Here is a 56,128-nt window from a genome sequence, read left to right on the forward strand (position 1 = left end):
ATATGTTGTATTAGTAATGTTCGAAATTGTTATGTTGATAATTTTTTATTGATGGTTGAGCTTGTTGTTGTATTAATAAAGAAATCGAACAACAATAGTTAATAATATTGAAATATGGAGTATTTATTAATGTTCGATATTTGTTATGATGCGATATATTCAAATTGATCAGTATTATGCTATGTAGAATACGCATACCTACTTATATAATTATATACAAATTTAAGTATTTATTTGTTCACGTACAAAATCAAAAAATATGTATGAATATCAATTTAAAGAGCCGTTTATGTATTATTAAGTTTTGATGATTTCAAAGGGATTGTGGCGCGGGAGTAGGTAAGGAAAGAGTTCATCCACATATTTAACTTTTTTTCATCACTAATAGATCATTTGATTGGTGTTATTTGAAGTGGATAAATCTTTTGAAAGAAATAAAAAAATCCACATAATTTGTAAATATATTTTTTAATTTCCCATTCAGATATTGATATTACAATTTATACGGAGGAGGATTCTATTTGAGAGGAATCATTTTCTATCAAGGATTTTTCTATTTTTAAGGCTCAAATCTGTGATTCATAATTATGAAAGAAATAGTCATATCCATCGCAACGTATCTTTTGGTGATATTTATAGAGATGATATCCAATAGTTTCTTTTTTCTTCCAAATAAAGATTTGTTTTATAACTAAAATAATTCATTTTACTGCTCAAACGGTTAAATATACTATGACCTATCTTTGATCTTATATGTATACTATAAAGCTGCACAAAAAAGTAATGTAAACACTTCTTTTCTCATTTTAGTAATAATATTTTCTTCGTTTAATTATAAAAAATAATAGAAATTTCTGTAATTATAAATCATTTTATTAAGAATAAATAGAATATTTTTTAGTTAATTGATATTTAATATAAAAATATATATATTACTTAGTAATATTTTGGTCTCTAAACCGATTCTTGTTTAGTCCTTAGCATGTTTGACTAAACATATTTAACTTTACACGAATAAAAATATATATATATTTTTGATCTTTTTAGGTAAGAATGATATTCAATATTTAGAATGTTTTAAAAGGTATATATTGCCTTCTAAGAGTTAAATATACAAGTTTCACATATATACTACATAAACTTTTTATACTTCAAAATAGATTCGATTATTCATACGAAAAAGGATATATATATATATATATATATATATATATATATATATATATATATAAAATCAAATATCACGAAAACTAAAATCAGATCTTTTTTATTAGACTAGATAATTAACCTATCGTAAATGTTGGTGATGATTATCGCGATGAATTATAAAATTTTTAATTATCAAATTAAAACTAGCAAGTAAGATTCCAAATTGGGAGTTTGTGAAAATTTGTTAAAACAATGTACTACTAGGAATATTTTATTATTAACAGCAATTAACAAACAACTAATATGATTAGAATATAATTTTCTTCTTTGTTATTATCAAATACAATGCATGAAAAGCATGCCGTATGTCAATTATTGTCATGGAATAAGTCTTTAATTTACATTTCTTAATCATTACTAGGGTCTAGGCCTAGCATAAAAATAATAAAAAAAAGCATACTCAATATAATTTAATAAATTGAATCGAAAGAAATATAATGTACTTAATATGCAGATTATATTTTTATTTTAGAAGATAGAGAAGTTATTTTCGATAAAAATTTTAACTCGAAAAAAAGCAAAACAAACTAGTTGAAAAAGAAAAAACAAAAGTGAAAAAGTCTTTGATATTATAATATATAAATCATGATAAAGCAATATGAAAAAAGGAACAAAAATGTACCATAAAATAATGCAGTAATCGAAGTATAGAAAACAACATATTATAACGAGAACTCAAAGGACAAGAAATTACATAAATAATATTATGATTAGTAGTATATACATCAAAGGATATAAGCTTGACAAATTAACTTATTATCTTTGTATCCTTCATAATATTTTATCTAAGGTCATGCCCTCTATAAGGAGAAATTGTGTCATGTCACTCCTCAATACTTATTTGATCTATCTCTAATCTCTACTCTTCTAAAATCAGTCATAGTCAACCTCGCACAACTCCGCACTAGAGCATTAGTGCATCTCCGATTCTCATCACATGTCCGAATCACATATCTCATTTTTATTTCCCTCATCTTCTCCTCCAGCAAGGTCACTCCCATCCTACGACCTTGTTTCGGATATCTTCATTTCTAATCACTCTATGTGCACTCACACATCCATTTCAATACATCTTTATTTCCGCAATATTCATTTTTTACTATATAAAATTATCTAGTAAAATCTCTTTTGTTTGTGACCAAAAAAAATCACTTACCTAAGCCAAAAACACTCAAAAGGTCATTCAATAGACCAAATACCTATTTTACCCTTTATATTTTTAATCTTTATCGCAAAACATCGACAAATTATGTTAAAATTTGTAACAATATTGAATTTAAATCACTCGTAAAAATTAAACTTTAAACTATACTTATATTTTTACACGTTTCTCTAAATAAAAATAACAAAGGAGCCCATAATATTTATATACTACACGTGAGATAAATAATGCCACTAATAAAACGTGTATATTTGACTAAAAACTTTTAAAGAAGTTAAAATTAATTAAGTAGGTTCACCTTCCATATTAATTTATTTTGACTTGATATTTCTTTTTATATTGGCTGTACTCTAGGCTAAATATCATGCACCAAAAAGCAGACAAACATGAAATAATTTTTTAAAATAAATGACATTCACGTGAAGAGGACAGGTACATATAAATTATCATTCACATGATTCACAATGATTTTCTATAATTTTTTGTTGTTTTTCAAAATTTTATTCTAAAGTATTCATGTGAATTATTAAACCAAGGTAAATCTGTGATAATTATTCACATGTAGCATTGTAAAAAGAAGTGAAGCATGTGATAGGAGTAACTTTATGGAAATCAAATTTATACATTGTGAATAGAGAAAAAAAATTATTTCTATCAAGTATTTACATCAAAATTTATTATTATGATAATTTAATAAAATAAAATATATATTAATTAATTAAAATTGAGAAAAATTAACTGTAAATTTAAACATATGATGTTTATATATTGTATTGGTATAATAAAATTCATATTTAATAATATAGTTTTGAGGAGTTTTAGTAACCTTATTCCCATTTGTTTCAAAATATTTATCACGTTTTTTTTTTCTTTTTTTTTGTTCAAATCTAAAGTATATACTAAACTTTACCACGTGATAGAGACTAACTTTTTCTCCCTTTTATGTAGTCCCTGATTTAGTCCAACTGTAAAAACACTTCGAATCGAATTTAGAATTTTACATATTTATTCATTTATTTATTGGTTTAATGTGCCGTTTTTATTTTATTAGGTGTCCGATATTTAATTTAAAATTTGACTAATCATAATTTATATTGAGTAATTTACTTTTGAAAGTTCAACATTTTTTAAAGATCTACATAATAATCTTTATGTTTCTTAGGTATAAATAAAATTTGTGTACACTAAATTCTTTTTAAATATACTTTGTAAATTACGGTGCATATATCGTTTTCTTATTGTTGTTATTGAGTTGAGCACTCATCAAAAGTTATTTCGCTAGTAAATATTATTTTTAATCAGGCATCGATCGATAGCAAAGTTTTGTAATTCATTAAAGAAAAATTCGAGTTTAAAGTCCAAATTACAATGACACCCTTATAGACTACATAACTTGGACTAGTTTGACCCAGTTTAATGTAGATACATTATTAATAGAGTTTTTATATGTTTGTTTTTCAAAGATTTAATCATTACATTTGTAGAAACACTTGTATAAAATTTGGACATAAAGTAAAGGAAGAATTGGCTTAGAAAAAAGTAAACATTGACAATATTTTGGGTAGTATAAAAAAAAGTGAGGCCTACTAAGGGTAAGATCATCGTAGACATTGTGTTTACATCTTACAATCCCACAAATTTCAATAAATATATCAATAAATTTCTCTTTTTTTATGAAAGGGATCGAAAAAAGAATTTCATTATAAAAAACAAAGTCACTTATCAATCAATGGGAAGGATCATATGACAAATATTAGTTTTGTTAAATATGAAATAATTTTTATTTCATAAATAATGGTGATAGAGTTATGTTATATTCTGTAAGAAAAAAAAAAGAAATATATAAGTCTTTAAGACTTCAGTTACTTAATTTTAAATGAAATTCATACATTTTGTCATGTCAATATAAAGTGTATACGAGATATGATTTTTCTAAGAATTGGTCGTAGTTAAAATGTCTATCTCATAGTCGATGACAAATTTAAATGTCCATTTATATATAAATGTCCATTTATATATAGATAAATTTTTTTCATTTTACTTTCACTCCTCCACATTACTGGGCTTTAAGTACGAGGAAAAGGGCCTGAAATGACCATATTTTGGCATTTTCCAACTTTATAGGCCCAAGTTATCAGCCCATTTCTGATTGTTTTGGCCCATTAGCCAATCTTTGCCTTTTCCCATCATTTCAACTTCTTTTTCTTCGGGATCTTTACACAAATAATCGATTGGTATATAAATTATACATTACTTACAAAGAAACAAACATATATTATACACCTATCAATTATTTTCAATTTAATCCGTTAGATGGACAATTATTTAGGTCGATTCTTCTTTATTTTATTTTTCTAGTGAGAGTCAAAGTGAAGTAACCAATTTCAAACGTATAATTTACCCAAAAAAAAAAGTGATACTTATTTTTATTAAATTAATTACAACAAAAACAACAATAGAAGAATATAATTTTATAAGTAGAGTTTGGGAAGGATAGGGTGTATATAAATTTTATTCATCCTCTGTCTTTGTGAGATAGAGAGATTATTTTTATTTGACCGTCAACTCAACAGAGAAGTTATTAAAACAGTATTGCAAAAAATATGACAGCAAAATAACAAAATATAAAGCAAATAAAGCAGTAAAAAATAATATACATTGGAGAATAAGATACAACACTGACTTCTGACTACTACTACTAATATAGAGGAGATGAGATATGACTAGACCTTTTATCATAATTTTCGACTTTTATATTATTTAATAATCTTATAAATTTATGTCATATGTACTATATATAATAATTACAATTGAGATCCATTTAAATTATATACTCATCTTAACGATAATAACAACAAAGAAGTCAACTCATTCATTATAACTCAATATGCATTATTGTGTTTGTTATGTACCCATTTAACTATTAACATTTTATTATCTCATTGGCTTTCTAGTAATTCTTTGAGTTAAATTTTGTTGTATTTTCGAAACGTCTTTTTACTTTCGAAAGGTAAAAATTGGAGAAAATTAATCAATATTTACTTTCTAGAACGTTAATATAAAGTTAGGTACTATAACGATTTGAATAAAAATATTGTTACTTAATGAAATAGTAGGAATTATAGTGAAATAGATGATAACTTTGTTATTTTTATCATTAAGATGAGTATATAATTTAAATGAATCTCAACCATAAATTATTATACAGTACACATGACATGAATTTATAAGGTCATTGAATATTACTTGACCTAATTGTAACCGAATCTTTATCCGTAATATTCATAGTACAACTGAATTTGTGTCATGTCTTGTGTAATCATCCCCACTCCTGCACACCATATTTCACCTCACTGTAAAATTTCGTTCCTAATCATATTTTTCCTAGTATATTCGCACATCTATCTAATTATTCAATCTACATTACATCCTCATCTCTGTTAATTCACACATACTTAATAAATTTAAGCAAAGGCTTATGTAAATTTCTATCGAAAAAACAAATCACAATACCAATAGAGATCTAGAAATATTTTTTAGTGGAGAGGTCAGTATCTTTCATTTTCGATTAGAAGTTTCAGGTTTAAAATCTAGATACATAATCAACTTTATTAAAAAAGAATGCTTCATTCCTTGATTTGAAATTTTCTAACACAAATCCAAATTTTATCTGACTCCAATATTACGAATATCAAGTTACGAATGAAAATAATTTTTTAAAGAAAGACTAAGACTTGAACATACCGAATTATCCTATCGCTATTGATGACGGTAATCATTTTAATACAAAAATATAATATAATTATTATTAAAAAGAAGAAGATCAAATCTTTTCTTTGAGGAATAATGAAAAATAATTAATTAGCTAATTATAATAATTTGACGTCTTTTCTCTCCTTGGGAGTATTAAGCGGAGCAAGAACCGGTCTTTCTGACTTTTACCCAACAAATTATTAATTAATTCAACTTAAACAAAAAAAATTAGAAAAATAACTTGTTAATTTATCATCATGAAGCTCTAATGAATATCTTTTATTTGTTAATTAATTAACTTAGCCACAATATTTTATGCTTTCATTTAGTTGCTAAAATCACATTTTGTTTTATCTAGTACTTTAATTTTGAGATATTTCATTTAAAATTTTGTTGTATAATTTATAAAGATATTCTTAAAAGTTTATTATGTCCTTGAAGTTGTATAAACAAATTCTTAATAATCTAAAATTTTGGTTACAAAATGTAGAAGGGCATGAAAAATGCATCTTAGATAGCTAGATTCAGATAAAAAATTTATTCACATCCATTATTTATAATATCTAATAAATACATGACACATATCTTCGACAATAATAATTAAATATTTAACCTCTAATTATAAACACAACAATAAAGTGACTTTGCCCATGTACATCTTCACATACAATCGTGTCATAAATTATAGTTAACTAATATACATTTTCACCTTAATTTATGAACTTGACTATATTGAATGATATAATTATTGATTACGTAAAAATATCGAATTTAGATAATTTTTTATTAAAAATTTGTATTTTTTTTGGAATGAAGTAGTTGACACCAAGTCTAATATTTTGATCCTACTAGAACTAATCATCCAATAATTTGGTTGTTAACAAATATTGCAAAACAAAAATCATTTAATTATGTATTTTTCTTTTAACAACTTGCACATATAGCAAACACAAAATTTATATTTATATGTTATAACAAAGTTTGTATAATTGCGCTCCATAGCGAACGTGAATATGTATATTTCGCTATACATATACAAAAAAACAGCTATATAATTTGTTATACATATAGAGAAATCAATTATATAATTCGCTATACATATACAAAAGAAATCAGTTGTATACAAATCAATTGTATAGTTTGTATATGTATAAAACGAGAAAGAGAGAAAGACAAAAGAAAATTGGGCAAGAGAATATTTATATTGTATAATTATAAGTGTATAGGACGAAGATATATGTATTTGCATGTGTATATGTGTATATACAATTTTCTCTCGCTTTATACAAACAGAAAAGCAATGTATATATTTCGTTTCTGTTTGTATAAGCGATAGAAGCGAGGGTGGCGAGCAAGATCTGAAAAAAAGGAACGAAAATATATGTATATATACATTTTTTTCTTGCTTTATACAAACAAAAACACATTTTATACGTTTTGTGTTTAATTATAAAAGCGAAAGGGAGCAAGCGAGAGTTTGAGCGAGATAAGTGACTGACTAACAGTTGCTACAAAGCACAATTAAACTAAAGTATGATTATAACATTTAATTTAATTTAATTTATTAGTTTGCCATTATATATAATTCTTTTTTTAATTTTTTTTTTCTTCTATAAAAAATAGTTTGCCGCATAACAACCTTCTTCCTATTATTATAATTAATAAAGTTATCTTTTACATGTTTATGAAATTCAGTAACCATTAAAATATGTAATTGGTCGATATTATTTATTTATTTGATGTTCTATAAATCAAATTATTTAATCTTCGACGGTTGCCTTCTTACATTCATTTTACTTGATTCATAATGACGTAACATTTTCTTTTAAAGAAAATATTTATTTTTATTAAATTAATCTTATTTGATTATACTTTAAATTTTAATGATTTACATTTTCTTTAAATTTGAAATTTGTTATATTTTTGCCTTATTTATTATTCTTCAAGTATTTGGCTGTTCCAAATCTGTAATAATAAATAAATAAATAAATAAGCGCATGTTGTGAACAGTTGACTTTAAGATATAATATGAATAATAAAATTTGTTATCTTAGCTAAGCTTTTGATTAGATCTGCGCAAATATCGGAAAAAATATGCTAAACTTGCAATTAAAAAAAGACTTATTACTCCTTTCGTTTATTTTACACTATTTCAAAATCATAAATAAAAAGGATAATTTTATTATTTAATCTTTAAAAAACATTTGTTGGAATTTTAAAGATTTGTTTAGACATTCCAAAATAAGTTAATGGGTAAGTATATATATATAAAATAATTTTATAAGTTAAAGGATGATAGTATAGCAGATTAAGGAAACTAATATTAACAATTAGTCGATATTTGTAATTTATTTATAAAAACTATCAATTTCAACACGTAGACGATGACACACATATAAGACACGGTTTGAAGCATGGTTAGTTTAGTTTTTGGCTGTTTATTAATATAGAAAATTGTCACTAAGTTTATTATTTACAAAAATTATCAATTTTTACGATCTATTTCTTATCACTAAGTTGTCAATCAATTTAGTTTTAGGGGTTTATGAGTTGATATACATATATATTTATTTAATTTTCTCTAACTCTGCCCTGTCTACTATTAGTTATTTCATCATTTATAGGTCTTAAAATAGCATAAGATGAATATATAGAAATTAAGTGTCATAACTTTGGCCTTGTTAAGTATAAGTACTTAAAAGAAAATTGTTATGGCCTTGTTAAGTATAAGTACTTAAAAGAAAATTAAGTTATACCTCTTACGATATAATTTGTAGGGTCTGAAATAGCATAAGATGTATATAGAAATTAAGTATCGTGCTTGTTATCAGTGACACAACCACAATTAGTAAAAGATAGTAAAAGATGGTCAACAGTACATCTTTCATGAAAAAATTATAAGGAATATAATATTTTCGTATATAAATTAGATCTTGAACATTTTTTAAAAAATTTTAATTTTATCGTTACTCATATGTATCACATAATTTTTATTATATCATATAAATTAAGAGATAAAAATTAAAAATCAGCCCTAAAATGACCCATCTATAAATTTTTATTAAAAAAAAATAAAAAAATCTTGTGCTCTATGTAGCATGTCATCAAAATTTGACTCTTTTATGTCAAAATAATTAATCAAATGACAAAACTTAATGTGAACCATAACTTCATGTTTTCTATAACTTGCCTTAATAAAATATTATATATGGAATGTTTCTTTTCTCTAGGTTGTGCAGTATTTGATTTGGATGAATTTTTTATTAATATTTAGTGAACATTAAAAAAATGAATTATTAAAAATATGCATATAATATATGTGCTTATTCTCTTTGTCCAAACCATATTTGATTCTTAAGCATATAGTAACTACCTACATTATATTTTAATTATATATTAGGTGTGCAAGCTTATACTTATGAGTAGTGTATTTGACTATCTCATTATTTAAATATATATTACTATCTAATCTTATCAATAGTGTCCATTATTTCAATTATTCAAATTGAAAGTAAATCAATAAAAACATTTAAGATATTTGATATTACGATTTTTTTCTTTATTTTGTAATAACTATTTTTTTAATCATTCAAGTATAACGATTATATTGAATTCATATTATTTATCCAATACAATGGAATTTAAAAAAAAAATCAAACTAAACCAAATATATTTTCGTTTAGATAATTGGGCGATATCTTTTTGAAATCAAAAAAATTAAAACTGAATAATGCAAAATCAAACCAAAAAATGGCTTACATAACTCTACTTTTCTCTCTAAAACAAACCTTGATTAGCTGGAATATGTCTGGTAGGTTAGGCTGTTTTTTTTATTAATTTAATTTAAGCCACTAATTATCAGACCTAAAAACTTAATTATTTGTGTTATAACAACCATATACATATATATATATACACTAATAGAGATGTCTCAAAAGCAAAAACAATAAGATACCAAGAAATAATAATGAGTAGATTGTTATACTATAAATAACTCGTTTAATGAGTTCGATTAATTTAAATTTATATTAACATATTATTAAAATTAACGTCTCACATAATTTTTTTTCAAAGAGAAAAAAAAAATAATGCTTATATGATTTTTGTTACCCAACCATTAGAATAGATTAGACCTACTAAACGTATATGTCTTATCAAGAACTTCCAAAAATGAATCTGTCCACTGAATAATTTACATGTTTTTTCCATGTTTCTTATGAACTTTATGTCAAAGTGAAATAAGTCGATTGGATATTCGTGATTTGAAATCATATTGATTTAAAGTTCGAGTTTCATTGTTTATATTCTTTGAACTTTTTAAATTGTATATTGAAATACGATTTTTTTTTTTTTACCTATAGTTTACTCATTCGGTGAAATTATTTATGAATTGGAAAGTTTTATTAGTTTTCACAATTTATTTGATTTCATGTTTATAAGAAAAACCACGATTTGAAAAAAAATTGCATGTTCAAATAGAATTTTACATCAAATCAATTTGATTACAGATCACGATCTCATATCACACATCTAAAAGAGCTTTACATTTGAAAAATAAAAATAAAAATCACGATTTGAAATTCTAAATCCTGCTTTTTGAAGAATTTGGAATTCAAACATAATTTCAAATCACATGTTTAAATGTAGATTTCGAATTATGATTCTAAATACCATTGTTAATCGCGTCTTAAGTTTCTAAACATTCATTTGTGTGATCAATACCTATATTCATAATTAATAAAGGTAAAATGGTAAACTCGCTATGTCAACAATTATTTTCTTAATAAGTATATCATTTAAAAAATGAACTAATTAGGGACAGAGAGAGTAATATTAATGAATATTAAAATATGTTAATAATATAGTAAAGCTTAAACTGAATTTGGATTCAAACTCTAAATGACTAATTAATTTCTAAAGGTGAAGCTCCCTAGATAGTTTTTTTAAAAAAAATTTCAAAATTCAAATTCAAAATCATCAAATTAAAAATAAATAAATTTAAACGATTCCACCACAATTTATATCCACCATTTTGAACATTTCATATAATTGATTTTCTACCTACCAAATTTATGTATGTGAAGAAAGGAACATCATTTTACCCTAATTGGTGTACTTAGAAAAAAAGAAGAAAAGGAAATTGGACTAATTAATGAATATATAGTCATAATTATAAATCACATACAAACTTTTATTGGAGGTACATTAGCCGTATGTTTTAGGGTAGAAATTAATATTTTTCATATAGTCATATAAGTACAAAAAAATAAAAAAATAATATTCCTAACTTAATTATCCTCTCATCTTCACAAAAAGTCCAGGCTTAAACCAATAGCATAGCCAAGTCCATTCTGCTGATGCCATCTGTTTTACAATTCAATTTTTGATCATCAATTAAAAATATATCAAGACTTTTACTTTAGCATATTAAGTTAACGTATTATAACATCTATCTAATATTTAAATTTAATTTTATATCAAAAAGATAAATATTCTTACATTGTAAAGAATGAAAAATTCTCAGAAGTACATTATAAATGTTCTTTATATCATCAATATATTATCATGAAAGAATATCTGAAGTATCATTTATGAGTAAAATTTAAAAAATTCAAATATTAGATGTGTGAATTTTACTACTATCTACAACATTTTGATACTCAAATCAATTATGAGTATATATTAACTTGATGTTCATTATAGAAATTTATAAATTTTAATATTCTGAAACTACTTAATTATATATCTTTTATTTTATATAATAATAATAATAATAACATATATAATGTAACTTTATAAGTAAAGTTCGAAGAGGTGTATAGTATACATTAGCTTATCCTCTTGGGAGATAAAAATCGATGTTATTTTCGATCTCTCGACTCAAAGACAAGTAACAAGTATATCAAGCAATTCAAGGGGGGGGGGGGGGGGGGATACTAAAAGTGAAAAAGCCACGACAAATTACTAAAAATAGCATACAAAATTTTTTCTGAAAAAACATCTACAACATAATAATATTATAATTGAAGTATAAGGAATAACAAACAATAATAGAAGTCGAAAAACAAACAGCTAAAAGAGTAAGAATAACATATTCAATGAAAAAATCAAGTGAGATTCGAAAAGAATAGAATATACGATGCACTATACAAATATTATCGCTATTTTATAAAAAGAGAAAAGTTATAATTAATTTCTGACTACTAATAAACAAGGATAAATAAAATAGTTCACAATTACATTATTAATTTTTTATTTTATATTTCTTATATCTTCTTATTTATGATCATATCATCAGCGGAGATTTTATTATATTCATATAGTATAGTATAATTGTAGTAAAGTAATGACAAGACAAAATATCAATAACCAAGTTGGATATATAAATAAATTATAAACAAATATGGACGGAGGCTCAACTATATTAAAGAGAAAGGGCCCCTTAGCAAAAATAAAATAAAATAAATAAATCTAACATATGAACATGTCACCTTATGTCACATTATCATGTTTAATTGCTTGCACGTCCTTAATAAATTATATTTTTGCCAATCTGTCATTATATGACTCTTTCATATATTTTTATAATATAAAGTATTAAAACCAAAAATAACTTCATAAATTCCACTACCTTTCCCCACTTCATACCAACTCTTTCTTAGCAAACTTTTTATTTTCTCTCATTTTTTCTTCTAATTTCTATATGATATAAAACAAAATTTAGTTAATCCTCAAAAAGTTTTTATTTTCTTTCTTTTTTTTTTTCTAAGTTATATAAGTTATTTTTGTGTTTTTTGGTCATGGAAGATAGTTCATACAAAAATCTATTTTTTCATAAACAAGAAGATTCCACCGGAACTCCACCGGATAATGCTGCTGATTCTTGTTTTTCCGGTGATGAAGCGGCGGAAGTTAGCATGCCATCACCTAGAAAAAGGTTTGTTCATTTACTTTATATCTGTCTCGATCAGTTTGTACACGCCTAGAGTAATTTTCAGTAATTGAACTGTGGGGTTTTGATTGTGTTTTTTTAAAAGAAATTTGATTGAAAAAATTCAGTTATACGATTTCACTAAATATGTTATTATTATTGAATTTGATAAAAAAAATATATATATGTATATGATAATTTTTTTAAAAAAATTTTGTAGTAGGAGAGGAGCAAAAAAGAAAGTAATTTCAGTGCCAATAATTGAAGGTGATGGATCAAGAAGTAAAGGGGAAGTTTATCCACCACAAGATTCTTGGTCTTGGAGAAAATATGGACAAAAACCAATTAAAGGATCACCTTATCCCAGGTAATTATAATTATAATTAATCTTCACTTATTGTTAAATTTTTCATAAAAATGAATTTTATAATTAGTGTAATAAAAAAAAATTAATCAGTCTTTTTTTTGGTAATAATAATTGGTTTCTCTTTGTAGTTGCCGCCGGGGATAGTTGGTAAAGGTTTTTATACTTATCCGATAGGTTTAATGACTAAATTATTATAGACCAAAAACATTGCATTAATTAGAGTAGTAATTAATTAATATAATTAATTAATGTAGTAGTTTGAATTTTGTGTTTGCTAGTTACTACTACTTCTCACTCGCTTACTTAAACCTTGTTAATCACGCTCCTTTTATGGTGATTAGTAAGTATTTGTCCGTTTCAATTTATCTGTCGTGATTTTTGAAAACGATAATTAATTTGAATTATTTGTTGTTTTAGAAGTCGAAGATAAAAATTTATCTCATTTTTTATTTTATACTTACTGTTTTCAAAGACTACGAATATTTTAAATTATGGATAATGTAATGACAATTAAAATATTATAAAAGAAAAAAAATATTCATATAATTTGAGACGGAGAACGGAATAGGCCACCCGCTAGGCGTAGAGTTTGTTTTTTTCCCTTGAATTATATTAATTGAATCAATTTTTCTTTTAAAAAGTATTTATGAACATTTATGCTAAGTTTCTATCAATAATTACCATTAGAAAAATATGTCGCAAATTAAATTGTTGCTTCTAGCTTGTAGCTTGTAGGGCTAAACTTACCAAAAGTCAAATTTACTTTTTTTTTTAGAAAAATTAGGTATTTAACCAAATTATTGGGGGGGGGGGGAGGTGTTTTTGAGTAATAGCACAAATTATTTTTTAGAAGTTGAAAAAACTATATTTTGGAGCATTAAATAACACAAATTATTGTTTTTATAGTGATTAAAGTATTTTAAAATTGATTAATCAAATATAAATTCATAATTTAAGAGCTAGCACAACAACTCATTAGAGTTATGGTAAAGTGATAAGTATTTCTTTATTTTTAATCATAAATTTCGAGTTTAAATTGTCGTGATATAAGATCATCTTTATTAGAGAACACTTTAATTCTAATAAGAAACTATCTTTCGGACACAAATTTAAATTTACTCGAACCCCAACAGAAAAACAAACATAAGGATGTTGTATGGTACTTGCTTCTTCTTCTTCTAGAAATGAAGCATTTATGCCATTAAATAAGGTTTTAATTTTGCATATAACATTAATATAGTTGTCTCTTATAGTAGACTCTTTCAACACATTGTTCCTTAATTTAATAACCATTTGCTCTTATTGATTTTCATAGTATGGCCACATTGATAACATTTACACATTTACACCATTAGATAAGATTTTGTGCATAGTGGCCTTTAAGATTCTCATTTTTTTAATAGCCACTTTGAATGAACTTCTACAACCTTGATCTAACCTCGATTTCTACAATGTCCAATTAGTAATATAGCCACTTTCTTCTTCATTAATGTGGATTCCATGATTGATGGTGAATGCACAAACACTCATTGTTTTCAAACTTAGACTTTACTACTTATTTATATTTATTTTTAAATGTAGTTAAAAATATGTCCGAAATTATACTCCCTTCGTCCCATTTATGTGAGATAGTTTAACTCGGCACGGAGTTTAATAAAGAAAAGAAGACTTTTAAAATCTATGGTCCAAAATGAATAATTGAAATTTGTGTGACTGTAAATCATTTCATCAAAGGTAAAATAGATATTTTATTGTTAAATTATCACTTTATGTATAAATATGTCATTCTTTACGAGACCGACTAAAAAATAAAAGTAAGTCACATAAATTGGGACAGAGGGAGTACAATTTTTTCAAGAAATAATTGTAAATATTATGGGTAAGGAAAGATGAAATAGGCAAAGAGATTACGAAATAAAGAACCGTGTAATCATATTAAAAACACCTTTAAACATGACGTGAATTATTGACAGTTTTAAAGACAATCCTTTACTTGTACTAAACATAAAACTCAAATCATACAACATGAATGAGTGAATATACTCCTAAATGCTCGTCTAGTTTAGGAATGTTTTCAGCTCTTCTTTTGACTTTTTATTACATGTCTCGTGCTACTATAAGAGTTTATTACCACACGTTATATCATGCTATGAATCGAGGTATATCTATGTTTAGTTAGTCAACTAGAAAAATGATTTTGTAAGGCGATTAATAATTCAGATACGAAACTAATAATCTATGTTAAATTTATAATTGTCTTCGATTTTTATATCTAAAGAAATTAAACTCTCGTTAAATAAGTCATAATCAATTAACTGAGTTACTACAATTCCGCTAAAATATTATAATATAAAGTTTTGGTGGGCTATGAGTTAGTAGTATTTACTTGTATTTTTTAAAATTTTAACATGTGTTTCATGTGTAGGGGATATTATCGATGCAGTAGCTCCAAAGGCTGTCCCGCCAGAAAACAAGTCGAGCGTAGCCGCCTGGACCCCACCATGCTTCTCATTACCTATTGCTCCGAACACAATCACCAAATCCCGGCCGCCGCCGCCGCCAAACACCACCATCACAACCACCCTACTACCACCACCAGTTCACCCACTACCTCTACCGGCACCGCCGGAGACAATAATGCTACTGCGGCTGTAGCCACGGACTCTACCGTAGTAGACAAATCATCCCCCGAAGAACCAGATCTATTTGCTTATCAACACGATAATGGATTTTCAGAGCTCGCCGGTGAGTTAGGTTGGTTTTCCGATATGGGAACAACAACTACGTTTATGGAGAGTACGTCGTCGTCCATGGCGGGATCCACGTGGAACGACAGTGACGTGGCGTTAATGTTGCCGATTCGAGAAGAGGATCAGTCGTTGTACGGTGATCTCGGTGAATTACCGGAATGTTCAGTTGTTTTCCGGCGGTACAGTGTGGAAACTCCCTGCTGCGGAGGTACAGGATAACAAATCATTTGTCAATTTTTCACTGAAATTGCCATATTTTTATTTTTTAATTATCTTCCTGACTTTTGGTTCCACGTTCTTCGTGACCCTTTTTTTTAATTTTATTTTTATGTAAAGATCTGGTAGATTAAAAAAAAAAAGAAATATACTTTGATTTGATTTTTACTTGAAGCCATTGAGCTGCTTTTGTAATTTTTACAATAAAAATATAGTCTAAATTTGAAGATTATAAATTTAAAATTTTCGTTATTTTAGTCAAAATTATCAAATCATAATAAAAAAAGCTAAGATCACTCTCTAATCTCTATTCACATTTTGGAGGCCTACTTATTGCTTTACAAAGATATTTGGTGCCTGGCGGCTTATTTGGTTCCCTTTTTTTTGACTTATTGGACTATTTTCATTTTTTTCTGTTTGATAAAAACAAATACTTTTTTTTAAAAAAAAAAAAACTATATTCAACATATGACAAACATGTGTAACACATAATTGCGGCTATAATTTCTATCACAACCTTTTATTTATTTCTATCACAATCTTTTATTTTTTGAATGAATGCTATGTGGTTTAAGTAGACGCTTCAATTCTTAATAGAAGTGTTCCGAATATCAATTTTAAAAAAATGAAAATACACATCAATATCAAGTAAGAAAATATTTGAGATTTTACGACTTACCAGGACGAATCAGCTAAATGAAATGTGACATATTTTATACTATTTAGATAAACTTGATTACACCTCAATTATTTCACCAATTTATACGCACCTCAATACGTAACCTATCTTCTACTAACACAACTACGAGTAACTATATCGACCACCAAACATAAGCTACTTCCACTAACACAAACACAGCTACCGAATAATTCTATCGACGAAAGATTGAGATATATAACAGAAATCATCCACTTAAATCAACTCTGGGCACACCTTGCCATGTTCTACTTTAATTTATCAAACTACACATATCATGAACAACAAACATTGCTACTCAGCTCAGGAAATACACTTTTAGAAGGGGAAAAATAATTAAGACGTAAATTCGAGACAAATAAGAAGATATTCGGTAACAGGTTATTGCAAAGATATCTCCAGTTTTTCAAGCCATCAACCAGAAAACATAAAACTAAGACCTTGTTTAGACATTCTGTAATTAGAAACTAGCAGTACCTGATCCTCCTTCGGAATTTTTCATGAGAACGCGCTGCTTCACGTATTCTCATGACTATAGAATAAATCTTATATCCCACAATCGCGATACCCAAAGTGAGAGAAAACAGGGAGAGGAAATCATTGATTTAATGACAATTTACAACTGATATATAAAGCTTGAGCTATTGTCTTACGTGAGCCCTAGCTCGAACAGCACCCAAACTTTTTCCAAGCAGATCCTTCATCTTTGATATTAATCGTCTGTCCTTTAGGTGGTGCGGTTGAAGTAGCACCTTCGTCCCCTGCCTCGACTGCTTTCTTACTGACGATCCGGTATATCTGCGTGAGAGCTTCAGTAAACGCATTTTCAACGTTGGTCGCTTCTAATGCAGAAGTTTCCATGAAGTATAGGGCTTCCCTCTCTGCCAAAGATTTAGCCTCTTCAGTTGAAACAGCCACGAGATGTCGGAGATCTGATTTGTTGCCTAGGAGCATGACTACAATGTTAGGGTCAGTATGGTCTCTCAATTCCTTCAACCACCTGTTGACGTTTTCAAAGGTAACATGTCGAGTAACATCATATACGAGCAAAGCACCGACAGCTCCCCGATAATAAGCACTCGTAATGGCACGATACCTGGTATGAAGAAGAAAAACTGAAGCAATAGTACAACAACTTAAAGGAACAAGGATGCATCCCAATACATTCCCTTTCTATACAACAGTAACAATAAGTTGCATATAACACCATTCTCCATCAGCACAGATCGTCAATAATGTTGGGGGAGGAGGGAGGGAGGCAACACCAAGAGGGAAGAAAACAAACAAAAACTAGTAGTAAACGAAAAATCTGTAGATGCAACTGAGTTTGAATATAATGAATATTAAATTTACTGATTTAAGAAAAATAATGAACACTGTAGTTTACCAGTAATACGTGACCCAATTTATTCACAAAGTTAACTTTCTTTAATTCTATTTTCTTTGGTTTCCTGCCCAGTGTTTTGATACCCGCATTGGAGCCCAACAAATCTGGAGTCACGCATAGCAGGGCCTATAGGAGAATTGGAAAAAAACAATAGGACAAGAAACCATAAGACCAAAAAAATGCCCAGAAGGATGAGGGCTACTCCATCTTTCTTTTGTTGCTATCTTTAAGCTCTAAGTAGGAAACTGGGTTACTGTGGATAAATATAGTAGACATAAAAAAGCACCTTGAGTGGAATAGTTAGAGAAGAAAATAATTTTTTTCTCCTCACAAGAGATGAGAATGCTCAGCGATTACCTCTTATTTGCCAATGTAATTCATCTCAGAAAAGGGTTTTGCATGCAAACAACAATAGGAGATACAACAGAATGATGGATTTGTAATAAGAAGGAAGATTAATATTTCGTCCAGAGTGGATCACGTCCTTGACATTGAGAAGCGTACAAGATGTTATTTACAAACTAAAAGGTGGTGAACCAGAGGCTGAACTGTGCCAACAGAAACACTGGCAGAACCAATACGCATAGCTTCACATATTCTCAAGAAATGAATAGGATAAAGGCCACTTACAAACTTGAGCATCATATCAGAAAGATATGCAAGGGTGTTCAAGCAGGGACAGCTGTTATGTTCCTCTTTATTCAATCCTCACGTTTTTATCATGCCAGCTACACATGTTTCAATCACCCCATCATTAAAACTGCACTGTGTTTCCACCCAAAAATTATTATTTGTTGCAAGTAACATGAGTATAGAACATTTCAAGGACAACCGTGACACGATGCCATTGCTCGTGGCATTTGATCGACACTTATGATTCATAAGCCTAGTAACCAATAATGTAACCCATATCGTCAGTTCTTTTAGTTCCCCAAATTTCTCCCTACACTGAAATCCTCACTTTTTTTGGTTCACCAAATTCTTTCACGTTCACTACTTTTTGGAGAAATAATTAATCTGAGATTCTTTTTTGCCCATACCAAATATCTACTATACTCCTCTTAACATACTACAATAGAAGTTATAAAAAGCCAGGGTAGTGTCAATGAAATAGATTAAAACCATGGGATTTCTGGGATCAAGTCCTAGCATAGGCAAAAAATGTAGGGTGACATCTTCCCATTTGTCTAAGCTTTGATAGACAGTTACCGGATAACTATACTGGTGGATTTAGAACGTAACAGGTGGCTCAAAATGGCCTGAAAACCACCTTTACTAAAAAATCCTACAGAAGTTCGAATGTTACCTTAAGTTGTATCTCAATTCTTTTTGTCAGTACTTTAAGTTGTATCACATACAAATATGACTTCCAATTATTTATTTATCCGTGACCCACTGCCCTTTGGACCAATCACAACCTTCTAAACTCGGTGGATAATGGGTCCACCCCTCTACCCTTCCCCACTTAAATACCAGGCTTCGCTTTGCATGGTGTGGGCTTGAACCTGCGACCTAAGTCACAAATCCTCCACCTTTTGCCACTCGAGCTAGGCCTTGGGGGCATCTTGGTTTAGTTTATGCCTAACTAATCCAAAGATTTATTATTCCTATGATGTGCATACGTATCTAGTATGTGTACTTATAGACTTTTCGCTAATTTTGAGTGTATCTACATGAAGTAACCATGCCCACATCACAATCACTCAAACACGTATATTGATGATAATGATTAATGAAGAATCCATGTAAAACATCTATATTTCAAAATGACAGTTTAGTTTGGAACTAAGTTTGTAGTTTGAATTTTCGCATATACTTCTCTACTCCTTTTTATTAACATGTTTTATATGTCTTATAATCATCACAAATCTACTCAATGAAATCAAAAAGGAGAAACTCATACTATCCGGTAGAATAACAATATCAAGTGTAGGACAGACTGTTGACTAAGGATATTCCTTCCAATTTTCATACATTAAACAAGGAAGTATGTTCTTTAAGTATAGCATCTACTACAAAACCAAAATTCAATGACATAAAAAAAAACTAATCAAAATCATATGCTATAAATGTAGAAACTACATAAGAAAATACAATTAATTCATATTTTTTACAAGTATCTGCAAGAATTACAACCAAACAGAAAAACTATCTTATTCCGCAAAGAGTAATGGTCTCATCTAGAAATGGAGTATATTTTACATTGGTCAGTTCAGTAAAACTATTTCCTATTCAGAGGAAGCATTTGCTAGCGAAAAACATTCCATTCTAGTCTACACATCAACCATGCCTGTAAAAAATTATCAATTCCTTTTTCACATATAACACCAAGTTGTCTTCTTTGATTTCCTAGATTGGTAAAACAAAAGCTATGAAATCACAGTAAAAAGTCTAACATCAAAGGTGCGGTGAAGTGGATGGGATACCATACCTTTAACTAAGTGGATGTGAGTGTTTCCCCATTTAATGGTCCTATGCAACACGAATCTAAACTAGTCGTGGTATGAGTATCAGATATCAGATGGTTACACCCAAAAGAAAAAAAGCTAGAAACCAGTCAAACAATAAAATAGCTAAGGATTTCAAAAATTATGAGGAAATATTGAGTTACTTTGGTCAATTATTTTTCATATTAGAAAAAACATACCTGCCAATGTACTCGTGCGGGAACTGAATAAGTTCAAATAATTTTAAAACAACAAATTTGGATACTACAATTTCTATAATTAGCTTTCAGATTGACATCACAATAGCATCTAAACAACTAGGAGCACACATAGCCTGCACAAATGTTGAATTGTATGATCATCTCATCTAAAAGTCCATTGGGGCAACACACTTTGATTTACTTCATTACGTCTTCAAAATGCTCTCACGATATTCTTTTTCATGAACCAAACACGGAAAAATATTCTTCTTTTTTTTTTATATATAATTGGTTGCAGTAAGCACTCCATGTCCCTCGAATTTCAATTAGGAACACAGATACCACACCCAAAGACAAGAAATCCCAATCAAGCAACAACAGCACATCTAGACACTCTTAGAAAATACCAATAAACACAACATCATTTGAAGAACCTTACCAAAAATAAGATTAAACCAACAAACCCACAAGCACTTCTCACTCATCTAAATCCCAAACACACAAAAAACAACCACTTAATACTACTCTTATATGTGGTTAGTTGAGCCAAGGATCCTTCAGAAACTGCCTCTCTACCTTCACAAGGTAGGGGATTAAGGCTGCATACACACTACCCTCTATAGACCCCACTTGCGGGATTACAATCAGTATGTTGTTGTTACTGTTAATACCACTCTTAAATAAGCAACCAATCAAGAGATGCAAGCTCAAGCAGTGTTACAGCAAGTTCCACTAAGAATATGCAATTAATCAACAAAAACACTAAAACTCAAGCCACAAACCATAAACAAGCAATTCTCACTTGCCTAAATCCCAAACACATAAATATAACTACTTAATACTTAATACTACCCTTACATACGTTTACTTGAGCCAATGGTCCTTCGGAACCCGCTTTCCTAGTCCCTACCTTCGCAAGGTTGGGGGGGAGGGGGCGTAAAGTTGCATATACACTACCCTCCCGAGACCCCCACTTGTAGGACTACACTCAGTATGTTGTTATTACCATTAACACTACTCTTCAAACCCACACAACTTCAAAATAAACAGATGCAGACTCAATCACTAGTAAAAAGACTGTTACACCAAAACTATGCAACCAATCAACAAAAAACACTAAAACTCAAGCCATAAACCAAAAACAAGAAAACCCCAGATATAGAAACACAAAAACTAACATACTGAGTGAATATCACCAATACAAAACAAAAAAAAGTTCAAAGATTTAACCTTTACCTTTCTTGACCAGCAGTATCCCAAATCTGAGCTTTAATAACTTTACCATCAATATTAAGACTTTTGGTTGCAAATTCAACCCCAATAGTTGATTTAGACTCCAAATTGAATTCATTTTTGGTGAACCTGGAAAGCAGATTAGATTTACCCACACCTGAATCACCTATCAACACAAGCTTGAAAAGGTAATCATACTCATCATCACCTCTGTAACCTGCCATCTTCAAAACTATATCTGCTTTTGCTCTGTAATTTCACTTCTTGATTGACCAAATAGTAAAAGTTCACTGAAAAGATTCAATTTTGAAGAAGAAAAAAATAAATTCTTGAAGGCGGAGAAATGGGGTGAGGACTCTTTGTCTATATTCTAGGAACAGCTCGAAATAGCAAATTCATAAAAAGGAAATGACGAAACTACCCTTTTAGGTTCTATGATTTAATTTTATATTTTAAAATTTAAGTTCGTGACAGCTTGTCTGATATATAAAAAAATAAAAATAATTACATATTAATATTTTGAATGAAAATCGTTAATTAAAAATGAAAAAATATTTTATCAATTAATATTAACTTTGTTAATATATAATACTTTTGAAGAAAAAAAAGGAATTGAAGTATGAGGAAAGTTTTTTTTTTTTTTTTGGTCCAAAACTTTTGGAAAGTTAATTAAAGTGACAAATTTGAGTGGTCAATATAAACTCCACAATTATTGATAATAATATTATTACCTTAAAAAGGAAAAGTATGCCATATAAGAATATTATCAATCATAAAGAATTTATTATATTTAAGTAATTTAATAAAAATAAATATATAATAAATTGACCTTGGCTTTGCTTGTTTAATGTAAATATTGTATTTAAATTAATGAAAATTTGAGTTTTTTAAAGTTTAAGCCACAACCTTCAAAAGGGCAAGGATAAATTAGGAAGAACAAAAAATTGATTAATAATTAATGTTGAAAGTTTAGGCGTATAATTAGAACCACGCAAATCAATAAGTGGGATGTTTTATTAGGCATGTGGGTGGGTCATTATTCAAGCTAAGAGCATAACTAAATTTATAATTGTTTACAAATTTCCTAGTTGTCTAAAATAATTTATCTGAAATTAATAATGTTAAGATAGTCATATAAAATCATATATTTGATGTGTGCTCCTTCTAGTCATATAAAATCATATTTGTTTGATGTAAATATAATTTTTAGATACTCTTTAGGTTAGCTTCTTGATTTGATAAGAAAATAACACTTATCTAAATTACGCTAAAAAATTATTTCATAAAATGAGAATTGTTCAAGATCGTGTAAAGATATTATTTGTAACTAACTAGACAATTTAGAATCTTGACATTTTTACCATATATGACTAAGTTTGTCAATTAAAACATGAATAATATAATATGAGCATCAAATATTAAGTAAATTAAGAATTGAGATAAATATGATTCTCATATCATGATTAAATGTATATGTTTGATATAACTCAATTTAAAATTTAGAACATATATAAAATTATTCGAAACAATATAAAATAAAAGCTAACAAACAACTCAAACACATTCACACCACATCAATATTCAATTGGTATATCTACACATTTATTGGGATTTAAATATCGTGAAAATATTATATTAAATATGGATCAATTTGTTGAATTATTTTGCCAGTTGTATATTTTCCTATAATTGATACTCGATATTAACTGTAATACTGCTTCTAGTTTTTTTTTTTTTTAAAAAAAAATTAAAATTGTTATAGCCACTTCATATGAACCATAAATATTTTTAGCCAATAATGCAACCATTTTATAACATAATTATTTGTAACGCCTATCGACAATTTAATAAGCTGAAATACTATAATATAGACATCATATTCTAGGACATTAAAGGATTGTTTCGTAGCTGATAAGAGTTAGAGTTATGTAGATATTAGTAATATATGAATTAGTTATTACTAGTTGTAAGTGAATTTATATATTATTTTACGTAAAAATAATACAAAAAATTCTTCATAAGTCATAACTTATTCACGTATTAGTTAAGCGGATTTTTAAGTCAACTAAATTTCATATCAATTTATACATAAATAACTTATTTTGTGTTTACCTATCAAACTTCCATATAAATTATACAGATAAAATAGATAAATAACTTAAATCTTATCCAGCTGCCAAACAACATCACCTCATTATTTGGTTATAATGAATTGAGTTTTTGCTTATTTACGAACCTTTAATTTTTTTTAATATAATACATATTAAAGTACAACTTTAACTTTTAAATATTATTTTGCGATATATATTTTATAGAAACTTGCAACTAAATCTATGTTCAAACGCGTACTATTTTTATCAATAATAGTATTAAGGGTTCATCCGAACCTCTTTGAGGAAAATATTATCATTTATATATAATTAAAATTATTTTTCAAGTATATATAATAAAATTCAACTCCCTTCAACTAATTCGTATATTTACTTCTTTAAATTTTGAATTCTCTTATTGAAAATCCTTAATTCCGTCACTGATACCAATAATGCATTTGCTTGGCCTTTCTCTTTATTTTGGTTGCTTGCATGGTTGAATTTTGTCAATCAATCACATCCTCTTTATTATCCAAAAAGGTCAAAATTATTGATAACTTGCTTTCATTCACGATAAAGAAAAGAAAAAAAGCATAGTATTTTGTTTGTATGTTACTTTAACATATAAACTAAAAATTAAAGCTAAGAACAATAAGAATACACTCAAATAAATAAATAAATAAAAACTAAAGAGGATTTACGCAAAGTTTAAGGATCAAATAACCTAATTATATGACATTGTCTTTTTCTAGTTTTATTAACATTTTTCATTTTACTCCTATAAAGTAGATATGAATATATGATATATTGTTAGCCTATTGAAGACGTGATTTTAGATATATAAACATATAATAAGTTCAAAGATTGAGGTAAATAGTTAGTAAAAAATTGAGTATTTTTTCTTTTTTTTGTGTTAGATTACATTGATATGTTATTGTTATAATATGCTATGTAAAAATAATATAATTATGTTTAATATCGATAACTTCAAAAATAGATCTTTTTAGGTAACTCTCTCTATCCTAGATTAATCATCTATATTTCGATTCAGCAGGACTTTAATTAAATTAACTATTATAAAATAAAATTATATATAGATATACCATACATTAATTTATTCATGAATAATATCATAAAAGATTCACAACCAGCCACTAGCAGCTGCCATGTATTGGGGTCTGTGCTGGCAAGACAACAAGCACCCATATAAGCACTCACCATAAAGTATCCATCATAGTCTAATATATATATATATATATGTGATTTTTTTTCTTATAATAATCGTATTATCTGTATTAATTTTTACGTATCTCAATTAACTTAATAATATAAATAATTATTAACTTTTATCAGTAATATTAACACGTATTATGTAACTTGTATTATTAGTAGTCTTTAATGTTTTCATTGTTCATTTTATAATGCTATGTTTAATTTATGTGGTTAGTCTATACGTGTGTAAATTTTTCCATTGCTTTCGATGTTGAAAGAGCAAGTGGAATAAACGAAAGGAGCGGAATGAAAAGATAAAAACTCAGGTTGTCTATTTAATTCTTAATAGATATCAAAACTACAACAGACGAAGAGAATATAATTTCATCTATGATATATCTTTTTCGTTTCAATTTATGTGATGTTTTTATTTCAATTTAATTTTTTTAAAAATATTTTTTTTTATATCTAGTTACGATTCAACATTAAATTTTTTTATTTTATTTTAATGATTTAATTTATATCCACATTAATATTCATAAACTATTTTAAACCACCATAAAAATTAATTTTTCATTATTAAACGGTATACCCGATCAAACGCTATAATATAATTCCTATTGAAAGAAGGAAATTTTATTTGCATTTCTTATTTTTAAGTCCTAATTACTTATTTGGAGTAGCATTATTCGATCTGTAATTATTAATTAGATAATTAAAAATTAAAAAAAAATAAAACTTAATTAGAGTTGAACTAATTGAGTTACTATCCAACTAATTTCAACCCAAATTTACCTATTATATTTTAGTTCATTAATTTTAGCTTATTTAAATTTAATTAAAACTATTCATTAAACAATTTTTTAGCAATGACATATTCACTTGCATATATATATATATATATATTTTTTTTTTTAATTTATTTTTTATATATATTTTTTTAATTTTATTTTTTAAAAATGATAAAAAAGAAAAGATATTCAATAATTTCAGTATTTCCATTTGGACGTACAAAATCAGTACTATTATTCACCAATTGCACGTTGAGACTTGAATGACATCATTAAAATTCAATAATTATATGTTACAGCATCCCTTTAAAGAAGTGGTTGTCAATTACTACTTTGTTATCTGAGTCGGTAAAAAATAATTTAATTTTTTTATTTTCAATTAGAGATTTTAAGTTTAAATATTTAAAAATAGATTTTATAAAAATAAAAATACAAATATAATCACATCACAATACGAATACTTAAAAGTGAAATTTTATTTTATCTTTAATCAGAAAGTTCGAATTTAAATTCTTAAAAATAAATTGTGTAATATGAAAATCTAAATATAATTGAACCACAATTTGAGTAATAAAGAGATAAAAAAGAGTTTTATTAATTTTCTTAGTGTTAAAATTGTTATAATTTTCTTCACTTTTTCACTTTTATTAAAAACATATAATTTTAAACTTTGAGCAATTTACATCAATCACATTCAACAAAGATTTTGTTACTCCCATTATCTCTTAAACAATTTTGGGTGAGTTGTCAATTTTTAACATGTATAGAACACATAATATTTTATAATTTATATTTTTTTAGATTTAGTACACAAATGTAAGGTCCTCAATATTTAGGCTGTCCAAATATTAATATTTTTATTAAGTGGTCGGACACACATAAATATCCAATTCAATTAAGTAAGCCTATCTCATAATTGTTGTATTATTTCTAGGATAATAATTTTGGAATTAATAATCCTAGGTATAAACTCTAAAACAACACAATTTCCCTTCTCCTAAAATCATAATTAAATTGAAAAAAAAAATATTTATCCTACGTACTTTGTATAGTTTAAATCAAATAAACACTTTATATTAGACTTTATATATTCCATGCATTCACTAAATAATTTCGTCATTATTAATTTCAGTATTACAATTCATTATTATTAATAATAATATAACCTAAAAATGGTATGATTATAAGGATTGGCGGTTATCCCTATATAATGGGCACTAAATTTAATTATGAATATAAGCTAAAACCATTTAAAAAAAAAAATTTGCACAAAAATTTGTAATAATCATCTTATATTAGAGGTGACATTATCTATCTTAATTAAAATCGCGAGATGATCTTAACTAGTTTTGAGTCAAATAATTTTTAGATAAATTTTATTTACGCAAGTCTTGAAGGATAAAAAATGACAGTGTAATACACTAGTCTTTCTCCATAATGAAGGATCTAAGGAACGACTAGATCACAAATATCTATTATACGCAACTTCATCCCACGGTTTTACAAATTCGATTAGAAAATAAATTTTTTATATTTCAGTCGATGAAAGATAGGATATCTAATTAACCCAGACTCTATCTATTAATGGAGAATAACTGATCTTAAAATTGACTCGAATGCTACCCTCATTTTTTTTAAAAAAAAGTCAATTTACTCAATTATTTTTGTACCTTTTTTTCTTTTTTCATTACCCCCTCCCCTTTTTAGCCCCTTTCGGTTGCCTTAGATTCAAAAAAATAAATAAAAATAACAATCCAAAAATTGGTTATTTTTAAAATACAAAATATACTTTCACGTATGCATTGCACGTTTTTATTTATTTATTTATTTTTTTAGGTCAGAGTCAAGAAAAGAATCTTTTTTTTTTCTTGTAAGATCAGCTATAACTACTCAATTTGTATGTAAAAAATAAATAAATTTTTTTTTTTTAAAATTTTTTTTTCTCCGGATATTCATAATCCAGCAACTTTCTTTGTACCCATTGGAGATCACCTTTTTTTTTTTCTTTCACATATATAGAGAGCAAATCCCAAATCTTTGTTGTTTGTATGCTTTATCAAACCCTAAAATCCACCCCCTTCAACTCTAAAGATCGAGTCTTTCACTGAAAAAGATCCAAGATTTGGTGCTTTTTGAATCCTAGAGGTAAAATCTGGCAACCCCATGTTGTTTTTGTATATTTTATATGATTTTGAAACTTGAACTTTTGAGATTCTTGATTTACTTTGAGTGTTTAGTTTCATTTCGGTATGATTAAGATCATTTCTGTATGTTGTTACTTAAATGGGTTTCTGTTTGATTAAGAAAATCAGCTTTTGTTAGCCCCTTTTGTTGTGTGATTTGGTTTTTAGGTTCTATGGGATGATATTGATGTTCTTGAGTTAGTGTTTGTTTGTTAAACTTGAAATGTTTGGTGTAATTGCAGAAAGTTGAAATACCCAAATTAGAGGAAGTCAAGAATCTTTGTTAGAATGATGTCTAGATCGTATACAAATCTTTTGGATTTGGCATCTGGGAATTTTCCTGTAATGGGAAGAGAGAGAGATAGGCGACGGATGTCGCGGGTAATGACAGTGCCTGGGAGTATATGTGAACTCGATGATGACCAGGCTGTTAGTGTTTCTTCTGATAATCAATCTTCACTTGCCGGTGATCGGATGATTGTTGTGGCGAATCAGTTGCCATTGAAAGCGAAAAGGAGACCGGATAATAAGGGCTGGAGTTTTAGTTGGAATGAGGATTCTTTGCTTTTGAGACTTAAGGATGGTTTACCTGAAGATATGGAAGTATTGTTTGTTGGGTCTTTATCTGTTGATGTTGATCCAATTGAACAGGATGATGTTTCTAGCTATCTTTTGGATAAATTCAGATGTGTGCCGACGTTTCTTCCACCTAATATTGTGGAAAAATACTATGAGGGATTCTGCAAGAGGCATTTGTGGCCACTTTTTCACTACATGTTGCCTTTTTCACCCGACCATGGAGGCCGCTTTGATCGTTCTATGTGGGAAGCATATGTTTCTGCCAACAAGATGTTTTCACAGAAAGTGGTTGAGGTGCTTAATCCTGAGGATGATTTTGTTTGGATTCATGATTATCATTTAATGGTGTTGCCCACGTTCTTGAGAAGGCGGTTCAATCGATTGAGAATTGGGTTTTTCCTTCATAGTCCATTTCCTTCATCTGAGATTTACAGGACACTTCCTGTTAGAGAGGAAATACTTAAGGCTCTTCTATGTTCTGACCTTGTTGGATTCCACACTTTCGACTATGCTCGACATTTCCTTTCGTGTTGCAGTCGAATGTTGGGTTTAGAGTACCAGTCTAAAAGAGGTTATATAGGATTGGAATATTATGGAAGGACAGTAGGTATCAAGATTATGCCCGTAGGGATACACATGGGTCACATTGAGTCTATGAAGAAAATTGCAGATAAAGAGCTGAAGTTAAAGGAGCTCAAACAACAATTTGAAGGAAAAACTGTTCTGCTTGGAGTTGATGACTTGGATATTTTCAAAGGTATAAACTTAAAGCTTCTAGCGATGGAGCACATGCTCAAACAGCACCCCAGTTGGCAAGGGCAGGCTGTGCTTGTTCAGATTGCCAATCCTATGAGGGGTAAAGGAATAGATTTAGAGGAAATACAGGCTGAGATACAGGAAAGCTTCAAGAGGATTAATAAGCAATTTGGCAAGCCTGGATATGAACCTGTAGTTTATATTGATAGGTCCGTGTCAAGTAGCGAGCGCATGGCTTATTATAGTGTTGCTGAATGTGTTGTTGTCACAGCTGTTAGGGATGGGATGAACCTGACTCCATATGAATACATCGTCTGTCGACAGGGTGTATCGGGTGCAGAAACAGATTCAGGTGTAGGTGGACCTGCCAAGAGCATGCTAGTTGTGTCAGAATTCATTGGGTGTTCTCCTTCCTTAAGTGGGGCGATCCGTATTAATCCATGGAATGTTGAGGCAACTGCTGAGGCAATGAATGAGGCTGTAGCAATGGCTGAACAAGAGAAACAGCTACGGCATGAGAAGCATTACCGTTATGTCAGCACCCACGATGTTGCTTATTGGTCGAAAAGTTTCTTGCAAGATATGGAGAGAACTTGTGCTGATCACTTTAGGAAAAGATGCTATGGCATTGGTTTAGGCTTTGGGTTTAGAGTTGTTTCCCTAGATCCCAACTTCAGGAAGCTGTCAATTGATGATATTGTGAATGCTTATATCAAGTCTAAGAGCAGGGCCATATTCCTGGACTATGATGGAACTGTGATGCCGCAGAATTCTATCATTAAGTCTCCTAGTGCTAATGTTATCTCCATCCTGAATAAACTTTCTGGTGATCCAAACAACACAGTCTTCATTGTTAGTGGAAGAGGGAGGGAAAGCCTAACCAAGTGGTTTTCTCCTTGTAGAAAACTAGGACTTGCAGCAGAACATGGCTACTTTTTGAGGTCTGTTTCTTCTAATTTCCCTATACAATGTCGATTGATATCAATATTTCCTGCATTCTGGTGTCTAAATGACTAGTGCTTCTTTTGGTTACGTTATCCAAAATATCAATCATTCTAGATATTGACTATTCCTGCTTCATGTATCTACTTTTTTTGGTGTCTACAAGTCTAGTGTTCCGGTAAAGCAACACTCACTCGGTTTTAGAGCTGATACCATTATTAAAAAAAAGGGAGTTTTCTTTCAAATGAAGCAAAAGTGATATCGGTTATTTTCATCTCATCATTTTAGGATGCCCCAAACATTTGATATAGCTGTTAGAATTATCTTTAGTATTCTATGCAGCTTTTACATCTTTCAGTACTTCCAAATTCCAATTAGTTTATTAATACAATCATCCCAGTGCCTTCTCAAATCTCTATTGTGCAAGAATTAGGGTTTGTTGTTTGCCAGGTCAATCTTTCTCTTTTGTGTTTGCTAATTTTTAGTCTGACAATGCAGATGGGAACTAGAACAGAAATGGGAAGTATGCAGTCAGACCTCTGATTTTGGTTGGATGCAACTTGCTGAACCCGTGATGCAATCCTATACAGACGCTACAGATGGTTCTTGCATAGAAAGAAAGGAAAGTGCTATAGTGTGGCAGTATCGTGATGCAGATTCTGGATTTGGGTTTTCTCAGGCAAAGGAGATGCTTGATCATCTGGAGAGTGTTTTAGCGAATGAACCCGTTGCCGTGAAAAGCGGTCAGCACATTGTGGAAGTAAAGCCTCAGGCACGTATTACTTATCCCAACTTCCATATGAGTTCATTCATATTTGTTGCTTGTATTCCAAGATTTACACTTCAGAAATGTTACCTAGCGTCCTTAGTAAATGACCCCTTCTCTTATTGATGAGTCTCCTCTCCCAAAAAACAGTGTTTGGTTTCCACTCCCTTGTAATCTGGATAAAACTCTTTTATTAGCTATCGGTGTTTAGATGAGATATATGATCATGTTTACCGTAGAACCTTATACATCCTTTATTTCCTGTATATGACAATGTGCTGATCTCCACCTTAAGGGTGTGTTTGGTTAGGAGGTTTCCAGCTTTTTCCATGTTTGGTTGGTCATGATATTTTGGAAAGCATTTTCTCTGGTAAACAAGTTCATTGTCTCCTGCCCACCCACCTAGCTGCTAACCCCCATCCTTGACAATCTCACTCCTCGTCCCTGCCACTTCACCTTCCCACCCCATCCCACCCTCAAAGTGTTTTGCTTGATTACATATAAATGTTCTTGTGATCATATGTTTTGTTTACTTACCTAACACTAGAAAATAAGTAAGAAAATGTTTTCCTAATACCAAACACGCCCTAAATATGGCATTTGCTTTATGGGTCACTTGTTGGTTATATTGCTTATAAGGATGGTGTATATTCTTTTTTCGTAAGTGTGGAGGGTAATGCTTTCAAGCTTGCATCAATCTCCATTAGCTATCCCTTTATGTAATTCAGTATTATCATCCTCCATATTAAATGCATAGTTTATGTTTAGTCCAACAACATACCCAGTGTAATCCCACAAGGTGGAGTATTGGGAGGGTAGAGCGTACCGTAGCTTGTGCAGGTAGAGTGGTTGTTTCCGGTAGACCGTAACAACAACATGATAATAAGAAGCACAAGACTTGTACTGATGCTAATGCTACTCGTAAGGAAAAACAGAATGCGAACAATCTCAATAATACTAATACTAATACTAATGCTACTCAAAGGAAAAACAGAATGCAAGGCTACCTACTATAGTCTTATACCCTAATTCTCGACCTCTACACCCTCCTATCTAGGGTCATGTCCATGACCCTTGGTGTAAGCTGAAGACTTGCCATGTCCTGCCTAAACTCCTCTCCCCAATACTTCTTTGGCCTACCTTACTCTACCTCTCCTCTAGTCGTAACATCAGCCTCTCATACATCCTCACTAGTGTGTCTTGTGGAACTCCTCTTGACATACTCTTAGCCATTTCAGCCTTGCCTCCCGCATCTTGTCCGACATGGAGGCCACTCCCACTTTTTTCCAAATATCTTCATTTTGACCATATCTCTCTTAAGTAAGCCCACCCACCCATCCATCTCAACATCCTCATCTCTACAATTTTCATCTTCTGCACATGGGAGTCTTGACTAGCAACAACACTCCGCCCCATACAACAATGTTTTAAGTTACTTTCAACTTTTGGTGTCACCTTATCACAAAACACACCAGATGCTAGCCGTTTATTTCAACTACCACCTATAATGCTATCTGCGACATTCTCATCAATCTCCCCATTATCTTGGATAATAGCCCCAACTCCCAAGGTACTTGAAACTCCCTCTCGTGGAGATGGCTTGAGAATCCAACCTCGTTTCCACATTACCTTTGCGTGTCACAACACTGAATTTGCACTCCACGTACTTTGCCTTATTTCTACTCAATCCAAAACCTTTAGACTCCATGATCTGTCTCCAGACCTCTAGCCTGTCGTTAACTCCCCGTCTTGTCAACAAGTACTATGTCATCTCCAAATAACATGCACCAAAGCACCTCCCTTTGTATGTGCTACGTCAATACATCCATCGTCAAAGAAAATAAAACGTTATTTTTTAATTGATGTGCCATTAATCCATGCGTAGGTTATTTGCGAGCTAAAGAGCCTTTAGTATTTACTCAAGTAATTGGTTGAGAGCTGCAATTTCTTTGCTAGTGACAAGTGACTACCTGGCATATATTTCCTCTCTAGATAAAGATGATGTTAACGTAATAATTTTAACAACAATAGTAGTGTATTCTTTTTCACTGTTCTGATTGCTATTGTCAAATTCTTGAGTATCTTGAATATATCGTTTTCGTTTAATGCTTTTTGACGTGTATTTTAGTGTTGATTGCAGTCAACATCCTAGTATGTGTTCCGAATGACATTAATTTTCTCTTTTTCAGGGGGTCACCAAAGGTTTAGTTGCAGAAAAAGTCTTTACATCTTTAGCGGAGAAAGGAAAACTGGCGGATTTTGTGCTTTGCATTGGTGATGATAGATCAGATGAAGATATGTTTGAAATCATTGGCGATGCTTTGTCCAGAAATATTATTTCATATGATGCCAAGGTATTTGCTTGCACAGTTGGACAAAAACCTAGCAAAGCAAAGTATTACTTGGATGACACATCTGAGGTGGTGCTTATGCTAGACTCCCTTGCTGATGCCACTGATACTCCAGTGACTTCTGATGACGATGAACCTGCGGACTCCGACTGAATGTAGCTACCAGATGTTTTGTTTGCTTCGGTTACCTTCTCTATTGAATGTATATTCCAGGTCTGAAGATGGCACATTGTCCATTTGAGTTCGGTTTCGAGGTTTAAGACGGTGGAATCTCAAATTCTGTTCAATCATTCTTTCCTTTCTGATTGTTCTATTCTTTTATCATTAGCCTGTATGTAATATATCTCTGAGAAGGGGAGAAACATAGAATTGAATGCACATTCTTAAGACTTCTTGAAAAGAAATCATCAAGTGCTGGAGGGCGACTATCATTTGTGCCGAATCAGAGAACTACAACAAGAGGGAAGGGACGAGCCAAAGATGTTAGACATGGTTTCTGTAAAACCAAATGAGGCAGAGATCAGTACAGATGGAAGATTTGATCATACCTGAATTATGCTGGAACTAAATGAAGTTCTCGTTGTTCGGTTTGTTTACACCAATTGTGGTGGCAAAGCTTTAACTGAAGACTGCTTTGTGGCTGCTTGGTACTTGAATTGGTAGTATATTGAAGTTCTTTGTTTTAAAGTTGGTCGCATGTGGACCTAGTTTAGATTAGCATGGTGTCAGTGGGCATGGCTGTGACTAGCAATAAGCATCTACTATGTTGGATTGAGTTCATGGTTTTGGTAGTCTTCTTGCTGTACAGTATATGGTTAATGATGTGAATTGAGAAGATTTTTCTGCTCTTTTATGGTCCTATCAAATGCATTGTGTGGATATAAGTTGATGCAAAAATATTTAGTTTTCAGAGTCTAGGATTTTCTAAATGTAAAGGGCTCTGATACCAAGTTTATCATGTTCTAAATTCTAAGTATCCATTACCAGCACTTGGCTACCAGTCCTGTCGAGTGAATCCTTTATCCATTAGAGTCTTGTTCTGTTAGTAATTTTACTGCAAATACTAGCACTAAGGCAGTACAAAATACAGTGCTGGAATTAGAAGCACTACAGTAGGAAAACTTATACGCAAGCCTTACCCCTTGTGAGGCTGTTTCCAAAGTTAGAGAATATACTTAAAGTTATTGGCCTTTCAATATGAATGGAAATTTATTGAATCTCTTTCAAGTTTTGAATAATGTTACAAGTAATGGAGGAAATAATGGTTCTAAAACATGACTCTGAGTGAATAACTATTACCAGCAGTATGATTGTCAAATGCAACATCCTCACCAATAATCTCCACAAGAACAACATCCCTCTTTGAAGTGATGAAACCTACTGGAATCACGTACAATTATCTCTCGTTTTTTCATCTTGGATATGTACTTGATAGCCATGTGACAATCACTACAAATTCGTAAATTCTTCATTATCCTAATTGGAAAACCCTCCGGGGTGTTCATCAGCGCGAAAGCAATGGCTAATTTTTCACTGTGATGGACCAAGTTATACTCTTTTTCCTCTAATTCCATATCATGCAAAACAGATCCTGTATCAGGAACATAGCCTTCTAACTTCAGTTCTGCAATCAATTCCTTTAAGTATACATCAACCTCGTCCGATTGTGGATGAGATTTATCACCAATAATGAAGTGGTGAACCTGGTTCTTCAACTCCAGCCAGCTTATTCCTGGTTCTTTCTTTACTCCCCTATCCTTCATTGATTTCCTCACTTCAGAAACACTCTTCCATCTTTTAGCAGATGCTTGAACATTAGCAAGGAGCACATATGAAGCTGAATCCTGAGGGTCAATCCTCAAAACTTCTTCAGCTATACTTCTAGCCATATCTGCATTTTTATGAATTTTACAGGCCGATAGCAATGTCTTCCATATGACACCGTCTGGCTTCACAGGCATAGATCTAATAAGAGCTTCAGCCTCCTGCAAACGGCCTGCTCTTCCTAGGAGGTCAACGACACATGTATAGTGCACCAGTTGAGGTTCTACATTGTACTTCTCCACCATCAAGTCGAAAAATTCAAGCCCTTCATCCTTCATCCCACTATGACTACAGGCATAGAGCAAACTCAAGAGAGTTATATGGTTAGGTGCTAGTCCTTCTTGCTCCATACGATGAAACAACTCAACTGCGTTCTTTCCCCTACCATGAAACCCATAAGCAGAAATCATAGCACTCCACAAAACAAGATCAGCTTCCTTCCTTTCCTCAAAAATCTTCTCAGCCTCATCCAAACATCCACATTTTGAATACATGCTAATCAAGGAACTTACAACTGCAACCACAGAAATTACACCAGTTTTTATAACGTCAGAATGAATCTGCTGCCCCTGTCCTATTGTAGCCAGCTCTGAACACGAGCTGATCACGCTAACAAACGTTATCTTATCTGGTCTAAACCCGGCGATTTTCACCAAATTATACAGCTCCAATGCACCTTCAAAACACCCATTCTGAGCCCTACCAGCAATAAGAGTATTCCAAGCTGCCATAGTTTGATCTGGCATCGACATGATCACAATCTCTCCCTCGCTTAAGCTACCAGACCTCATATACATGTGTGCCAATGAACTTGCAACAACAAAATCCCCCTCTAAACCCAATTTCAATCCACAACCATGAACCTGCCTGCCCTTATTCAAATCCTTCAAACCAGCACAACCTCTTAAAACACTTCCAAGAGTAAATGCATCAGGCAAGTAACCCAACCCATACATTCGCGCAAACAAACTCAACGCCCTCTCATTAAACTCAAACTGAGTCAACCCAGTAATCATTGCATTCCAAGAAGCCAAATTTCTCTCACCCATTTCATCAAACACCTTAGAGGCACTATCCAAATCGCCAATTTGAACATACCCACCAATCAAAATGTTAAAAGACATTACATTTCTTTTAGGCAATTTATCAAACAGTGTAACTGCAATATCTAGCTGACCCAATTTTGAGTAAGCATTGAGCAGGTGATTGGAAACAAACTTGTCCCTGAAACACCCAGATGTTACTATGAGAGAATGCAGCTGTTTGGTTAGGAAAAAGGACTTTTCTTGGATGCATGCTTGTAAAAGGTAAGAGAAATGCGATGGGTTGTCCCATATTAAGAAAGAGAACTTGTTGAAAGCTTCTTTTACGTAACCTTGAGAACATAGAATTGAAAGCTCAGTGCCGGCTGCCGAGAACCGGCGAGTGTTTGCTGATCGGAGGGGAAGAAATCTCAGAGGTCTCAAACAAGACTGTCCCATTCATTTGAGCTTATTTTTGGCATAGCTTTATAAGTTGTCTATTGATCTAAAAAGAATTAACATAAATAGCAGCTCCACATAATCACTTAAAATCATCGTAATATATATAATAGTATAATTTTGTATATCGACTAAGAAAAATAAACACTAAATTCGATCGTTATTTAAGCAAAGATCATTGTTTGAACTTCTATGGCTAGATATTATTTCCACTCGTTAACAAGCACGTGTTTTGTACCTGATGTTTAAACTAAATCATTCGATGAATTGGGTCGTGACACAAGGAGTTTGAGCACTGAGTAATGCTCAAAGCAAGGGAAACAACTCGTAGCATTACAGTGAAGAAAAGACTAGTTCTATATCAAATGTGAAAATTTGCTTCATACACAAATGCACAAAAGTGTTTTTTAACTTTCTTATAGTCTATATATTGTTTATACTCTAGATCAAATTAGGGGGATAAGTGTATGTGAATTGTACAAGTTGCAGTATATGTTCAAGCTATTATACAGCTGCTGGGGTAGGAACAGCAGCAGGGACGCGGTTTTCAGCAGGAATTTCAACAAATTCTGAGAGAATAGCACGGAATTCATCTCCAGTCATCGTCTCCTTTTCAAGGAGGACTTCCACAATCTTATCAATTGCTTCACGGTTGCTGCGGATTTGGCTCAATGCAATCTCATATGCACTGTCTGAAAGCTTCTTCACAGCAACATCAATGTCTTCAGCTAGCTTTTCTGACATCGAGTTCCTGGCCATCATTCTCATGATTACATCACCACTTTGGGCTGAAGAATCCATGAGGGACCACGGGCCAAGTTCAGACATACCAAAAGTGACAACCATCTGCATGAACAGTTTGTCATTTTACAGAACTAAGTCAAAAAGAAGATAAAACTACTCGCTCCTTTCCAATAATGTGACACTATGCTGTTGTTAGTCTTATCCAAAATGAATGTTAACGTTTCTATATTTGAAAACAATTTTAACTTTATAGCCACAGAAGTTTCATGGCATGTTTAAGATCACAAACCCAAAAATCTTTTCAAACAAAACCACATAAATTGAAACAGAGGGAATAATTGTATTGCTCTTATCTCTATAATCTTTTGAAGGAAACGGGAAGTAGAGGTTAATTCAAAACCAATCACTCTGTAGAATTTCTAGTCTCCACAGATTACCTCAACATATATTCCGTTCCAGAATCCTTAACACAAAAAAGGCAGTGAGCATATATACCTGTTTTGCCAAACCAGTGATCTGCTGCAAATCACCAGCAGCACCAGTGGTCACTTCAGGTTCACCAAAGATCACTTCTTCTGCAGCTCTTCCACCAAGTCCACCAACAATTCTAGCAAAGAGTTGTTGCTTGGATATTAAGGTTGGGTCATCTGCAGGAATGAACCAGGTCAAACCTTTTGCCTGACCACGTGGGATTAGAGTGACCTTTTGTACAGCATCATGCCCTGGAGTGAGAGTTCTGCATGGCAAAGAACACATAGTGCCATTAGAGGCTCACCAGGATATTCTGTTGAAATCACTGTTGGGTAATTAAAATGCCAACACAATAATAAACTCATAATATTGTTATAAAAAATGCTTATATAATAGATGCAAATCAGGAGCCAGGAGTAACTAGCTAATGGTGCAGCACTCACCCACAGATGGCATGTCCAACTTCGTGATATGCCACCAGACTCTTGCTCTTGCCATCAGTCATGACTGTTCCTTCCATACCAGCCACTATCCTATCAATTGAATCATCAATCTCTTTGGATGCGATTGCTGTCTTACCACGTCGACCTGCAAGAATGGCTGCTTCATTTAAGAGGTTAGCAAGATCTGCTCCACTGAAACCCGGTGTCCTCATGGCAATAACTTCAAGAGACACATCTGAATCAAACTTCTTGTTGCCGGCATGAACCTTTAAGATCTCTGTTCTTCCCTTGATGTCTGGGACATCCACGGATACCTACATAAGAGCGGTAAATTTTAGTTTCTTGCAAAAGTCACAGTTAAATAACGGAGGCAAGGACAGATGCTTACTTGTCTATCAAATCGTCCTGGCCTCAGCAAAGCAGAGTCAAGAATATCTGCACGATTGGTTGCCGCAACAACTATTATACCAGTATTTCCTTCGAAACCATCCATTTCAGTCAATAGTTGGTTCAGGGTCTGTTCCCTTTCATCATTTCCTCCTCCAATTCCAGTCCCTCTTTGCCGCCCAACAGCATCAATTTCATCAACAAATACAATGCAAGGAGCATTTTCCTTGGCCTTCTTGAAAAGATCACGGACTCGAGAGGCTCCAACACCAACAAACATCTCAACGAATTCTGAACCTGAAATTGAGAAAAATGGAACACCCGCTTCACCAGCAATTGCCTTTGCTAGCAAGGTTTTCCCAGTACCAGGAGGACCAACAAGAAGAACACCTTTTGGAATACGAGCCCCTACTGCAGTAAATCTCTCAGGTTTCTTCAAAAATTCTACGACCTCCATAAAATCTTGTTTTGCTTCATCTACACCAGCAACATCATCAAATGTCACACCAGTGTTTGGCTCCATTTGGAACTTAGCCTTTGATTGACCAAATGCTAGTGGGTTTCCAGGCCCACCAGGACCTCCCATTCCTCCGTTAGACCGCCTTGATAGCAGGAAAAGACCACCAATCAAAATAAGTGGGAAAGCCAGATTTCCAATCAAGTTGAATATGAGAGAACCTGAGTCCTCTTGAGCATTGTGAGCAGCGAAATCAATGTTCTTTTCCCGGAACTTTTGAAGGAGTTCCTGGCTGAGTCCAGGTAGTTGTACCCTAACTCTTTGCACTCGGTTCCCCAATTCTGGAGATACAGCTTCTACAATAGCTATGGTTCCATTTTCAAACAGATCTACTTTTTGCACCCTGTCCTTGTCCAGATACTCCAAAAATCTAGAATAAGACATCCTTGAGTTAGAAACACCTTGCTCATCAGCATAGGCTTTCCCATTACCTAACAAAGCAGGCACTCCAAGCCCAACATTTCCAAGCAATAATTTAAGAAAGCCTCTTCTTCCTTCATGTGGCCCTTGCTGAAGGGATGCTTTTACAACTACTCTTGATGTTTTCCTAGATGATGGAAGATTTGAGGAGTACAAAATTTTTCTGCCATAGATCTCCTTCCTAAAAACTTTCTGTGTTCTATGGGTGGACAAATCATTTCCTGCTATGCATACTGATGAAGTCGCCATGTTGATACGCTCAGAAAAGAAGCAAGAACCTGCACAGTTCACTTCTAATGATAATTCTGCAAAGGAGAAATGATAAAGTTGATAACTGCAAGTTGCAAGGAAATAAATCAATCAGGCAAAGGACTGGCATCGTGCCCATTTGAATCACTTTTAAATTTATTGGGAAAATACTGGGATGACAACTTTTTCCCTTTTGTATTCTTCATCTCAAGTAGCACTGATCTCAATGATGACAATTCCGCAACCCATTTTAAGCTTATTTCATCTATCAAAAAGAACTCTTAGTTTCCCTTTATTGATGGCATGTAAATGCTTCACAATTGATTTTTGAAGTTAACCTATACTACATGGATGATTTACTTTTAGAATACCTGTATCAAACAGATCTGATATACGTATGGGTTATTCATACACGAAAAACTAATAAGGAACTGCCAGCATACGTAACGATATTTACACACATCTGTACTCTATTGGTTTACCATGTATATAGACTAATTAAAAAGAGACATGATTCCGAATGCTTCTTTCAATTTCAAATTGTGCCATTTGCAAGAGAGTGAAGGAGACCCATCCTAACGTAAAAATTACTCATTTTAAACCTTCAGTTATTTCCAATTACAACATTTGCACTAGAAAAATGTTAGCTTGGCACCTGGGTATCGCTTCCCTCATCATTACCCAAGATATCAAAGTGAGACAAGTAAACACAAGCTTTGTTATGTCAAAAATTCAAATAAAAAACCAACCTTAAAGTAAAAAAAATCCCCTTTTCCCCAATTCAAGAAACTAAGCCAAATCTCTGTTCTTTTTGGTTTCCCACCCACTATCCGGTACCCACTTCAACCCCGACCAATCCAGATTCGCGCCAACAAGTCAAATTTTTGCGTGTTGGGGGGTTGGGTTGGAGGGTAAAAGAGCAAACTAAACCAAATCTCGATGTGGGTATATCTTTTTCATACGCCAACTACAGCCTACAGGTAAAGGATCATTCATTGAGGCATTATAACAAACACCTTGTGAGCCAAACATAAAAGTACAGCTAGTAACTTCAAATTAAGAGCTAAACCATTCAAATACAAGTCTGTTAGTAGTAGAAGAGTTAAGAGAAAGTACCTGATAAAGTTGACAGAGGAAAGATAACTCCGTAACAGAAAGGAAGAAGATGATGATGATGAAGAAGAAGATGAGTTGTAAGGTTAATTTAGAGGGAACAGATGTGGTTTGGGATTTGTGTACGTGGCTTTATGTCAATGGATGATTCTGAGATATATTTTCTGAGAATTTTTTTGGATTTTCATGGCCGATTTTCATCAACTGAGTGGTCACTAATTTAGTCAAATTGCTTCTATTTCTTGCCTTTGGTGGTTTTATCATAGCCATACAAGTAGCTTACCACTTTATTTTGCGGGTTGTTATATCTTATTTCATAATATATGGTATTATATTGTGTTATTTAAATAAAATAATGTTTGAATAGATTGTATTTTTCTTCGTTATATATTATCACATATACATAATTTGACAGATAGATCTATAAGAAATATTAGGATATGTGGTACAATTACTATGAAAAGAAAAGAGATAATACACAAGTAATCCCTCAATCTATGTCCGGAATCTCAGAGACACACTTATACTATACTAAGGTCTTATAAGCCCCTGAACTTATTTTATAAGTAATTTTCTACCCCTTTTCAGCCTATGTGGCACTATCTTGTGGGCCCAACGCTGATTGACTTTTTCTTTCAAGTGTCACGTAGGCCGAAAAGGGTAGAAAATTACTTATAAAATAAGTTCAGGGAGTAATAGGACCTTAGTATAGTATAAGTGTGTTTCTGGAATTTTGGGCATAGGTTGAGGGGGTACTTATGCATTTCCTCAAAAAAAAACCCATCAAGGTAATAACACAATCATATAAAATCAGTCGTTATACAAAATGAGTCTTTTCGTGATTAACAAACGAAGGAGGTAAGTGACAACAATAACTTTTGTAATTTTCTCTTTTTAGTGTTGTTAGTTTAGATGTAATATTTATGTTGATTGTAAAATTGAATATCGTTGATTTAGATCTTGTATTTGTTATAGAAAAATATATATTAAATATTTACAAAATTATCACTAATTTGAAACTTAGTAACTCAAAAGATAAAATCACTATTTCTAAATTTCAAATCTTAAATCCAGAAGAGTTAAATTAAGAGTAGGATGATTTTTTTAAAAAGTTCGGTAGCTTTATAATTTAATTATTATGATTCAATGAAAAAGTTTAGACTATATATGAACAAGACCTTTAATTGGAAATTAGTCATCCTAAATGGATTAGGTTTTGTTACTTTTGATGAACAACTTGCTTTTACATATAAGCAACTCAAGATAAAACTACATAAAAGTTACAACTATTCGTAATTCAAGATATATGAGAAAATTATGATTCAAGTAAGATTAATTTGAATCTCGAAATTTGAAAAACGCCACATTTAAAGCGGAGGGAGTAGTTAAATATATCTTAGACAAATGTCCACTTATAGTAGAATCTACACCTTATCATACATCAAGTTGTGAAAGAGACAATTTTTTTTTATTCAAGTCATGTTGTCATTGTGTATTCATACAAGTATTATCTGCTTCAACAGAAAGTGAATAAATCAAAGGAAAATTACATTAGCTTAATAGCTTAAGCAACATACACTTAACCTCTTGTTAATCTTGGTAGGAGAAAGGATCTAATTTGATCCAATTCAAAAGTTTCATCAAATGCTCTCATTATAGTAATCAGGTCCCTTTCCATCATCAATTCATGTGGTGGCATTGTGTTTGTAGCTCTACTAGTCCTTGTCGTCGATGAGTCTGTTGTGTCCTGTTTCATTCTTTCACAGATAGCAAATCGACAGACAGGGCACGAGCCATGATTTGTCACCCATGGAACGATGCAGTCTTCGTGGAACATATGACTACATGGTGTGACTGTCACAATCTCTTTAGGCTCGAAATCTTCCAAGCAAATCGAACATCTTTTACCATCCTCATCTTTGTCCTTGATCGATTCGTTGGTGGTAGTATTGTTCAAGCCTCTAAAGTAAAGGTTCACTTGTTTTGCCACTTTTGCTTGTACAGGATTGTAGATTTCTTTCTTGAGTTTATTTAAGGCTGCCTTTTGCTCATTTGGGCTCAATTTTGATTCATTCCTCGACGTTTCATTGCTCTGCATAAACCACGGAGGAGGAGGAGAATCGAATGGAAGTTGGCTTGGTCTCTGATATGATCCATGTCTTGATACATCATCGTTATGGAGTAGAACGCGAACAGGAGGATGAGTTAGCCTACGTCGTGGTTGGCCTGGATATGGATAACTGCAAGTAGTTCTTGAAATGATCAAATCTTGGATTCTGACAAAAAAAAAGAAAAAAAGATAGAAGAAATGCTTACCTTGTTGCACCAGTAGGTACTAGAAATGGTCTCTCTGTTACTTGCAACGGTGGATCATGAACGACACGTCTAGGATTCTGTGCAACACAAAATTTTAGAGTCGGATTCATGATTTAAAGATTTCAGTACTGAACTAACATGTATATCTATGTATCATGTTGAGAATACCTGAGGGATATCTCGTGGAGGCGGAGGACGAGGGATAATAGGTTGCCATATGTACTCAGGTCCATGTGAATTAGGATCATGCCACTCTCCATTGCTCCAATTTCCATGTTGTGTAAAATTATGAGGCCTGTTGCTGTTCATGTTTGTAAATTTTTCTGTGTTCTTATTTTAGTTTTGGGAGAATTAATGGCACAACATGTTTGATATATAGCAGCTTTTTGAGTTTCTCTTTAATTTACTACTATAATACTGTGTGTTGAGGTGAAATGTTATTCTTTTTCTCAATCAAAAGGTGCTTGCTTGTATGTGACAGATTAAAGTAATAGAGAAGCAAAGAATCATGTTCTTGGCCGTGTGTTGTGTAGTTGGTATAAGTGACTTAGATCTGGAGATAGATGCTTTTTATCATTTAACATGGGGTGTGTTTGATACGGAGGAAAACATTCTTAAATTTTATCGTCGATCAAAATTTTTGAAAAATATTTTTTTTTAAGAAATGCTCGTTTTTGTTTATGTAGTACTTCTCCCTTCGTCCACAATTGTTTGTAGGTCATGCACTGCCCTGAAGAAAAATTTAATATAATGTGTAGTTTGACTAATATAAGTAATAATATCAAAAATCTATATAACTTTTCAAGTAAACAAAATGGAGTAGTAATTAAGGGCAAAATTATTAAAATATAACTAATGATTTCTTGATTGTTTAAATTGCTAAATAATTTTGGACATCTATTTTTAGTATACCTGCCAAACATTTGTGGACGGAGGGAGTATGAAAAATCAATGAATAGTTTATCACCTAGTTCCTAATTCACCCTTATTAACTACTCCCTCCGTTTAAAAAAAAATGACCTAGTTTGACTTGGAACGGAATTTTAAGAAAAAAAAAATAAGACTTTCAATTCTTGTGGTTCTAAATGAAAGTTATGCCAAATATAACAAAATGCCCTTTAATTTTGTGGTCTTAAACATGTCAAGTGTTGCCAAAAATGGACAATAGTAAAGTAGACACAAAATGATAAATTATGTTTATAAATTTTGACAAATATGATTGTACATCCCAAAAGAGTATATTAGACAATTAAAGATGGACGGAGGCAAACACCAGAAAAATAAATAAGAAACCAACTTATTTCTGCATGTTCCATTTTCCTCCATACCAAACACACCCTTAAGTGACTTTCCAGTGCAGCAAGATCAACGGATGACAGTTCCTGTCTTTCACTGTCTACTCGTTTTTACACAGTTTCGATCATTTGGAATTGCAGAAGCAGAACCGTCATAAGTGAGAAAGGAATCAAATTCTAAAGAACGGAAGCTAGAGGAGAGTGGAAGGCATGGAGGATTCACATAGTCGAGCTCAACTAGTTTAAAATTGAGTCGTAACCGATACATATGACTTTGACATCATGCTTATCAAAGATATAATAATAACACACTCTACCAACACAAGAATTTTAACATGATGATTTCGTATATATAATGTAGCAGCACTTGTTTATAAATTGTGTAGACAGGGAAAAGAATGCCAAAAACCAGACAAAAGAAAGCAAATCAACGGAAGAATTGGTCGAACAAGCCAAACATATGTCTTTCGTTATAGCACTAGGAAACTAAAGGAAACTATATTCTAAACAAATCATATGTAGTTAGTGCGAGCTGAGGCACTGTAGAACCTGGTGCAAGCCACTTTTGGAAAATCAGAATGGTTTCAACTGTTGCCTCCAGACATCATTTTCTCTGTCTTGATAGGCGGTTATATCAGTTGCGGGATCCTAAAATTAGCAGATTAATATTAATACGTGACATGAGATATACTAAAACTCAAATACTGGACTAGGAGTGTGCACGAACCTGCTCTTCCCAGCTAATCCTTTGGACGGTAGTTACTTGCTCATAGTTGCTGACAAACAGAAATTCCAGAATATAGAGGCCATAGACATGAATGCAACACGAGCTTGAAGAGGAATGGCCCTATCATTTTTCAACACAGAAGTTGTCATATTTCATTATACTAAAGACTCAGAAAAAATAACATCTATGATCTCAGGAAAAACATTTTTACGAGAATGAGAAGATCTCCATTACGACAAGACTAACAGAGATTATGAGAAGTTTTTGTTTTATATCTGTCCATATTTTGGGATGAGGTTGGGGAAGGGGCTAAGGAGTAGTAAAAGACATACCAAAAGTTCAAAATGCTGACAGGGATCCAGAACCTAAATCCTGAAAGAGAATGAAGGATGAAATCAAACTTCACTAGGGAGGAGGAGTTAAAGCAACCGGCAAAGGTATGTCATATGGAAGTGCTTACCGAACAATAAAGTTGGAAGGGCATCTTTCTGATACTTGTTTGGAAGTTCTGAAAGTTTTCCCAGCCATAAATTATTCCATGCAAAGATAACAGCTATTACAGAAGGACCTAGCACTATTTGGTTTAATAAAACCTGAAACAAAGAGTATTAAAGGTACTAGTTAGATGGACAGGTCAAACTTGCATAGAAGTAGTTCTTTCTTCATTGGTAGGTCAAGCTCATCATGAAAGAGGTTCTTCTCAGAAGCATAACTACCTTCATCATTACATTCTCCACGCTTTGCTTGGGCATACATCTGTCAAGATATGAGTACCATGCATAAGTACCGGGACCATATAACAAAAATCCATATGAAGCCATCCGGACTGACCGAAGCCAGTCATGCTCAGATAGGAGTGCACCAATCATATCCTAAAACAAGATTTTGGTCAAATACAAAATTCAGATTAGTGTGTAAATACTCCCAAGATACATTCTTAATTCAGTGAATCAGATAGCAAAGAGAAGCCATTTTATGAGAGAGCAGACAACATGCAAAATCTTCTTCTTTTCTTTGAGTACGCCATAAGACATGCAAAATCTTTAGCTGTTAAGATGTATTAGCAAACATATAGATAAGCTATTGCCAAAATGTGAGAATCAATTCAGTGTACAACTAGCATCAACTCCTAAAGCTGGATATAATATTTAAGAACAGAAAATCCAATGATCACCGTTTTAATTAGTTCATAAAGAATATGAAATTTCCCAAAAGGGGTTGATTGGTAACAAAAATTGACAGAAAGACAAGTACATAATATATATAGATCAAGTGATTGTAAGGTTGCCAATATGCCAATGGAGTTGGCTTGTGGTGTAGTGATCAATCAAGGAACGTTTGTTGTGAAGCTTGAGAGGGTGCTAAAGGTGGATGGAATATTGACCTTTTCCTTGGTCTGTAGATGAGGGCAGCACTAGGCACCACTCAGGAGAAGATTTCTCCATTTGCTTCTTCTCTGGTAGGAGTACAAGAGAGTACTTCCTAATTAACCCCCACTCCTCCCTTCTGAGAATAAAATAATCAAATACAAAGGATATGCAAACTCTAGACCCCCCCTAGTCCCAACATGCACAAAAGAACAAAAGAACAAGCTGATTAGCAAGTAATTTCTTTCCTTTTTTCTAATTGTATGTAGTGTCAACAGCACAAATACAAGCAATAAATCTAGAATTTCTTTTTGCGTGGCTATTCTTTTCTCTTTATGGAAGCATGCGATATTGTATATCTCCGCATGGATAAGTTAATAGACACAGGCAGGTCAATAATAATGGAACAAGTTAATCACTGGAAGAGTGATGGCTATAGAGGATCAATGGCTATAACCTAATTAGAAATTTAAGTGTTGTTACTGATAAGGGGGGAAACAGAAGGGACACATATATAGTACATGTGACTGGTTAAATCACAAACACTATGTGCCAAAGAGATTAACCATTAGAGTGCATGTAAACTATTTTATGAAAACATGTTCTTAGCATGATGCTCTTCAAAACCGGAAATTCTCAGCAGATACTGTTTTGAAAACCTCAAAGGAGACTAGTGATAGACAGGACACTAATCTTCGAAAAGAGATTAAAGCAGGTAAAGCACCAGCTGAAGGGAGTCTAAAGTTGTCTCTGAAACAATCTTTTCTTAAGCTTTTTAATTTTGTTACTTAAGGTAAAATTACATACCATATGAAATTATTCCTTGGGTCATGTAAGTCTAGTCAATAACAGAGTCAGAGAATGAGGATACGTAACCTCTTTCAAGACAGACAACTACGGTGAGAAGACATAAAAAAAACATAGTTAAGTACACATATGGATAGCTAAGAGCCAAAAGCACATACACTAGGGGCAAAAAAAAAGACAGGCCTAATGAGCCTATTGATTAGGAATAAGTTGGTCCACTGGAACTGAACAGAATATATGCTGAAACAAAATATGTGGAAGTAGGCACATACTCGGACAGTGTTAATTCCTGCCTCCCACTTTGCTTGGTTGTTCTTGAAAGCACAGGGAGGCATCACACTCATGCTTCCACAAAAGGACCACCTCGAGGTAATACTTTATCCCTGAATATGAACTACCTTTTGGACAGCAACAAGAATCTATGTGCAATACAGATACACTCTGCAGACAATAATTACATTCTAATGACACCTGAGACCATAAATTTCGTTAGACGGCAAACCTCTTTTTCAATCATTTTCATTTGAATCCCACGAATTACCTCGTAAGATCATAAATATCGGTTTCAAACTGATACATCATTATTGGTTTGGAATACTTACTTTATATGATTATCAAAGAACAGCAATTATGCCAGAATGAACTCTTCCGCGTTTACTATGATCACATTGACATAAATTGCTTAAAAAAATTATTCTTTTACCACGGAATATTAATCAGCTCTTCATACTGCTCTTGATACATAAATTTCACCCTATTCAAACTTCTCGTACCATGTAACCAACCTTCTCTCTACTTTCTATTCACTTCACTGTCAAGTATTCAAATTTGGCACATCTGTCCTACTCTGAGTTTCTCAACCTAACTCATTGTTAGATAAAAAATCAAAAGCAATCAAATTTACCAAGTCATGAACTAACAAACAGACAATTCACATTATCACAACTGCCAAACATGACCTTTATATAGTTCCCCAAATTCCCAAAATGAGTTCAAGAATTCCAAGTGGGGTTTCAAGAAATACCAATATTTCAAAAAACCCCACAACTCCAAAAGCCAATAAATTTGGTTACTTTACAAGATAAGTAACCTTAAATTTCACCAAATTCCAATCTTTTTTAGAAAATTAACCTTAGGATGAGATGGATCAGGAAGATTATCTTTGTTCTTGAGCCACCGGTCACGAAGCTGAGCAATGGTGTCACCACTAAGTGCAAGAGAGCTAGCCGTCATAGCTTGCTTCAGAGGAAAACGATAACCAGCTCCACCATTTGCATCCACTGAATCCGAATTTGACGATTTTCCACCATTACTTCTCCTTCTTCTTCTTCCAGAATTCCATTCTTGAGAATGGAAAAATCCCATTCCCCATATACTTCCATTTCCACCACTCAATGAACCCATTCTTGTTTTTTTGTTCCTCTCTTCTCTTCTCTTCGAGAAAAAAAAAAAGAGAGGCGCTGTATAGGGAATTATAGTATCATATATTATTACGAGTCGTAGAGCTAGTCAATATGGGTTAGCCTACTCTATACGGTTTTGATATTTTATGACACAGGTTGGGTTAGTTCATTTTTTGTGTGGGCTAGAAAATAGTTGGTTCATTCCACTAGTACGTGGGCAAGTTCACTTTTTTTAAAAAAATATTTTTTATAATTATTAAATTAAATTATAAATTATAATTAAAAATATTATCATAAATATCGACAAAATAATATTACATTATGTTAGGCGTCATTTGTTTGTATTTAATGGGGTTTGAATCTTAATCATTCAAATTTATCTCATTAAATGTGTTTGTTTTTAAGAACTGATCTTAATTATTCAGATTCGATTCATTAAGTTTGTTTGTTTTATTTTCTTAGAAGTCTCTTAATTGGTTTGAATATATATGAATGAATCAGATCTGTAACACATCCTTAACACTGTTCAAACTAAAAAATAAGACTCCTATCATAATTCAACTAAATCACGACAACTCATAAAAATTATTTTCTAATTTAATTAATATTAATTACATGCTTGCCGTTATAATTTTCTTTATTCATATTAACTTGATATACATCTTTTACTTTCTAAATTAATTAATATATTTGAATTGATAAGCACTCCCATGATATAATATGTAGCACGATTTAAAAAAATAAGAAATTATTGGTTATTTGATCCATAACAATAAAAAAGTTCCATAATAAAATAAAATATTTTCCTAAACCATATATTTACTACTCTATATAAACTATTTTAAATTGTATTATATTAGATTCTCAAAGTATTTGAGTGCAAAAAATAGTCATATTAATGATGTAACTTGATGTTGAGTTCTTAAAAGATAAATCATATTACCTTGTTACGGTAAAAATGTTCAAAATATTATTTTATATGAAAAAAAACTATTTTACTTATAAGGTTTTTATAATATTTTATTGATATAACGTTTAATTTCATATATGCATTCAGATATTGAAAACAAACTGTTCCAATAATTTAGTGTTCATATTCAGAGACAATATTTTAATATTCACATGTTTATTCAGATTTACACATCTAGATCTTAATGCACATCTTAATATTTAAATGTGTATTCAAATTCAAACATCTTAATCTTAATGGAAACAAATGAGACCTTATCACTACTTGTTAATCAAATTCACAAATAAAATTATCTTTATAATATTTAGGAAAAATGCACAAGTACCCCCTAGACTATGACCGAAATTCCAAAGACACACCTTATTAAGGTCGTATTATCCCCTAAACTTTTTTTTTTGTAATTTTTTATACCTCTTTGGCTTAGGTGGCATCCAAATATCTCTGACGCATCTTAATTGCGTGGAGTCACATACAGTGCCACATAAGACAAAAGGTGTATAAAATTACAAAAAAAAAAGTTCAAGGGGTAATAGGTCCTTAGTTTAGTTAAGACGTGTCTCTGAAATTTTGGTCATAGTCTAGGGGGTACTTGTGCATTTTCCTTAATATTTATTAAGTTTTTTTTCAACTAAAAGTATAAATATCTAAATAGAAATATTAACCTAATTGTTTTGATTTTGGACTCTCTTTATTTTTAAATTTTAATATTATATTATATTATATTTTTAAATTAATTTTTATTGGCCCACGGGCCAGCCCTACCAATATTTCTCAAGCCCCCAAATGAGCAGGCTTATTCAGGCCGCGCTAAAAAGCCCTTTTCTTAAATGGGCTTCAAAAATCTTAGTCCAACCCTATTAATTCCCGGGTTAGGCCAAGCCGGCCCAACGGGCCTAGCCCATATTGACGGCTCTAATAAGTGAGAAGTTCCTAACCCCAAAGTTGAATTACCATTTACCCTTATTTTACCTCTAAAATAAATTAATATTAATATCTATTTAATTATTAAATATTAAGTAAATGTTATATTTAAATTCATGCATCAAATAAGATCTTAATGCATCATATATTCATGTACTAACTAAATGTAGATAATGAAGAGTTTAATAACCTTTCAATTTTAATTTGTAAGATAAGTGGGGGTAATGAAGAGTCTATCAAACACACTCCCACCATATTATTTATATTCCTTGTGTTATTCAAGTTTGTAATCATCTTGCATTCTAGAGTAGGTTAGTCTACATTCCTTGTAAAATTTTCATTACCAGTTTGTAATTATAAAAATTCTTACTATTTTGTTTATTTGTATTCTTTAAAATTTCATGCATATTCATCTTATTTTTGTTGAGAAATATGTAAATTATGACAGTTACAAGACGAATATACTCCAATATGAAGTTGTAAGTAAATATTTATTTTTCATATCTCCATCGTTTTGAGTTTTTAAATATAACTTCGTAGTTGATTACTGTATTTTTGTATTCAACCTTTCTTCTATTTTTAGGATATATATAGTAAAGGTAATTACATTTTGTATTTATCATTAATTATTTTGAGGGTAAACATGTTAAATTCCATAGAATAATAATTATGTCTTTTTTCATTGTTTGATAATCATTTATCTTTTTAAATCAACATATTTGTACTTTTTCCTTTTTATATGTAATCTCAAATGTTTAAAAAATTCATGTACTTAATTGTTATAGTTCAAGAAATATAACATATTCATGCCTTCTTTTCTGTTTATCTTATTTATTATTGTTATATGATTATAGTTTTTTATACATATGATATGTTTCGTCTAGAGTAAGTCATGTTTTGTCTAGAGTAAGTCTACTTTTAATAAAATGTAATTTAATTAGTATGAAAATATATATTTTTGTCTATATATTTTAATGTGATGTCTTTTAATATGGATGTCATGTCTTTATTTATTTCTTTTTTTTTCCGTTTGAAATTGTAATTTCTTCTATAAATTTGATGGTATATCGTCCAAATATTTTGTAATATTTTTCTTTATACGTATCTTTTTTTATAGACAATTTCTTTTTTTTATTATTAAAACTTATGTTTAGTAATTAAAATATATTTATTCCTCTGATAAAATAAAATATTTATTTTTCATGAAGTATTAAATATATCAAACCTCCAACATTTAACATAAGATTTTCATGTTATATTTTATGTAGAGTTGTATTCTTATGTTAAACATACATATGAAAGGACTTAGATATGAGCTTTAGCTATATAAATTAAAATTTTCTAATATCAATTAGGGGACAAACGTGCGATGCACGTTCCGAGAACTAGTATATATATATATATATATATTATACGAGAAATGACAAAATGGTTCCATATTTATAGTTTTGAACAACTTTTGATCCTCTAAGTTTGCTAAAATGTACAAAATAGATAAATAGACCTCGAAATACTTAAATGACTAACATTGATCATGGATAAGCAACGTGTATCGTTCACGAGCCAATTTTTGATTGGCCTATCGAGTTTAATGTCAATTGGAGACAATAATTTCAATTTTATGATTTGTTCAAATGAATTCTATTTTGACTATTAAGTTATTTTAGATTTATCTCAATTTAACTTCTGTAATGGTAGTTATATTATGTTATTATATGTATGATTTTTAGTATCAAGGCAGGTCATGGGTTAACTTGAGGTTACTAGTGACTCCAAATATTGTGTTACTATTAGGGGTAGTATCTAATCGTGACATTACACTATATATCAAATTTGATTTTTAGGAATTGTTTGATTTACGAGCAAAATTACTTCAAAATTATAACCTTGTAATTAATATCGAAACTAATTTATGCAACCTGAGCAATAAGAATATTATGCACATTAATTTGTATAATTTACATTAAATGTAGAATATTTTTTCTTGTGTATAAATAAAGACCTTTGTATTCTTATGTATTTAGATGAATAAATTGAAACAATCATTCTTTAGTTTCTATTGTGTTTTCTTTGTTCTCCATATGGATCTCCAACACTATCCTACATAATAAGCTTTCATAAACACAACACTGAATCTTAGTTATTTCTTTAGCTTTAGATGTAGCTCCTCTGCTTTAATCAAAGAACATGAACATTCAACGTATTTACTCAATAAGGACGAATCATCAGTGATATCAAGATTCTTCGATTCTTTGCTCTCTGGATCACATGATAAAAGATATCTAGGATATAACACTACCAGAAATTTTTCATTTCTTGTGAACCCAATAGCATCGCTAATCTCACTTTTCAGATCTACAACAAATTTCTCCATCCATGACTCTGTTTTACCATACTGGTTCATAGTCCAAACAACACAGCTATGAAATGATTGAATCATTAATTATTTCATAGTGGTATTGTCTGATTCTGAACTAGTTTAGTAAAACAGAGTCGTGAATGGAGGAATTCGTTGTGATTTAGCTTTTTGTTGGTGTTTCTATTGTTTGTTCTCTTTTGGCACTTGTTATGTAGCCATTAAAAGAATATTTGTAACCCTCTTATTGGTATAGTGAAGCAATTCCGATCTTGTCGATCCCGTGGTCGTTACCTTCGGTTTGAAGGGTTTTTCACGTTAAACTTGGTGTTCTTTATGGTTAGATTTTTCGATTTCATCTTTTCGTCACAACAAGAACCGGGAACTGAAGGATCTTGATATCCATGGTCGGGGTAATTCATTCTCGAGCAAATATACACTGAGAGTTTATTGTTGCTTGATTGAAGCAGTGGGGTTGCATCAATATCTGAAAACGCAATAAGATTTAGCGTTGTATTTCTGAAAACATATCGAGAATTTATCAACTTTTAATAGCATATATTATAAAGTTGTGAGAATTTGATCAACTTTTAATACCATGCTCTGCTAGTTTTTGCATAGCATGGTATAAATTGCTAAATTTATTGCACCATATGAACTTTTAATATGCAGTCTGACTTTTGTAACCATCAAGATTAACTCAAATAAATTCGTTATGTATTTAACGTGCAAACATGTCACTGTTTTTTTTTTCCAGAAAAGACATAAAGTCATTATCAAAATTTTCTTGAATTTTAAAAAGATAAACTTAACTTTGCGGGAATTCTATTACCCCACTAAAATATTGAATATCTTTGTAAAATACTAATTTTACCCATTTTCTCACTTGGTTTGTGAACACGCGTACGCACATAAAGGTCTATTTTTGTGCTAAATACCAATTAAAAGGTGCCACGTTTCAGTTCTTTTCTTTACTAATTATGTATTTTATTTAAATTCATCATCTTTCTGTTGGGTTTTATTTGCCCTGATTTCTTACCATAAATAGGTTTTCCTTTTAGGAAAAGGTTTTAAATTGACTATTCTTTTTTTGGTAGGAAAAGGTTTAGGACTCTATAAATAGAGGCATGTTCCTTCTAACTTAATTAGCATTTACAATGTAGTTTTAAGGGCTTTGAGAGTTTTGGTTAGAGGGAGAATTTGTGAACCTCTCATGTATTCCGAGTGAATTGGTTGAAGTTGTTTCCCTCTGTATTTTGTACTCTCATGTTTATAGTGGATTGCTCATCTCCTTTGTGGACGTAGGTCGATTGACCGAACCACGTTAAATCTTTGTGTCTTTTGGTATATTTCTCGTTGTCTTCTTACTCGTGGTCTTTCGAGGTTTACTTTGCTAGCTTCCGCGTTTACACCTGCTTATTTACGGTCCTAACACTTTCCAAACACAAGCTCATAAGAGCCGCTGGAACTCTCTCGGATGAATTCATCATCTTTCCTCAAAAACTATTTGCTTTTAATCTCCGATCGAAAAACTTAATTTGAAATTGTTCAAGGCTTAATTTCTTCTTAATTTCATTTAGTTTTGAGGAATCAAGATATTTTTGTGATAAAATTTAATTTCTTCTAAAAATATGATCCTTTTCAAATAATGTAGGAAAAACCTAACTTGTTAACCTTCAATTCCTTATTTCTCCAAAATTTTTTACCAAAAATAGTAAAGAATGAAGCCCATGGTCTCCCCTTCACTATCGCTTGACCAAGAAATCGAAGAGACATGAAAAGCTGAGAAATGAGAAACAAAAAGAAAAGTAAAGAAAGATGTTCAATACTAGGTAATGCTTACACTTCTTCTGTTGAGTCCATCCCCATTTTTTTGGTCAACTTTTGCTATTCAATTGATACAGGTAATTGCTAAAAATGAATAGTGATAAGAGTTGAAAATAAAAATTTGGTAGTTGACAAATTGGTAAGATTTGCAAACCCTTTTTGACTTTGCTATATTTACCTATGTCATTAGTGATATAGGTATGATTTTCTCCTTCTATAAATAGAGGATTCTTGCTCATTTGTATAACACACGAAGTTAGAGAGAAAAAATCACTTTGAGAGCAAAATGAGATATTTCATAGATTATACAAAAGAGCAAGTTGAAAACCAAAAGAGTATTGTTCCTTTTGAGTGTATAGTAGTCACTTTAAATATTGAATTCGTGACTATACAGTGTAAAATTTCTTACTATACTGATATCAGTTGCTCCTCTTGGCCCGTGGTTTTTCCTTTATTTAGAAGGGTTTC

General features: G+C 31.2%; 7 protein-coding genes across 10 annotated transcripts; 2 read left to right on the plus strand and 5 right to left on the minus strand.

The window, feature by feature from the left end:
* The first annotated feature begins 12,698 nt into the window (after nt 1–12,698).
* LOC101267623 (probable WRKY transcription factor 65) lies at nt 12,699–16,631 on the plus strand. Of its 3 annotated transcripts, none has more exons than XM_010325370.4 (3): nt 12,699–13,061; nt 13,276–13,422; nt 15,848–16,631. In XM_010325370.4, exons 1-3 carry the CDS (start codon nt 12,925–12,927, stop codon nt 16,389–16,391), a joined length of 828 nt encoding a protein of 275 aa, XP_010323672.1. In that variant the 5' UTR covers nt 12,699–12,924; the 3' UTR covers nt 16,392–16,631. The 3 variants fall into 3 exon arrangements, with proteins under 3 accessions (XP_010323672.1, XP_004243269.1, XP_069143215.1); XM_004243221.5 differs by having other exon boundaries at nt 12,742–13,061; nt 13,279–13,422; XM_069287114.1 differs by having other exon boundaries at nt 12,754–13,061; nt 13,323–13,422.
* Nucleotides 16,632–17,421: 790 nt separating this feature from the next.
* On the minus strand, nt 17,422–22,689 carry Rab11a (Rab11 GTPase). The gene is made up of 2 exons (NM_001246869.2): nt 22,356–22,689; nt 17,422–18,181 (listed from the first exon to the last, which is right to left on the minus strand). The coding sequence occupies exons 1-2, from the start codon at nt 22,574–22,576 to the stop codon at nt 17,746–17,748; spliced, it is 657 nt and encodes a 218-aa protein (NP_001233798.2). The 5' UTR covers nt 22,577–22,689; the 3' UTR covers nt 17,422–17,745.
* Nucleotides 22,690–28,187: 5,498 nt separating this feature from the next.
* Nucleotides 28,188–34,888, plus strand: LOC101267327 (probable alpha,alpha-trehalose-phosphate synthase [UDP-forming] 7). Its single transcript, XM_004243220.5, has 4 exons — nt 28,188–28,590; nt 28,871–30,904; nt 31,404–31,677; nt 33,861–34,888. The coding sequence occupies exons 2-4, from the start codon at nt 28,917–28,919 to the stop codon at nt 34,173–34,175; spliced, it is 2,577 nt and encodes an 858-aa protein (XP_004243268.1). The 5' UTR covers nt 28,188–28,590; nt 28,871–28,916; the 3' UTR covers nt 34,176–34,888.
* Nucleotides 34,889–35,212: 324 nt separating this feature from the next.
* LOC101267037 (pentatricopeptide repeat-containing protein At2g41080) lies at nt 35,213–37,519 on the minus strand. The gene has a single exon (XM_004243219.5). The coding sequence runs from the start codon at nt 37,325–37,327 to the stop codon at nt 35,351–35,353; it is 1,977 nt and encodes a 658-aa protein (XP_004243267.1). The 5' UTR covers nt 37,328–37,519; the 3' UTR covers nt 35,213–35,350.
* Nucleotides 37,520–37,660: 141 nt separating this feature from the next.
* Nucleotides 37,661–41,989, minus strand: LOC101266739 (ATP-dependent zinc metalloprotease FTSH 2, chloroplastic). Of its 2 annotated transcripts, none has more exons than XM_010325369.4 (5): nt 41,675–41,989; nt 39,374–40,614; nt 38,986–39,299; nt 38,567–38,807; nt 37,661–38,173 (listed from the first exon to the last, which is right to left on the minus strand). In XM_010325369.4, the coding sequence occupies exons 2-5, from the start codon at nt 40,556–40,558 to the stop codon at nt 37,832–37,834; spliced, it is 2,082 nt and encodes a 693-aa protein (XP_010323671.1). In that variant the 5' UTR covers nt 40,559–40,614; nt 41,675–41,989; the 3' UTR covers nt 37,661–37,831. The 2 variants fall into 2 exon arrangements, with proteins under 2 accessions (XP_010323671.1, XP_004243266.1); XM_004243218.5 differs by having other exon boundaries at nt 39,374–40,587; nt 41,675–41,978.
* A 1,128-nt stretch (nt 41,990–43,117) lies between these two features.
* Nucleotides 43,118–44,497, minus strand: LOC101266431 (uncharacterized). Its single transcript, XM_004243217.5, has 3 exons — nt 44,156–44,497; nt 43,988–44,064; nt 43,118–43,911 (listed from the first exon to the last, which is right to left on the minus strand). Exons 1-3 carry the CDS (start codon nt 44,294–44,296, stop codon nt 43,251–43,253), a joined length of 879 nt encoding a protein of 292 aa, XP_004243265.2. The 5' UTR covers nt 44,297–44,497; the 3' UTR covers nt 43,118–43,250.
* A 1,113-nt stretch (nt 44,498–45,610) lies between these two features.
* On the minus strand, nt 45,611–49,672 carry LOC101266138 (uncharacterized). Its single transcript, XM_004243216.5, has 6 exons — nt 49,315–49,672; nt 46,726–46,881; nt 46,470–46,602; nt 46,342–46,381; nt 46,010–46,129; nt 45,611–45,930 (listed from the first exon to the last, which is right to left on the minus strand). Exons 1-5 carry the CDS (start codon nt 49,585–49,587, stop codon nt 46,042–46,044), a joined length of 690 nt encoding a protein of 229 aa, XP_004243264.1. The 5' UTR covers nt 49,588–49,672; the 3' UTR covers nt 45,611–45,930; nt 46,010–46,041.
* Nucleotides 49,673–56,128: the final 6,456 nt, after the last annotated feature.

Source organism: Solanum lycopersicum, chromosome 7 (assembly GCF_036512215.1).
Source record: "Solanum lycopersicum chromosome 7, SLM_r2.1".
NCBI lineage: Eukaryota > Viridiplantae > Streptophyta > Magnoliopsida > Solanales > Solanaceae > Solanum > Solanum lycopersicum.

Coding starts and splice junctions, on each gene's coding strand:
- LOC101267623 (XM_010325370.4), top strand. CDS start 12,925: ATGGAAGATAGTTCATACAAAAATCTATTTTTTCATAAACAAGAAGAT. Junction 13,062..13,275: donor ATGCCATCACCTAGAAAAAG/GTTTGTTCATTT, acceptor AAAATTTTGTAG/TAGGAGAGGAGCAAAAAAGA. Junction 13,423..15,847: donor AAAGGATCACCTTATCCCAG/GTAATTATAATT, acceptor TTTCATGTGTAG/GGGATATTATCGATGCAGTA.
- Rab11a (NM_001246869.2), bottom strand. CDS start 22,576: ATGGCAGGTTACAGAGGTGATGATGAGTATGATTACCTTTTCAAGCTT. Junction 18,182..22,355: donor GATACTGCTGGTCAAGAAAG/GTAAAGGTTAAA, acceptor TCTTCATACCAG/GTATCGTGCCATTACGAGTG.
- LOC101267327 (XM_004243220.5), top strand. CDS start 28,917: ATGATGTCTAGATCGTATACAAATCTTTTGGATTTGGCATCTGGGAAT. Junction 30,905..31,403: donor GAACATGGCTACTTTTTGAG/GTCTGTTTCTTC, acceptor CTGACAATGCAG/ATGGGAACTAGAACAGAAAT. Junction 31,678..33,860: donor TTGTGGAAGTAAAGCCTCAG/GCACGTATTACT, acceptor TCTCTTTTTCAG/GGGGTCACCAAAGGTTTAGT.
- LOC101267037 (XM_004243219.5), bottom strand. CDS start 37,327: ATGGGACAGTCTTGTTTGAGACCTCTGAGATTTCTTCCCCTCCGATCA.
- LOC101266739 (XM_010325369.4), bottom strand. CDS start 40,558: ATGGCGACTTCATCAGTATGCATAGCAGGAAATGATTTGTCCACCCAT. Junction 39,300..39,373: donor CAGGACGATTTGATAGACAA/GTAAGCATCTGT, acceptor GCTCTTATGTAG/GTATCCGTGGATGTCCCAGA. Junction 38,808..38,985: donor GTTGGACATGCCATCTGTGG/GTGAGTGCTGCA, acceptor TTTGCCATGCAG/AACTCTCACTCCAGGGCATG.
- LOC101266431 (XM_004243217.5), bottom strand. CDS start 44,296: ATGAACAGCAACAGGCCTCATAATTTTACACAACATGGAAATTGGAGC. Junction 44,065..44,155: donor CTCCACGAGATATCCCTCAG/GTATTCTCAACA, acceptor TGTGTTGCACAG/AATCCTAGACGTGTCGTTCA. Junction 43,912..43,987: donor GTACCTACTGGTGCAACAAG/GTAAGCATTTCT, acceptor AACTACTTGCAG/TTATCCATATCCAGGCCAAC.
- LOC101266138 (XM_004243216.5), bottom strand. CDS start 49,587: ATGGGTTCATTGAGTGGTGGAAATGGAAGTATATGGGGAATGGGATTT. Junction 46,382..46,469: donor CCTTCCAACTTTATTGTTCG/GTAAGCACTTCC, acceptor ATTCTCTTTCAG/GATTTAGGTTCTGGATCCCT. Junction 46,130..46,341: donor GTCAGCATTTTGAACTTTTG/GTATGTCTTTTA, acceptor GAAAAATGATAG/GGCCATTCCTCTTCAAGCTC.